Genomic DNA, 68,634 nt, shown 5'->3' with positions numbered 1-68,634 from the left:
CCCTTGTCCACAGTTAGTCAGCACTGAAGTCTTTGGATTTCCACCTCGATTCCCACTGCTTTGGTCCAGGTCCTCCAACCACCATGCCCAGGACACACGCAGACACAGCCTGTCCCATCTGTCAATTCCAGTACAGCCTGGGGGACAGGCCTCACACCAGGATCTGCGGCAACAGGATGAAGACAGACCCGTGGGGGGAACTGGCCTAGTGGGGAGTGGCTGACAGACTGTGACAGGTGTGGTGAGAAGACACACAGACAGGAGAGGGGGGCGCTGGTGGTTCTGGGTGGAGCACCACTGCCCAGGGCTGGATGTGCCTGTTGGCGCCAAGTAGAAACAGCAGGGGACAGGGTTCAGAGCACAGCCCCCGGAGGCATTGGGACCTCCTCTCCCCTGTGCTGAGTCCCTCGACTTCCTCCTCTGTGACGTGGGGATAATCCAGTACCCGCCTCTAGGATCAGAGTCATACGAAGCTGTGAGAACAGAGCCCGGCCCAGTCGTAGCGAATCATCCCTGTTCCGAGGGCCCTGCCCTGCTCCCACTCCTGTCTCCCTGTGCGGCCCCTCTGCCCCGAGGGTGACCCCTCATTCACGGCTCTCCTCCCTGCCTCAGTGAATGTCTGGCGCATACATTAACACCCTAGGAGAGCTGAGAGACCCTAATAATCCCTGCTGTTTACTGAACACGGTCCATGTCCAGGGAGGATGCCAAATATTTTGTATCCATTTAACCCAACAACTCAGAAACAGGTGGCATTAGCCCCCATTTTACTAGGAAGGAAGGTAGGGGCTTAGAGAGGTCAGGTGGCCGCCCAAGGTCGCAGGAAGGTTAGGCTGGGCCGGAGTCCTAGACGGAATGGCTACATTCATCCACTGCAAGACAGAACCGGGGAGGGGTCCCAGAAGAGGAGCGGGGGTTCTCTCTGGGCAGGGTGGTCACAAGCCTCCTACAAACGCAGTCGCGTGCACGCGTGCTCACACCTGCTCCCAGGTGAGGAATGAGGGACCAGGGGCTAACAGAAGCACGGGCTGGATGCGCGCTCAGATGCAGTTCTCCAGGACTCCATGTGGGAGATGTCCTCCCTCTCTCTCAAGTCCGCAGTAGCAATCAGCAACAAAAGGTAGTCACCGGGGGCTAAAAACTGGGCACAATAACTAGTGGAAGGTATGTGATAAACTGCCAAATTGTGTGGCTCAGAATGGGATGCGAGGGGCCTTAGGAATTCCCAGGTGAGCTGGGGAGAGTTATCACCCCAGCGACACGGTGGCGCGGTTCGGGTGTGCTGTCTTCCCACCTCTTCTGCTGGCCCTCCTCCCCCTCAAGCCTGCCTCTTGCAGCCCTCCCCCATTTCTGAACCATGAGAGGCTTAAAAATCACATAGGTATCTGATGAAACTCCCTAGACACTTGCCTTGTGACCCAGCAATCCCACTTCTAGGAATTCACCCTGAAGACACACTCTCCACAATATGAAAATACTTATGCTTAATTGAGTTACTCATTAGAGCATCCTTTGTGATTGCATTAGGAACCCACCTAACTGTGAACATGCAGAAGAGCTTTGGAATAACTGGTACGACCATACAGGGAGGGCGGTGCAGATATGAAAAGAATGAGGAAGGGCTCTACAGATGTGTGGCTGATCTCCAGCAAGTGTTGTTAAGTAGGGGAAGCAAAGGGCAAGAGTATCCACAGTATTCTGTGAGATATGCTCTTTTGTGTAAGAGCAGGGAAAATAATAAAATACGCATATATCTGTTTATTCCTGCAAAAAGAAACACAGGAATAAGCCAGAAATGAATGGGGTTGCTGCCTGTGGGGCTGGGCGGGAAGAGGGTGGGACCGGGCTGGTGACGCTGTCTACTCTTCTGTATCTGACTTCTTGCATCGTTTGACTTTCAGAACTGTGTTGTGTTTTGCATACTCAAAACAAATGAATTAACAAGGAATGGGGAATGCAATGTTAATATATATAGAGAGAGAAACAAGTGAACCTAACTGTCCTTCAAATGGATATAACGTAGCCACACTGAATGCGGGAGAACTAACTCAGTGACTTCCCCTACCCACACAAGTAACTCTTGAATGTGGTATTTGGGCTATTTTGACGATATGTCCTCAGTAAAAAGACAAAACAAAACAACAAACGCCCTGCGAATAAATATTGACCTTTTTTTATTGGTTTGTTTTTCAGGGTTATGGGTTACCAACTATGAAACTAGGGTTGAGCAAGTATTGCTCATAAGGGAACCGACTCTCTCCCTTTCGAAGAGACGAAACACCGAGATGGGAAGGGAGAAGGCTAGGGTGGAATCTCTGGTGCTGGGTTGGAATTGGAGGTAGCAGTGTGAATTCAGGGTTTCTATGACATGGAGAAAGTGTGTGTGTGTGTGTGTGTGTGTGTGTGTGTGTGTGCACGCACCAGCATGTCTCCCAGCTCCGCCTCTGTGCCCTGAGACAGCCTGGGAGATACCCTAGCGCAATGAGCCTCCCAAGTGCTCAGACCGTGGTTCTACATACTATTATCCACCAAGAGGAACTGGAGCTGCTGTATCATTTTGCTGTCCCAGAAACTAAGGAAGTGCTGCAAGACTGATGGGACATGTCAGAAGGACACAGGAGCGCGGGTAGGGGCACGGCCAGAAGTTACTCTATAATGGATACAGTTTTTCAAGATGAAAAGGGATAATGGTGATGGTATCACAACAGTGTGAGTGTACTAATGTCCACTGAACTATACACTTAAAATGGTGTCAGAAAAAACTTGTCCTCTACCCTCTTAGGTTTATGCTTGGGAGCCTGCCAATTAAACCAAGGAAAGGCAGATTAGCAAGAGAAAAAACAGGTTTTACTCACATGTAAATAGACCTACTGCCCTGGCCAGTTGGTTCAGCAGTTAGAACATCAGCCCACGGACCAAAGGGTCTTGGGTTCGATTTCTGGTCAAGGGCATGTACCTGGGTTGCAGGTTGGATTCCCAGCCCCAATTGGGGTCGGACGACAGGCAACCAATCAATGTGTCTCTCTCACATTGATGTCTCTCTCTCTCTCTCCCTCCTTCCCTTCCACTCTATCTAAAAATCAATGAAAAAATATCCTCGACTGAGGATTAATAAAATAAATAGATAGCTAAATTAAAATAAAATAAATAAACATACACACAGGAGTTCACAAAGAATTGTGACTCAAGGAGGGAATCTGGAGCTTACATGTCATTTTAGTAAGGGAAGGGGAGGGGGACAAGGACACTTAGAGGAAAACAAATGACTACAAATTACTGTTAGGAAAGATTAATGGGTCCTTAGGAGACTTAGTAAGATATATGATAGTTTTGTGACCTGTTTATGTGTGGTTTGGACTTCCAGTCTGCTGTGATAAGAATCAGTCTTTCCCGGCAGCTCCTGGAGAGGGGACTTGAGACAATTAAGTTCTTCTGAGTTCGTTTGGGAATCTGTGCTTTTAGGCTGATAAAGGAATTCAGGGAAAAAAACCCTGTTCTCAAGTGCCTTCAGCTCAAAATAATTTTTATGCCACAGTGCTGTATCATGGACCATTTCAATGGTAAATTTTTATGTTAGGTCTGTGTTACTACAATTTAAAAAAAGATAAAGTGCTTTACCTAAGAACCTATTTTTTAAAAAAGGATATAGCCCTGGCCAGTTTGGCTCAGCGGTTGGAGCGTCGGCCCGCAGAGCAGAGAGTCCCAGGTTCAGTTCCCGTTAGGGGCACGTACCAAAAAAATTAAGTAAGTAAGTAAGTAAGTAAGTAAGTAATTTAAAAAAGGATATAGGAGCCAGCTTGGAGGTTCCCACAAAATCTTAGAGAATTAGAGCATCAAAATACATACTAGTAACAGACTATGACCCATAGAATACAGTAGGAATCCAATAGTCTATTCTGGTATGAATGAATGAATGAATGAATGAATGAGAAGGGAAATACCTCCCTTACAATATAACGCCACCTAATAAATGTAGAAGGGATGTTGAAATTTTTAAAAAATCACAGTTTGTTAATCATCATGTCAACCTAAGAAACGTTCAAACCCGTGAAGAATTTTGTGTTTATTGAGCCAAACTGTGGACAAATCCGGGAAGCAAAACCTCGAGGGACTGAGATAATGCTCTGGGGAAGGGCAGTGTTGCCCCTTAATTTATACACGACAATCAAAAGAGGAGATGTAAGTGTGTTCCCTGAGGTCCACTGGGGATAGATCAGGGAGGTGGGAGAAAGCCAAGTGGGGGACACCTCTGGGAGTGATGAAAAGTAAAGATAGACACATACATCTCTTACATGGGTGGGCACAGGAGAGTTAAAAGTCAACAATGAACTCAGTAACAATGAGGGGATTTGTGGTCCCCGGAGCGCGGTGCCTGTGCTTTGAGGGATCCGGAAGATGGAAAATTACTTTGACATTCCAAACATATGTTATCGGAGATGCAAAAAGACAATAGACAGACTTAGTTAAGGTAAACAGTGACGTTTGTCAGGGAAGATGCAGGCCCAGGACATGACGACCCGCCATAAACTGCTTTTAGCTAAAAAGTTTACATTTCAATCCACCCTTGGTGGCTACTTTAGGTCTCTGAGTTTGCAAGGCTGTCACAGGCTGTCCCTGAGCTTGTCAGGTTAGCACGTGGCCCCTTTTTCTGTCCACCATGACAGTCATAATTTGCATAGCAAGAAACATCAATGAATACTAAAGTTAATGAGATAAATACATTGGATGGAAAACAGGATGCTTTTGCAACTTTTCTTTAAGGCTGAACGTACTTAAAAACAAAATGCTGCCCTGGCCGGTTTGGCTCAGCGGTTAGAGCATCGGCCTGCGGTCCCAAGAGACCCGGGTTCGGTTCCCGCTAAGGGCATGTACCTCGGTTGCAGTTTGTCCCCGGCCCTGGTTGGGTTGTGTGGGTGGCAACCACTCGATGTGTCCCTTTCACGTCGATGTTTCTCTCTCTCTCTCTCCCTCCCACTCTATCTGAACAAAATATCAAAAAAAAATGTCCTCGGGTGAGGATTAAAAAAAAAAAAATGCTATTTGTCAACGTAAGAAACATTCAAACCTGTGAAGAATTTTTGTGAGTTTATTTGAGCCAAACTGACGACAATTGCAGGAAGCAAAATCTCAAGGGATTAAGATAACACTCCGGAGAATGGCAGTTTTGCACCTTATTTTATACATGACAATCAAAAGAGGTGATGTAAGTGGGTTACATGAAATCCAATGGTGATAGATTAGGGAGGCAGGAGAAAGCAAAACGGGGATAGGGGTGGGGGAGGGAACCTCTGGGATTGGATCAAAAGTAAAATGATAGACACATTCTTCAGGCTAGTTAACAGTCAACAGGTTAGTGGGTGCAGGCTAGTTAACAGTCAACAATAAATGTGAAAATAATAAGAAAGGGATTTGTGCCTCCCCTGCCCCGTGCACTGGGTGTGCCCTGAGGGGTCAGGGAAAAGGGAAGTTACCCTGACATTTCAAAGGCATGTTATTCTAGCCCTGGCCTGTTTGGCTCAGCGGTTGGAGCATTGGCCTGCAAACCAGAGAGTCCTGGGTTTGGCCCCCGCTAGGGGCATGTACCAAAGGCATGTTATTCTAGATGCAAAAAGACAACAGCCTCAATTAAGGTGAAAGTTGACTTTTGCCTGGGAAGATTTTAGCCTAGGACAGGACTACCCACCATAAACTGCTTTTAGTTTAAGAAGTTTTCATTTCAGATCACCCTGGTTGGTTACTTTAGGTCTCTGAGTTTGCAAGCCTGTCACAGGCCTTCCCCGAGCTTGTCAGGTTAGCACGTGGCCCCTTTTCGTCCACATATTTTTTAAGGTTTTTCTGACTTCGTTTCAGCCAGGGCTGCTGACTGCGCCCACGTTCTAAGACAAGGTGCTAGACCATCTAAAGCAGTTCTTTCAGCCAAGGTGGTTAAGAACCGGTATAGAGCCCTGGCTGGTTTGGTTCAGTGGTTAGAGTGTGGGCCTGCGGACAAGAGAGTCTCGGGTTCGATTCCGGCCAAGGGCACGTACCTCGGTTGCAGTTCGTCCCCGGCCCTGGGTTGGGGTCCTGCACGAGGCAACCAGTCGATGTGTCTCTCTCACATGGATGTTTCTCTCTCTCCCTTCCTCTCACTCTATCTGAAGATAAATAGAAAAATATCCTCGGGCGAGGACTAAAGAAAAAAGAATAGTCTAGAAACAGGAGACCACAGACCTCCTGCCTGCAGCGGAGGCCTGAGAGATGCCGGGGCGCGGCTGGCAAGGCTGGGCACCGCTTTCTCCAGAAGCAGCACTGGGCGGCGGTGGCTCTTCACTTCCCCTGCCTTATGGGGAGGTGCTCTGCAGGCTGAGAGGTTTCAGGGAGGCCATTTGAGGAGCTTGACCTGTGTGTGTGTCCTGGATTGGGGTGGGGGTGGGGTTCAGAGGCTGGGGGGACTCGGGCCTGGGAAAGCCTGCAGGCGGATTCCGGCCTAGTAAAAGAGATCACCCAGGAAAGTGCTGGTTGCAGACTCTCAGGCAGCAGGGTGGGGTGCAAGGGGCCCAAGGGGATGGTTCGTAGAGTCCTGGTTCTGTGTGATTCCCGTTCCGCGCTGTGGAATGACAGCCACAGGAGCCAGAGGGACGTCTGCATGAAAGTGTGCTCCCTGGAGGAGGCTGGTTAGAGCTATTATTATTTGCAATTTGGAAATGGGGCAAGTGGGGTTCAGAGAGATTAAGTGACATTCGCAAGCCACCCAGCCTGGGCTGGCATCCTTGTCTGGGAGCCTTTGTCCCTTAACCACCTCTGTCTTGGCTGACTTTCAAGTCCAATTCAGAGGCATATTAAAAAGCACCTGCTCTTCCCAGAAGGGGACAGCAGGGGGCAGTGTAACCAGCAGGCCGTGGAAGTTTGGCCCTCCTCCAGGATAACCATTACCCCAGAAAGCAGCTAAGGAATGTTTGGCTTTATCTTCTAGATGGAAAGACAGCAAACAACTCTGAAGAGTGCCAGTCTGTGGCTACAAACAGGATTGTCTGGGAGCCCGAGTTTTGTCAAAACCTCTTGCACCCCCCTCCCCAAACAGGAGGCTCCCTCTGGATCAGGGACCACCCCTGACATTCTTCTTCATCTGTTTCAATGTCTGGCACACAGCCATCGCTCAACAAACAGTGACGGCACTGAACGCTGGCTGCTGGGAGAAAGGGGTCAGGAGTCCCTTTCTAGCAGTCAGTGTGCCCCACCCCTCAATCTCTGCCACCCAAACATGGCTTCCTCCAGACAAAACCCAGCCACAGGCAAGGATGTGGTGGCATCTGTCAGCTCTATTTAAGGGCCTTGGGTCCCGCCACCTGGTTCTTAGCTGCGGCCTCCAGCGGTGGGGTTGTTGTTTTGGGTGGGAACATTTTAGGTGCTTGCTGAGGGGATGCTGGTCTCCAGGAATTGGTGGGGGCCTCTAAGGAAGGAGGGGCTGAGACCGGCTCCGTCAAAGCTTCCTCCCTCTACTTTGGAACCAAAGGTGCTGGCTCAGCCTCCACTGTCACCTCCAGGGCCACAATCCACGGGGCAGCCCCTGTGGTAGGATGGCAGTGAGCCCTGGCACTGGGCTCAGCCCCCAGAGGGATCTAGGTTGCAAATCTGACCAGGTCACTTCCTGCCTACAACCCTTTCATTGATTTAAATGTATTTCCTGCTCTAGTTTTGTTGTAGCTAAAATGAGTGAGGGCTCATTGAGCACCAGGAGTGTTGCTGATCTATCAAGACCAGTTCCTACCTCACTTCATTCATTCATGCATTTGTCCATTCATTCAGTATATTAAAACCAGAGACGAGGCCAGGTGTTTTACAGACATTATATAATTTAACCTTCACAACAATGCTCTAGGACTACTATAATTCCCAGTTTCCAAAAGAGGAAACCGAGGTTCAGTGAGGAAGCTGCTCTGGAACATACTGGTAAGTCCTTGGGAGGAGGATTCTAGCAGCTGTGGTCTAGTCCCTGCCAAGAGGAAAGGCTTTACGGAGAAAAAAAGCCTTGGGTGGTAACAGAACCTTCCCCCAGCACAGGGCCAGGCTGTGTGTGACGCGGAGATCAAGGAGGGGGGCCTCCGACCCCTCCCCCTTAATCTAAGACCAGACCAAAACATGGAGAAGGAGAGGAAGTTAAGGGGCACAGCTGCCCCTTCAGCCCTCGTGCCTCCCTGGTCCCAGATGACTTGAGGAGCTTCCCCGCAGTTATCTGGCTCAGAAGGGGGCCCACACAACCAATCCCTCCTTCCCCTCCTGAATTACAGACAGGGAAACTGAGACCTCTCACCATACCTCATCCTACCAAAGCCAGGATGAAACCCACGTCTCCAGACTCCATCCAGCGCCCTACCCACTTTCCTCCCTAGAAGTCTTCCCCAAGGAGCGCTGACAGCCCATGGCAGGGAAGCAGAGGCCTTGCTGGTGGAAATGCGCTCGGAACCCACGTGGGTTCGAGCCAGGCTGCCACTCACCAGCCCTGAGTCAGCAAGGTCATTCACTTGAGACCTCATCTGTACAATGGGTCAGTAACACAGCCTCACAGGGCTGCCGAGAGTTTCAGCGAATCACAGACACCCGAAGCATCTGGGACACGGTGGGTGCTCAGGTAAGGCCCACTATGTTGCATTCAAAGGACTGATTTTGGGAAAGAACCAGCTCCCCTCCCTCCACTCCTCCGGACACAAAGGGCAGAATTTAAAAATATTAGAAAACAGACACAGGTAAACGCTATGGAAGTCCGGGAGGGAAACGTTCCTTCCCATCAGTATCAGCTGCTTGATAATGCACCGCGGACAAGGAGCAATCAATACTGGGAAGAGCGAATGGGAGGATTGGGATTTCGGGTCTCACTCCCTATTTTCCCAGTGACCTCAAATTTGACCTTCCCCAAACACACATTTGGCCATCGGGTTCCTTCAGGGGACACGGTTCGCGGGGTCTCCCAGGAAGGGCACAGCAGGGCAGGGCAGGGCTGGGAAGGCATCCGGGGACCCTGAGCCCGGGCGCCCAGCTGCCGGGGCGCGGACTACAGCTCCCGGCATGCCCCGCGCGCAGCACCTGCCCGCCTCCAGCCCGGGAGCCGGGAGGATGCAGCAGCCGGGGCCAGAAATGAGGATGGAGGCCGGGGAGGCAGCGCCGCCGGCGGGGGCGGGTGGCCGCGCTGCCGGCGGCTGGAGCAAGTGGGTGCGGCTCAACGTAGGGGGCACGGTGTTCCTGACCACCCGGCAGACCCTGTGCCGGGAGCAGAAGTCCTTCCTCAGCCGCCTGTGCCAGGGGGAAGAGCTGCAGTCGGACCGGGTGAGGCCCTCGGGGGGCGGGCTGCGCGGGCTGGGGCTGGGGGCTCCCGCTGGCAGGAACCCCGGCGGCCCGGCCTGGCACGCACGCCCGGCCGGGAATCAGGCAGGTTTTATTTACAAAGAGCCGGAGGCGGGAAGCTGGCTGGAGGAGGGCGGGAGGAAGTGGGTTTGGGAGCAGGAATGTTCCCTTGGCAACGGGACAACGCCAGGCAGCGTCCATTTGGGGCTTGTGAGAGCTGCCCTGGGCCCCCACCCCAGGAGGCTGGAGGATCGGATCCGATTCTCCCCTCTCCTTTGGGGCTGTGGGGACAGACGGACACCAGGGCCTTCAGCCCTTCCCAAACGGGACTCTCGCACTGAGGAAGGAGTGACTGAGACTGCTTCTCCCTCGCTTTGGGGGACGAGGAGGCCTCAGTGTGCAAGGAGCTGGGTGAGGAGCTCAGGGTGCCAGGTCTGGGGTTCCGTTTCGCTGTGCTGTAGACTGTTGGCATGGTCTTAGGCTGGCCCTTCTCTGCTCCGGGCTCAGCCTCCTGTCTGTAACCAGAGGAGGCTGGTCTGGACATGACCCTTTCCCCCCATTTCCTGACCATCTGATGCTGTGACCTTCGGCAAGTCCCCTCACCTCTTAATGCTCCTTTCTCTCTGTAGAGTTGTACTGCTGCCCGCCCTGCCTCCCTGCAGGCCGAGGGTGTCCAATGAGATAGGGGCTCCTTTGGAAACCTGCAAACACCCGGGATCGACTGGGGATCTGGTGGGGACAGTGTAGGGCTGGCCTCAGGGGGACAACTTCTAAGAGGGACACTGAGCCCTGCTCTGGGTCAGGTGCCACCAAAACCTCCCTGGATGCTCACAGTGACCCCTAGTTACGGGGCAGAGGATTGAGACAGAGAGGCCAAGTCACTGGCCTAAGGTCACCCAGTCGAGAAAAGCAGAGGTAGGATTTGAACCTTTGGCTCCATCATGCGACTTCGCTCCAGGGAAGAACAGACTCGCTGCTCTCGCTCCTTTCCTCCCTCCAGCCCTCCCCTGGGCCTGACGCGCGGAGCGGGCAGGGCAGGCCCCCTCTCAGCCCCTGTCCCTCGCCTCCCGCAGGATGAGACTGGGGCCTACCTCATTGACCGTGACCCCACCTACTTCGGGCCCATCCTGAACTTCCTCCGGCATGGCAAGCTGGTGCTGGACAAGGACATGGCTGAGGAGGGTGAGTTGGTCCAGGGGGCCAGCTGGGCCCACAATCTGGCCTTGCCCTCTGTCGCCTGCCAGGCCTTCGCAGAGGTCCAGAGCTGTGTCTCCCAGCCAGGCGGGACATCTGCTTTCCTCTGTGTTCCCTGCCTCTCCCCTTCCCTGACAGGGCTGAATCCCAAAGCTTCTGCCCGCATTGAGCCCAGGGCACTGCCCAGCTGACCAGCCTGAGCTTTCATGGGTGCTGTTGGGGAGGGGGCAGAGGGAGCCTGCGGGGCTGGCCGCCTTCCGTGTGGCAGAGAGGCTCTTTCTCCTGGTCTTCTGGGAAGCCGGGCAGGGTGACCCAGTATCTCACATGCCTGGGGAGGGCTTCCAGTCACCAGGTGGGTGGAGCAGGTGGCTCTTTCCCAAATTCGGCAGCCTCTGCAGCACAGTGCTGGTGTGGGCAGAGGCGGGGAAGGAGAAAGCCTGCCCCCCAGAGGAAAGTGGGCCCTGTAGATGCCCACCTCTGGGCCCAGCAGATGGTGGGGAAGCCATGCTGGGGGTGGGGTGGGGTAGGGGGGTGGCCTCTTGCATAGTCAGTGCCTCGTCCTGTCTCCGTTGGGGCACAGGGTGTGGCTCTGGGTCAGCTGACCCAGTCAGGCCAGCTTGGACACGCCACTTCTCCTTTTGGAGTTTCTAGGTGTATGGAGTGTGCGGTGACCACACTGGGGAGAGCACATCTTGCAACACTGATACCATGTGTCCGGTGCTGTGCCCTGTGGGTGTCTAGCACAGCCCATCCCTCCTCCCTAGTGCGTCTCCAGGGGGCCGGGACTTCAAAATCAGAGCCCATCGCAGGCACTGGCTCAGCAGGGCCCACGGCAGCCCCTCCGGGAACACAGGTGCCGTGGGCGTGGCCTGGGTCTGGGCGCGGAGCAAACACTCCAGCTGTGTCACAGCCAACACCTGTTTACAGGTTCTGGGTGGCTCCATGTCTGGCCACTCCCAGCACCTCCAGGCAGGGCTAGGGCCCCATGCGGGGGCCGGGGGATCTGGGTGGAGGCTCCCTAGCTGTGTGGCACTGGGAAAGTCACTTATCCTTTTGTGCCTTCGTGCCTCATCTGTGAAATGGGGTGACAGCAGCACCCACCTTGCTGAGCTGCTGCGAGGATGAAAGGAGCTCACGCGGGTGCATCACCTGGTGCAGTGCCAGGCCCCGAGGGCCGGTGATGCAGTGTGAGTGGGCTGCCATCCGCAGGGCTCCACGGGGCAGCACCACTCACCAACGCCCGCCCTGTGCCCAGGGGCCCAGAGGCCAGTCATGGACACAAGCAGAAGGGTCCCTGCCCTGAAGGAGCTTAGGGGAGTCCAGAGGTCTGGGGCCATTCCACTTCACTGGAGAGGTGACTCCGTAGTCTCTAAGACAGTTCCCTTAATGGTATGGGGACAATGATGCCCTCTCTCCCACGTCCCCAGGGCTTGTGGTGAGCGCAGGAGTGGCTGTGCAAACTGTAAAGTGTGGGAGCCGGGGGCGTGCACATGCTCAAGACCGTGTGTTTACGGTGGGCTCCGAAGTCGGAGGAGCTGGAGTGTGAAGCTCGGCTCTGCCGCTTTGGGCTGTGGGGTCTCAGACATGCTGCTTCTCTTTCTGGCCCTCAGCTGCCCCATTTCTCCTGTGGGGCGATGACAGTGCCTACTTCTAGTTCCGAGAATTAACTGCAATGAAGGATGGACAATGCCTAGCATAGCGCCTGGCACTTGGCACGCACTTCATAGAGGGGAGCGTGTAATGGGCTCAGCCAGGGTCCGTCTCGTTGTGGCATTCTAGAGTCGAGTGCCAGCCAGCCTGCTGCCTCCTGATGGACCCAGGGCAGCCCCCAGATTAGGGGACTGGCAGGCACCCCTCGGTCACCATGCTGAGCACAGCAGAGGTGTCAGGCTGCTGAGTGGCAGTATCTCGCCCCTTCCACGGAGAGCGTGGGATGCAAGGAAGGAAATGTTTCCTCTTGCTTGACCCTGAACTCAGAGATGCTCGTCACCCTCGTGTGACTGGAGCAGAAGGGGGCATGGCCAGTGGGAGTGACCCAGAGATGGTTTTGTCTGTGCCAGGGGTCCTGGAGGAAGCCGAGTTCTACAACATCGGCCCCCTGATTCGCATCATCAAAGACCGGATGGAGGAGAAGGACTACACTGTCACACAGGTCAGGGCGCGGGGGACCACAGGGCAGCATCCGTGGCAGAACCCTCGGTGGGGGGAGAGGGGGGGGCAAGGTTGGGGGAGGTGGAACAGTTTTCCTCGGGGAGTCCGCTGGTGTGCAAGCGGAGGGGAGTTGCCCAGCTCCGAGATGGCCTAGCAGAGCCCCGGCCAAGGAGATAAACGCTGACTCTTTCCCCGCTTCGAATCTGATCGCCTCCTCGAATCTGTTCGCCCTGTGACCTTGGGGCAGGCACATCCCTCTAGACCTTGGTTTCCTTTGGAATGCAGGGGTGCTGAGAGCTGCCCACCCCTTCCCTTCCTCTCGGGCAAAAAGGGGGCCCATCAGGGGGCAATGCGAGAGCAGTAAATTTTGCGGGATCACGCGGTCCCCTGGAGGGCACAGCACAGCTGCTGGCGCTGGCATTTCTGAGCAGTGGCCAGTCTGTGGGAGGAGCACCGGCCCGCCGGGTGGACTTGGGGAACATGCAGCCAGGCACCACCTGGCTGCTGGTGGAAGGGGGAGGGCCTGCCTCGGTCAGTGACCCAGAATGTCCCCCAAGCCCCTCCCTCCCCTCTTGTATCACCTTGTTCCAGTTCTGGCTTTGCCACTCTTTAGCTGGGTGACCTTGGGCAAGTAGTTGACCCTCTCTGAGCCTTCATGGAAATCCCATAACTCAGAGTGTTTGGGAGGATCGAGATCACGCATGTTGAGTGCCCGGCACGAAGTCGGCACTGGGAACATGGCCCCATCTCTCCCCTACCACTCCCCCTTCTCTCCTTCCAGGGGCATATGCTGTGGGAGGAGGGAAGCTGGGGGGAGGGCAGGTGCTCGCCCCCCTCCTGGGTGCCCGTCGCCCCCACAGGTGCCCTCCACATCGCCCTTCTGCCAGCAGGTCCCGCCCAAGCACGTGTACCGGGTGCTGCAGTGCCAGGAGGAGGAGCTCACGCAGATGGTCTCCACCATGTCTGACGGCTGGCGCTTTGAGCAGGTGGGCTGGGGACATGGGGACCGCGCCCAGGACCTCCCAGTCTGTAGGCAGCATAGGCCCTCCCTTCCTGCAGCCTCAGCCTCGGGTCCCCACTGCTGCCCCCCACCCAGGGGTCTTCTCAAGTTAGAGTAAACAAGATTAAGAAAGGCCACCCTTGGCCTCAGGTTGACCAGGACAAGAGAGGGTAGGAGCCCCACTTGCTGCGGGGCAGCTCTGGGCGTCCTTGGTTGGGAGTGCTCACAGCAACCGGGTAGTCATTTACACGGTAGTATGAGCGAGTCTCTGCCCCTCCCCCCAGTGATAGCTCAGCTGCAAGGAGTTGAGATCCACATAGGTGAGCGGAGTCCACCTGGGGTCAACGCCTGGAACAATTCCATAGGCCCCGCTCCCAGGATCCCTGCAAGGCCCGGGCCCAGTCACAGGCATTGCCATACTCAGGGAAGCCCAAAGCGGTGACTTCCCCTGAGGAATTTAGAGTGACCTCTAGTTCTTCCCAGTCCAGAGGCAGGTTTTCCATCAGGGACTTTTTTTTTTTAGATCCTCACTGGAGGATAGTTTTCCATTTATCTTCAGAGAGAGTGGGAGGGAGGGAGGAAGAGAGAGACAGAGAGAGAAACATCGATGTGAGAGAGACGCATCGATTGGTTGCCTCCCGCACGACTCTGACCAGGGCCGGGGACGAAACGCAATTGCAGTACATGCCCTTGGCCAGAATCGAACCCACGACTCTTTGGTCCGCGGGCCAGTGCTCTAACTGCTGAGCCAAACCAGCCGGGCCTCCATTGCTCCATCAGGGACTTTTGTTATAAGTGGTGTTGCCCTAGTAACAGTGGATGTCCCACCTGTCTCAGGTTTCCAGAGCAACAGAGCCAGGGAGTTAACCCGAGGTCAGATCTGCCCGTAGAGAAGGTTTGGCTAGCCGTTTATCCACGCCCACACGCATGCTCCCGGCGGAGGCTGGAGAAGGGCGAGGCTGGGCTTCCTGGGATGGCCGGGCAGTGTGGAGGAGGGGCCCCGTCCAGGAGCTAGAGGCCTGGTTCACGCCTGGGCCTCACCAGTGACATGCGATGTGACCCTGAGCAAGTCACGTCTCCTCTCTGGGCCTCAGTTCGTGGTCTGTGATGCAGGACTGTCGGGAAGATCAGAAGGACCACTGATGGAGTCCCTAGCCCAGGGTAGGACTCTAGACATTGGGATGAGCTGGCATCAGGCAAATAATTAGAAGTATTTAAGTCTGTAAGGCCCTAGGGAGGCCTTGGGATCGCAGATTCGAATTCTTGTTCCCCTCTTCCCCTGTGGGACTTCCAGCAGGTCACCCCTCTCCGAGCCTGCCTGCCAAGCTGGCTGGTACTTCTCTGCCTGCTGGATGAGGGTCCCTGAGGGCTGAGTGGGGCCTGTCCCAGGCAGGACCTTTGTCGGCCAGAGGGGCCTCTGGCCATGGTTATTCCAGTGACCCCAGAATGCAGGTGGGACCACCCTTGAGAGGCTGTGGGAGTCTTTGGCCATTGCTTGGGCTCGCAGAGGCTGAGCCAGCAGGTCAGGGGCACTGGTCATTTACCTCTGACCTGAAGAGTGGGGGCCTGTCCTCCCTCTGCTTCCAAGAGTGGACCGAATATTCTATGGAGCTCCACCATGCCAACCTGGTTCTGGGGCTGCTTCAGCCACACGCGGTAGAGAAGGTGACAGCCTGCCCATTGCAAACCTCCTGCCTTTAGGAAGTGGCCTGCTAGATCCGGGTGGGCTGGGGGAGGAGCTGCAGGGGTACCAGAGCCTCCCTCCAGGGACCTGGCCCAGCCAGCCCGAGGCTGGTCTGAAAACACAGCAGAAGCCTCGATGGGGGAAGAGAAAAGGCTCCTGACTTTCAGCCCTCAGGTGTCCTCTGGAAACCCAGGGACATGCCTGAGCAAAACAGCCAGGTCAGGACACGGGTCGGTATCTTGACAAGTGCTGACTGCCACCTCCCCCTCCTCGCTGCCCCCACCTGGACCTGTGGTCTCTCCCTGCCCACCCCTCTAGCTGGTGAACATTGGCTCCTCCTACAACTATGGCAGTGAGGACCAGGCGGAGTTCCTGTGCGTGGTGTCCAAGGAGCTCCACAGCTCCCCCCACGGGCTGAGCTCCGAGTCCAGCCGCAAAACCAAGGTGAGCCTCCCACCCGCCTCCCCGCTTTCCACCCTCCCCTCCCTGCGCCCCACGGAGCCATCCCCGCTTCTTCTTCCTCCTCCTGCTGCACACGCATAACCCTGGTCACAGCCAACGCCATCCATCCCATGCCACCCATGGTCCTGTCTGCTCATGCTGGTCACCCAGGCCCAGGCTGGGGAGCACCGAGATGGGACCATCCCGAGGGTGCAGCAAGAGTGACTTAGATGCCACTTGAGTGGTGGCCATGGTGGCGTGGCACGAGGGGAGCACTCTGGCTGAGGGGTCTGGCGTGACGTGTTCACTCTGTGTGACCTGGACAAGTCCGTCCCCTCCGCACCTCCGCTGTGTCCTCTGAGAACTGAGGGGCAGATCACATCCTATTGGTGGACTTCTGGCTCCTAATGGGCAGTTTATTCCCAGGGGCGGGTCCGTGTCCCCAGCTGGCCTCGGGCGCCCTGTGGGAGAGGCGGCAGGAACCCCGGGGGTCGGCCCTGAGTTTCCAGCCTGGACCCACCGCTGGTCGGAAGCCTCAGGCGCCTCCGTAGGCCCGTGGGCCAGGCAGCAAGCCAGGCTGGGAGGAAAGGAGACCGCTCCTTCCGGGGTCTGTCCCTGTGCGTTGGAGACATGCAGTCTGGCTTCCTGTCTGTCTGTCTGTCTGCCTTCCCTGTCCTGTGACTTCCCTTGCCCACCAGCCCCTCCGGGCCAGTGGCTGGCCTGCCTTGCAGGGTACAGGGCCAGCCTTTGGCTTCTGCCTCTGGGCCAGAGCCTGTTGCTGGCATCCCAGTCCTGAGTGGGGTCTGCCCTGGGTCCTCCCAGGCCTCATCCAACTCCAGGGCAGCCCTCCTAAAACGAGGCCTTCCCAGGCGTCCCTCAGGGACACCCCCGCCACACACCCACCCGTCGCACCCCCACTGCAGTCCTCTTCGTCCCCTCACCCAGCCTGCTCCATGTGACAGCAGCCAGCCTGGCCCGGGAGCACCCCGCAGGGCCCATCCTCTGCTGGTTTCTCCAGTCCCTCCCCAGGCTTCCCAGGGGACTGGACCAGATGCCCCCGCCTCTGTGCTGGAGCCCTCCTCTCTCCTGGGAGCCCCCCGCCCGCCCTGAGCTGGGGCCCACGGGGACAGCCGCCCGCAGGCCCCCTTGTTAGCTCTGCACTCTTTCTTCCCTGGGTCCGCCGGCTGGTTCACAGAGCGCGGAGGAGCAGCTGGAGGAGGAGCAGCAGCAGGAGGAGGAGGAGGTGGAGGTGGAACAGGTGCAGGTGGAGGCAGATACACAGGAGAAAGGTGCAGCCAACCCCCAGGAGAATGATTGCTAATCCAAGCCGGAGCCGCCCGCCCGCCCGCCCGCCCTGCTGGACTCAGCGCAGAACCTGGGGGGCCGGGACTGCGGGGGGCGGGCCACCAGGGTAGCTCAGCCGCCTGCCTGCACCTCACCTGCATAACCATCCCTTCTCTCACTTTCTCTTTGCAGCCCAGTCATCTCGGGACCCCGCTAACCTTTTCTCCCTCCTACCACTGCCTCCTCCTCCGCTTCCCGCTGGAGGTCCTGCCTCATCTTCATCCACCTCCTCTTCCTCCTGGATCTCATCTGCACCCTGCCTCTTCCCTCTCTGCCCCTGTCCGGGTCTTCTCTCTGCCTGCTCATGCCTCCATCCCGGGGCCACCCTGGCCCCAGCCTCCTGTGCCCTCCACCCAGGCGCCCCAGCCTTGCATCTCAGAGCATCCCCCCTGCCGCCGCCTGCATCCCTTCTGGCAGCTCCTGCCTCTTGGCCCGAGGAGGAGGGGTGCAGCTGCACCTCCTCTGGGCCTGCCAACCCTACTGGGCACCTCTGAGGCCGGGCCGCCGGCCCCAGCGCCTCCCGCCTCGCCTCCTCCTCACATTTCCTCCTTGCAGGTTCCCGTCTGCACCCCTCAGACCTGGGGCCGCGCGCAGTGAGGGCCTCTCAGCCCCTCACCCGCCCCCAGAGCTGCCACCCTTGGTTTGTAGCTTGGCGGAGCTGGAGGGAGGGCAGAAGCCAGGAGGGTGCTCAGCTCTTATTCCTCGGACTTGGGCCAAACTTTGGGCTGATTTTTCTCCCCTCATCAAAGTTCCCAGCCGACCTTGGCCTTGGATGTGAGGATATGAGAGAAGAGAGTTAGGGGTGGAAACTGCCCTCTATCTGCCCATCAGCGCCGAGCAGGCTGGGCAGGAGGGAAGGGAACCAGCCGGGTGCCTTGGCCTCCCCTGCACGCGGGAGCTCCTGCCTCCCGGCCTCAGGCCTGGGTTCCCGTGTGCGGGGCGGGAAGGACAAGGCACACCTCGATCCTGGCCTACGAGGAGCCAGCCAGGGCTCAGGCTCCGGTGTGGCAGACACAGCCCTGGTCTGGAGCCCAGAAGCCCCATCGGGCTTGTCTGCCCCAGTGTGACGGGCAGCTCCCTTCCCCCAGAATGGTAGTTGCCTTTGAAGCAGAGATAGGGAGCTGCTCTCTGGCCTGCCTCTTGGCCTTGACCCCCTGGCTGGAGTCGGTGGGATCTGGCGTCCTAGGCAGCCCCCACGGCCCCGAGTTGGGTATGGGGCTCCCAGACAGGCCAGCTGGGTCCCCTTCCTGTCCCCCCCTTCTGGGCTCTGACTCCACCTTCTCTGGGCCTCAGCCCCCTCCCTGCTCCCAGAAGGGACCCTGTGACTCACCTACTCTCTCTCTCTCCCTCTCTCCCGCACCCCTTCCTCCCTCCCTCCATTTCAATCTCCTCTCTGTCCTCCTGGCCCCCATCACCCCCTCCTTACCGGCCCCCCGCATCCCCTTCCCGGTGTCCTGACCACCCTGCACCTGTCCCCCTTCCTCTTTCCCTCTTATTTTCTAGCTGTTACAAGCCAGAGGCACCCGGATGTGAGGCCCCAGATCACCTCCAGGGACTTGGGGTTCCGATCCGAAGTCCTTTATTTTTGTACCGCGGGGTGGGCCCCCAGCTCAAGGTGGAGGAAGTGCCCCTCCCACTGCCATCTCTGCCTGCTCCTGTCTCCCTGCTGGGCCCTGGGGCCCCTGGGCAGAGCTGCCTGCCGGTGGCCACAGCGTGGCGCTGTCCAGCTCTGTCTCCCAGGCCCCTGTGCCCCCTCCCCCGAGGCCCCCAGCTGCATGGCGGATGTGATCCCTCCTGGCCCTGTCACTTCCCCTCCTTGAGCCTTACTCTCCCTGTCTGTCAGATGGGTTCACTCTTCCCCCACTACCTCACGGGCTGCTGTGAGGTTACACCTAAGGGGATCGGGGTCCCAGAAAGGCCTCCCTCAGGGAGTAAGGGCCAGACCCACGGTGGCCCCCTTCACCCTCCCCTCCCAGGGGAAGGACCAGTGTAGCCCCAGAGGCGCGGATATTGGTGGGGGATGAGGGGGGTGGGCTGGCCCTACCCGAAGGGGGTGTGACTCGGCCTTCACCTGGACTGCTGGGGACAGTGCAGTGGCCAGGAGCGGGCAGGCGAGGGGAAAGGGGGACACCCTCTGTCCGGGCCCCTCTCAGCAGTGCTCAGCCGCACCGGGGAATAAAATGCGAAGGAACCGTGGGCCCGGTCATCTCTCTCTTTCTTTGGGTCACTTTTGGAGACGGGATAAACTCAAGGTGGGGTAGATGACCCAAAGGTGATGGGGCTTTTTCCTAAAGCCCAGGGACCCTGCCCTGTCCCCTGTGGGGTGGGGGGCTCATGGCTGGGCCCTCTGCCCCGACACCCAGAGCCTCTGTCTTGCTGCCCACCGCACTGGGCCTGTCTCAGCTATAAAACGGGTGGGGCCAGATGACTTCCCAGGCCCAGCCCCTAGTCACGGGGTCTCCTGCCTCCAGGCGGCCCTAGGCCAGCTGGGGTTACTGAGGGGGTGGGGAGCTGGGTTCCAGGCTTTCCGCCCCTGTGGAGACCACCTTCTGCTCCATCCCAACCCCCAGGACACCCCCGCTTCCTGCTATGACAACTCTGGGTCACCACCACCCCTCCCTATTGCCCCACCCTCTGCTCCAAGTCCCAGAAACATAAGCACCAGGTCCCTGTTCCACCTTTTACAGCCCCCTGGACCCTGGCTTCTCTTCCCGCCCCACAGAACCCTGCCCCTGCCACCTGGCCAGTTCCCTCCCCGCCCTGGTGCTGCTGGGGGACAGCCCTGCAGAGCAGGGACCCCCTAAGCAGAGGCCTCTGGGGCCAGCAAGGCTCCTCTGCCTCGGCATTGGGGTGGGGGTCACGACTCCCCACAGGGCACTCCACTTGCTGAGCTGACCTCACTTCTTCTTAAGCTTCACCTGAGACTATTTTTGTCCATTGATCTTTAGGGAGAGGAAGGGAGGGGTGGAGGGGGAGAGAGAGAAAAGCATCAATGTGAGAGAAACACATCGATCGGTTGCCTCCCACATGTACCCTGACCAGGGCCGGGGACCAAACCCGCAACCCTTCGGTTTGCAGGCTGACCCTAAAAACAGCTACGTGGGCCAGGGCCTGACCTCTCTTTACGTTCAGATTTGCTGCAAAAGAGTCCCCAAGAGTCTTGTTGAAAACATTACCCACCACCACTCTCCGTTCTTACTCAGACGAGCTAGGCCTGTAGTTTGCATTTTAGCAGAGCACCCAACAGTGTTCTGCCCTGTGAGCCTACCATCCTGCCCCCACCCTAAAGGAGCCCACCCACAGCATGTGCTCCAGCTGCTGGCTCCGCCCTCCGCAGAGCATGCTCCTGGGTGCTCCCTCTGTCCGAGGCCGCTGTCTCTTACACCCCCTCGGTCTAGGTCTCTGAGACTCCTTCCTTCTCCCAGCTGGCTGCCCCTTCCTCTCCACCACCCCTGCACCAGGGGCACCGGTGGCCCAGGCCCTGGCCCTGTGGCTCTCCCCGACCACCCCCCTGGCCATGGCCTTGGTGCTAGAGTTCCATGCCTCAGTTTCCCCCCAGCCTCTGGCCACATCCTCAGCCTCCTACTGTCTTCAGCATCTCTATCTCCCCAACAGCCTCAGTGTCCCCCCAGTTACATGGGTGGTGGCTCTGAAATCCCTCCAAACCTCGCTCAAGCACCACCTGCCTCCTGGGCACCTCCCTCCTAGAGGTACCCCAAGTTCATGACCCCTTTCACAGCCTCTCCCTCTCCGGATGCCCCAGGTCAGGCAGTGGGCCCTCCACCGACCAGCTCTCAGGCAGTGGTCCTCGGTGACCCCTCCTTCACTCACCCATCCAGTTGTAGACAATGAGGGTCCTTCCCCATGGCCCCCTCAGTCCCGGCCCATCCTCTCCTGCCTGGAGTTCTGCAGTGGCCTCCCTGCCTCCCACTCTCTCCACACTGGTGCCAGTGGTGGTTCTGAACTGCGAATCCACTCATGTGCCACTCCCCTGCTATAGAGCCTTCCATGGCTCCCCAGGGCATGCAGGTCAAGTCCATAACTCCAAGCTCTTTAGCATCTGATCTCAGTTCCCCACCTCTCCCAGTCAGCCCCTGTTAACCAAACACACCTTACCGTTCCCTAGTGTGCCGCGTTCCTTTGGGACACTCTGCCTTTGCACATGCTGTTCCCCTGCCTAGAAGGCCCTTCCCTACCTCAGCCACCTTGGAGCCCAGCTCAGGTCTCCAGGCAGCCTTCTCTGCCTTCCCACTGAGAGGCACCCCAAAGCCTTCATCCTGGATCGTCATCCCCAACCCCCGAGGTCAGGAGCCAAGTTCTGTGAGTGTCTGAGGCCCCAGCACAGCACTTGACACTTGTCAGGACCCTGGGAGATGCTCGCAGGGAGATGACCGGAACAGGAAGGGGTGTCAAAGGGTAGACAGGAGCCAGGAGACCCAGCACCGGCTGCACTCCTAACCCCTGGTGAGAGCATGAGATGCCTCTGCCCCTCCCTCAGCCTGTTTCCTCCCAAGGGTTCAGAGGAGCCCATCCCTATCCCACCCCTGTGACCCGAGGGACACCAGCCACCCCTGCCCCCGCTGACCCCCACCTTGGCCTCTGGGCAGGAAGCAGAGTGCTGTCAGGGGTGAGGGCGGTGCCGGGGCCCCATTCAACCCCCAGAGCCGGCCTTGGGCAGACGGTTTTATTCCAGGGCAGCTGAGCTCACCTCCAGGTGAGGGCGGGCGGGCCCGGGGCAGGCGGGGGCGTGGTGAGAAGCCGGGACCCAGGGCTCCCCCACCGTTGGCTCAGTGACAGCTGGCCCACTGGGCTGTCTTCAGGGCTCTGAGGGCCCCCCTCCAGCACCTTCCACCCCCACTTCTCAGGTTAGGCCGGGGCTTGGAATCTGCTCTCTGGGGGTGCTGCCCGCGCAGCCTCAGCACCGGGGTCGGGTGGGGCTTCAGACACTCCTCCTGGGACCTGGAGGCCACATCTCTGCTGAACAGTCTCCCTCGAAATCAGCAGTGAAGAACGGGGCAGGAAGAGAGGGGATGGGGGCCACAGGCTGAACGTGAACCCACCAGCCGGGCCTGGTGACCATTCTGGGCACGCAGGGAGTCTTGACCGCCCGCTGAGGGCCCTCTCTCTCCTGTTCCCTCTCTGGGTGATGTCAGGAAGCAGACTGCGGGGCAAGGCGCCCCCTCCTGCTGCCACAGGGCCTGCGCCCCAGAGTGCTTCTTCCCCCGCCTGATGGGTGCTCTGGGCTGAGTCCGGGAGGTGGGCCCAGCTCCGCAGGGGGGCAGCTCCTCAGGTCAGCACCTGCTGGATCCAGCCAATCACACCTGTGATGCGGGTGTAGACGCCAAAGTAGTTGGGCCGGCCGCAGCCCAGGCCCCAGCTGACCAGCCCCGCCAGGAACCAGCGGCCACTGGGCTCCCTGCACACCAGTGGGCCACCCGAGTCGCCCTGGGGGGAGGAGAGACAGGCTGCGTCAGGGTGAGGGCACCCCCACTTCAGGACGGAGTAACTGCTGGGGCTGAGTGACCGCAAGGAGGTCGCATTGCCTCTTGAAGCCTCAGCTTCCCCATACCTGGGCCCGGCCTCCAGTGAGCCCTGACCGGCCGCGGGCTGAGTCCACAGGCCCCGTCCACCTCTGCCTCCTTCTAGAACTCTCTACCATGTCACCTCGGGCCAACTGCCTTGCGGTGGGCAACGAGCAGAACCCGGTTTGAGCCCGGACCTGCCTGCCCACCATGGGTCTCTCCTGATCTGTGGCCTGCAACATGGGGCCAGTCCCTCAACCCCCTCGAGCCTCAGTTCTGTTATCTGTAAAGTGGGGACAGACATCCCCACCTTGCTGGGGGCCCACAAAGCTTCAGCAAGCTGATGTGAGCAGGTGCCCAGGCCCTGGGTAATATGAGCGTCCCCCTCCCCCACCCCCCAGGCCCCAGGGAGTCACCTGGCAGGCATCCTTCTTGCCCTTATGGTGGCCGGCACACAGCATGCGGGGCGTCACCTGGTAGCGATAGGCCTCGCTGCACAGGTCCTGCGGGATCAGCTGCACGTCCACCTTCTGCAGGCCGTTGCTGGTGGGGCCTGCCCGGCGAGGGCAGGGCCAGAGGCAGGGGTGAGAAGATCCAAGATGCCCAGGGGGCCCTCCCTTCCTGCCACTGTTTCCTTGGCATCTCGCAAGTCCTGCCTCCTGCCCTGCCCACACCCTGCACCTCCACCTCCTCTGTGTGGCCCAGGGGCACTGAGCCCCACCAACGCCTGTCTGGACTGGCGTCTTCTCCAGCTGCCCCTCCCCTTCCTCCTCCTGCTGGAGGCCTCTGGGCCCCTCCCCTCCGCTCTGTGACGGCCCCAGGGGGTTTTCCCAGAGCCTCCACTGCTCTGAAACCCCTCAGCCTCTCCCCCGTCCCGCCCAGCACTCATCCACAGGGACCGTGGGTGGAACCCCCAAGAAGCTTCAGCATGCACTGGGCCTGGCCTCACTCGGAGACCCGTTCACTGGAGTGGGGTCCGGGCATCAGCGTCCTTCTGGAAGTCCTCAGGTGGTTGTGAGCACCTGCCAACACCCTCCCCACCGAGCCTCACCGATCCGCCTGCCGGCTTTCCTCTGCTGGGCGTTCCGAGCTCCCTGGGCTGCCTTACTGGTAATGCCTCCCCTCCGCCAGGACGGCCAACTCAGCTTAGCCCGCCCACCCTGGGAGCCTCCCTCGCCCTGCCTGTAGGGCGCCTCCTCTGGGCTGCCTGCCTACCCAGGTCGGCTCTTACACTGCCTGTCTCCCCAGCGGACGTTCTCACTTCACCTTTCTGTCCCCATAGCCCAACTCATGTCTGGCATATGGTAGGTGCTCATAAATTTGTCACAATGAATGAATGAATGAATGAATGAATGAATGAATGAATGATCAGGGAACCAGTCCTTGCTTTACCACTGTTCTCCAGCAACCTCTTAGGCCAGTCACTTTTCATCTGAGCCTGTTTCCTCCTTTATAAATTATGTATACAGCCCTGCCTCCACATTGTAAGTCGCTGTGCACATTTTACTTTTTTGTTTGTTCGTTGATCCTCACCCAAGGATATTTTTCCATTGATTTTAGGTAGAGTAAAAAGGAGGGAGGGAGGGGGGGAGAGAGAGAGAGAGAAACATTGATTGGTTGCCTCCTGCACAACCCCAACCCAGGCTGAGGATCAAACCTGCAACCCAGGTACATGCCCCTGACCGGGAATCGAACCCATGACCTTTTGGTCCGGGCCAGTGCTCTAACTGTTGAGCCAAGCCTGCCACTATTGTACACATTTTAAAAGCCACCACCTGAGGGCACAGGGCATGGCTGTCAGCCCAGCCTGTGTTCACAGAACTGAGAGGTGGCCTCTAGGGATAGCTGGCACTGATCAGTTTAGGCACAGCAGGGGCTCTGGGGGTCAGGCAGTCCTGGGTTCCAGTCTCTGCTCCAACCCTCTCTGAGCAACTGCTAAATGTCTCCGAGCCTCAGTTTCCCCACCCATAAAATAAGGCCATAATGCTCACCCTAGGGTTATTAGGTGGATTAAATGAAACTGTTCCCTTCAAATCCAGCCTTAGTTAAGACCTTGTTCCCCAACACACAGACACACACACACACACACTCATGTACACCTCCACCCCACCAAGGAGCAGACGGTTGGAGCTTGCCTGTAGGCTGTGGGGTCCCTGGCCTGCCCCTTTACCCCACACATATCCTCCAAGATAACCTCCTATGACTTCAGTTCTCCTTAAATGCCATTCCAGGAGGAAGGGAAGGGCCAGGAGGGTAGGGTAGTAAAAGGTTGTTTTGTTCTGCAAAATCCAGTCCAACTTTATCCTAGGACTTGCAGGCCTTGGGGGCAGAGCGCTGGGCCCCCTGCCCTGCCAGCTCTAGGCTAGATAGGGGAGGAGGCGCACCCCCCCCCCGTCTCCCCACCCCGCAGGCCTGCTCACCACCCTCGCGCAGGGCGCCCCAGCCGGTGATCCAGCAGTGCAGGCCTGGCTCAAAGAAGTGGGAGCGCGCAGGCAGGCAGACGGGGCGCACCGCGGCCGAGCGCACCACGGGGTGGTCCAGCTGCAGCAGGGCCACGTCGTAGTCGTGGCTGTCCTCCTCGTGGTAGGGGTGCAGGAGCAGGCGGTTCACCTTGAAGGACACCTCGCCCGGCCAGCGGGAGCTCTGCCACACCTTGCCCAGGAACACCGTCCACAGCGCCGGCGAGGCCATGCTGGGGCAGGGAGGGTGTCCTGCTCAGTGGCCGCCTCTCCCATCCCAGACCTTCCTGGGAAGGCCAGGTGGCTGGAGGCTGGCACAGAGCTCACTGTCCACCCTGGAGCCCGCTACCTGGGCTCCAGCCCCAGCTCCACAGATATGTGTGTGCTGCTGTAAGCCTCAGTCTCCTGATCTGTGAAACGGGAATAGCACTTTCTACTCATGTTTCCTGGGGAACGCAGTCAGTTTATGTAAAAAATCAGCACGGTGCAAGCACCTGACAGGCACCTCCTTCTCTCTCTGTGTACTTTATAGGTGGGCTGCTGTGAGCCCGCTGCGACTCGCCAGTCCTCACCGGGAGGGGTGGGAGTTGAGTGTGGAGGAATCTGCAGACCGGGCCTCCGAGACCCCTGCATGCTAGTCCAGGTCTTTCTTTACTTTCTGGGCAGAGGGGGCCAGGGATAGAGTGAAAGAGAGTGAAGTGGTCAGACTGCACTTGGAAAGAGTCCCCGGGCACCTGGGCTCTGGGCTGCGGGCGGTGGGGGCGATGGTGGCAGTGTGGACGGGCAGTGGGTGAGGATTCGTCCGGAGCACTGAGAACACTTGCAGTCTAGCTCTGGATGTAAGGAGGAGAGGGTGTCCTGGGAGCTCCAAGCCTTTGGTTGGGGACTGTGCAGACCGGGACAGAAGAGGAGGTGTGACCGCGCTGGGGGCGGGGGCTGGGGTCCCCGAAGATAGGGCTGGGGTGGAAAAGGCATCGTGAGCCCACCACCATGCACACGGGAAGATGTCTGTGAGGCTGGGTGAGACGTCCCTCGAGGGGACCACCTGGAGGGGAGGGGTCATGGTCTGTGAGGGGCCAGGCTCTTCCGTTCTCTGCTGTGCCTCCAGCCTCAAGCACACCCCTGGCACACAGCGGGAGCAATGGGTATTGCTGAATGGGTGCATGAGTGAGTGAACAAGCGAATCGCTGGCCTAACTTAAAACAAGGCACCCAAAGAAGAGCACAGAGAGGTTGAGCAACCTGTCCAGGGCCACAGAGTATGTTTGGGGCGGAGCCGGGATGGAACCCAAGTGTGAAAACGGCCAGGTTGGGCAGCCCCTCACCAGCCTTCCCTCTGTCTGTTAGGGCTCAGGGACACGGGGCCTCCCTGCCACAGCCTCCCCTCACCTGTCTTCCTGGAAGCAGTGGGCAGCTGTGATCACCCAGCGGTCAGCGATGAGGGCTCCCCCACAGATGTGTCGGCCCCGAACCTGGAGGCTGGCCTGCCACGGCCACTCACCCTCTGAGGAATCGGCCCCGCCCACAATTCGGCCCGAGGGGCCCTGGAGGCCACAGTCTGGGGTGGGGACAGAGGGCAGGGGGGACAGAGGTGGAGGGGCCGGAAGGCCAGAGCGGCAGAGACAGAGGAGGGGAGGGAAGAGGGAGAGCAGAGGGAGACACGGAGGGGAAGCATGAAGGACGGAGGGAGATAGACAGACAGGTGGACGTGAGCATTCCCTCCATGGACTGATGTCCTGGTGTGGGCACCCCTGCCTCCCTCCCATGCTCCAGGGCCTGGGGTGCGGGGGGGGGGGGCGCCTGTGGAGCCGGCGGCCAGCGGGCAGGCTCACCACAGCTCAGCTCATCGGAGCCGTCCCCGCAGTCCGGCCGCCCGTCACACTGCGGGTTGGGCTTCTTCACGCAGCTTCGATCCGCACACTGGAAGGTGAATGTCCCACAGGGCACCCCTGGGATAGAGGGGGTGGGGGCAGGGCACAGAGGATGGGTCCCTGCGCCCAAGGCAGCCTCCACATCGAGGCCCAGGGAAGACAAAGCCTGGAGGAGGCCAGGAGGTGGCTGGTGAAGGGTCTCGTGATCATAAGGCAGGCTCCCGAGGCTCCTTCAGCGTCTCCTAAGGCAGACTATGTGCCCCCCCCCCCCCACTGTTCTGTCGAGAACAAGGCTATGTCTCCCGCCTCAGACTGGGGCCCCAGGCCATAGGGTCACGCCTCCCACTTCAGTGTGGAACCGGAACGCAGAACCGTGACTCCACTTTCAGACTAGGCTCGAAGGAGCAGACGAGGCTCTGACTTAGCCGGTGGTCCTCCAGGTCCTGGCCCGACCTGCCGCCCACCCGCTCCTCACTGCCTTCGCACGAAGACGTGCTGCTCCACTACCTGTTCTCACCTGGTCTCCTTTCCTCTGCCTCTGCAAGGCCCAGTTCAAGGCCTGCCCCTCGAGAAAGTGTCCCCGCCTGATCTCCCCCATCCCCAGCCTCCCCCGCTCCTGGACATACGAACAGAAGGCTTTGACAGTCTCGCATCATGTCCCCAGAGGGAGAGATCATCTCTCTGGTATCTTTTACTCCTCCTTCCTCCCTCTGCCTCTCCTATCACTGGGTAGCCCGCAAGCGTTGGTTGGTTGGTCAGATGGATGGATGGATGGATGAACCAATGGACACAGGTAGAAAGTTGGGCCAACCAACAAATGGATAGATTGATGGTCTAGTAGGGAGACTGACAAACAGCTCGGATGGATAACTGAGCGGATGTCAAAGGACAGACAGGCAGTTGGAGAGAACATGCATTCACAGATGGAACAACGGACATACAGACAGATAATCGAGTAAACCAATAAATGGGTAGATTGATGGTTCAGTGGATAGGGAGGTGGTGGATGGATAAATGAGTGGATGTACACTCAAGTTCTGGCTGGAGACACCAGAAGACGCGTGGATGCGTGGATGGACACACGATGGGTTGGTAAGTGTCTGGACAACAGCAGAAACCTTTGCCCGAGGAGCATGCAGAAGGGCTGGCTGGCTGAGACCCATTCCCTGGTTTCCCTCCAGACGCCTGGTCATACTGCACCCTACCTTCCTGGCATCGCTCTTCGTCACTGCCGTTGAGACAGTCGGGCTGCCCGTCGCAGACCCTGGGCAGGGGGATGCACGTGCTGTCCTCCTGGCACTGGAAGGTGGCTCTGCACACTGTGTGGGGACATCGAGGGGGGGGGCAGAGGAGCCAGGCTGGGACTGCACGTCGCAACCACAGATCTCCTCCTCGGCTGTCACACCAAGTGTCACAGCGGCTGGTGAGACCCCATTTCACCGGTGGAAGCGGGAACAAGGTCAGCTGGCTCAGCCAAAACTCGAAGCCAGATGTTCTGGTTCCGAATGAGGCACCGTGCCCTCACCCGGGCAGGATCATCCAGAGGAAGCATACCCCCCTTCCTCCGGCTTCTCTCCCCGCACCTTGGGAACTTTGGGGGGGGGGAGGAGGCAGATCTGGGCAGAGGAGACCAGAACAAGCGGCCCAGTGGTGACTCGGGGTCCGGAGCCAGGATTCAGGGAAGAAGCTTGGAGACCGCCAGGGCCCTGAGCCTCTTCTGCGGGCTGAGCAGCTCCACTAAGAGTTAGCAACTTCCGTCTGAACCCCTGAAGTGGAGGGGTGAGAACCCATTCAAGGGAGGGAGACGGGGGTTCTCCCCTTGGCCACGCAGGGCCTGCCCTCTGCTCCTTCTTGGATGGCCGGCTGGGACAGGGGCGGGGGTGAGGGCCTGGTGGGGATAAGCCCTGAGCTGGAGTCAGACCTGGTGCCAGCTGGTCCCCTCCACTGCCCCACGGAGAGGCCACTCTCCTCATCTTGCCATCTCAGCAGAGAGAGCCCCACTCCTGGATGCTCATCACGGCCTGCACGCCAGGGTCTCTCCCAGGAGCGGGCTCAGCCCATGGCGGAGCGGGGGCGGGGGGCTGCGCGGCGGCCGCTCACCGCAGTTCCTCTCATCCAGGCCGTTGGGGCAGTCCTTGACCCCGTCGCAGGCGGGCACGCAGAGTCCGTTCACAGAGCAGAGGAACTCTCCCGGGCAAGCTGGGGGGCGCCATTAGGAGGTGTCAGCATGAAAACACGAGTAGATGCAGCAGCTATGTGCTACACGAGTACCCACATGTGCACATGCTGTGTACATGGTCCATGTGGACATCCATGTCCAGGCACAGCACACACACGGTATGGGTGAGTGTGCATACCTAGTGAACACATGACTGCCTTGCACAGGCGGGCACACACAAAGCTGCATATGTCTGTGTACACATGCACGTGTTCACGCGCACACATGCGCACACATGCTCACTCCCTTCGTCTAGCGTCCTGGTGCCGTGGGCGTGGGGGGCCGCCTCGCCCGCCAGCTCGTACTCACGGTCCGACTGGTTGTACAAGCCGTAGTGCGCCTGCACGCCGGGCCCGGTGAGGGAGGTCTGGGAGGTGAAGGTGATGGTGACGCCGGTGCTGGCCAGCACGGGGATCCTCTCGGCATAGGGCTGCAGGGTGCGCAGGCCACACAGCCTGGGGGGACAGACACAGACGAGGGCCACTTGTGCGGGGACTTCGAGGTTCTTGAAGCACCTTCACCCTGTGAGGGAGGAATTGTTCCCAAGGCCAGAATCCAGCCTCCTCGGGACCAGGAGGTCCCACCAGCCTGCTCAGGGGGAGGTGGGCCACCAGACTCTCACTACACCAGGAGCTGCGGGGGCGGAGCCCTCGGGTCCCCATGTCCCCCCCAGTCCTGGCCTGAGGAATAGCCGGCCTGTGCTGTCTGGACACTGTGACCGTATTCTTGCCCCCCAACAAATGGTTCCCGAAGTGAGGTCTGGGGGTCCAAAGTAAAAGTTATTTCCCGATAATGCTCAGATATCATTTGCCTTTTTAACTCTCTCATGAATACAGTGGAACTTTCCAGAGACTATGTGATGTGATCGATTAAATGCAGAGTCAAATGCAGGGATCCAGTTGTGGTCTAGTAATCCAGTTATTAAGGGAAGTTACAAAAGTGTAAAATGGTGTTATTTTTCTCACCAAATATTATTGGCTTTGAAAAATGTAATTTTTAGATAAAAATACGTTAACATGTAATGGGTTTATTATTACTTTAAATGCATTGGTAAATATTTAATTTTCTGTTTTAATTTATAATACTGTAAATATGGACTATGCAACCTGTATAAAGACTCTCTGGGGTGCTCAATAATTTAAAAAAGTCTTAAGGGGTCCTGAAGTGGAAAATACAACCACTTCTCACACAAGAATGCCACAGCCCGGGGCGCAGCCAGACTGGGGTAAGGTGCCACCAGGGGGCACCCCCGAGCAAGCCTGGCCCTTCTTGTCTCTTTAAAACTAAGGAAACAAAGGAGCCCCCAGGGCTGGGAAATACTGGGCAGGGGAAATGAGGGATCAAGTACATCCCTAAACATCTTAAAGTTCAAGGACATGGGACACTGTCCCCACACAGTCCCCGGAGATTGTGAAGAGACAGGAAGGGAACAGAGCCCCGGTGGAGGGGAGTGGAAATGTTCTAGAAGCATGTCTCCTGGTCCCTCTAAGGTACCAGCACCCGCGGACAGGACGTGTTCTCAACTGGAGTCTGAGAGAATGAATTCCAGAATCAGCTTGTGGCTCAGCCTGGTACCCCAGGAACCTGCTCAGCCTGAGCAGCATCTGGTTCTGCCCCTGGAGGCCTGGGCAGGGACGGGCAGAAGCATTCCTGGGGCCTCGCCTGGTCAGTAAATGGCCAGACCAGAATCCAAGGCAGAGGCTGCAATCTAGTTACTGAGACAGTCACTCAACTCAAGATGGTCTGTTAAGCAGTGTTAGTTGTTTTTGTCAAATTTAGGTGCTGATTTTACATAATAATCTAGATTCTCATTTCTCCTGAAAAACAAGCCCCAAAAACACTGGCTGGTGACTGAGGCCGCAGGAAGCAGGCAGGGCACATGTCACCCTGTTACCTGTCCCACTCCCCAGAGCAGGCTGCCTCATGGGACTACACACACCTGATTTCTGGGTCCTGCTGTGGAGCCCCTAGGGAAGGGTATGCAGCCCCTCGGGGAGGGTAGGCAGCCCCTAGGGGTGGGTATGGAGCCCCTAGGGGAGGGGAGGAGAGGCAGTCTCTAGGGGAGGGGAGGGGAGGCAGCCTCTAGCTCTCTGATTCCTCCCTCCCACCAAATGCCACCTTCTCCCCACAGCCTCTCCAAGAAGCACCTTGGAGCCCACCTCTTCTCAGCCACAAAGGCCTGAAGGCACGTGTCTGCACTGTGCTCCGCCTTGCTTTCTCACCTCTCTGGAGTTGGGGATTTTTCCTTTTTGTCTCAGATGGTAAGCAGGGTCCCTGTCAACTGTCTTGCACATCAGCAACTTCACACAGGGAGGAATTCAAGAAAGATTGGATGGATGGATAGATGCCGGGGTGGTGGATAGAAGGGAGGCAGGAAGGAAGGAAGAAAAGAAGGAAGGAAGGTGGATGGATGCGTCCCCTCTCCTAAGGACAGCTCAGATGAGCGGGGGTCAGAAAAGGCAAGCAGTACAGGAGGGAGGACAGCAGCGTCCGCCGCGGCGGCCAGAGCACCGGACCTGGGGCTGCACAGCGGAGTTTCAAGCCCACTTTGCCACCTGAAGCAGCCGTGACCCTGGGCGCATGGCTCAACCTCAGCTTGTGGGGGTACACTTTCTCCTTGGAGGGTGTTTAAAGGAATGCATGAGAAATGACGTCTTTGAAAGCCAGCTGCTGCCACTGTCGGGCTGCGGGTTCACCTGGACCAGCACAGGCCCTGACGCCCAGACCTCGGCAGCTGCAGGCGGTGCTGGCCGCCCAGGGACCTGGAGCAGAACCCCCACCCCCACAGCTGGGCCAGGGGGGCTCCAAGCCTGGGAACCAGAGGCTCCACCTGTCCCCGTCAGCAGGAGACAGGTAGAAATGCTGGACAGATCGCAAGAGCAGGGACGTCACGGGGAGGAAGCTGCCAAGAGGCAGGTTCCTGGAAAGGGGGAAGACGCTGCGGTGACACCCAGCCGAGCGGTTCTGCGAAACCCAGCAGCTGGTGCCTGGATCGCATGAGCCCAGGCCCTGCCCCGCCTCCCCGCCACTCAAAGGGCCTCAGCGAGTCAGGTGGGCACCGGGAGAAGCTGGACAGAAAGCAGGGAGGTGGGGGGGGGGGTGAAGAAAGTGCTCAGAGGAGTGAGGAGATGTGCCCAGGGATGCCCAGGCGGTGGGGAGAGCCCAGGCCCCCTTCCTGCCTCACAGCGCTAGCCCCTGCGGTGTAAGAAGACACCCTCTCCCCAACCCCTCTGCTGCCAGGGGTCACTGGGCCCAAGGACTCGCCTCTCCTCCCTATAAACCCCGTGCCTGGAGGGCTCACCCTTCCCCAGAACTCTCACGTCTTTACGCCCACGCAGCAGATTTTCCAACAAATGCTCATTCACAGAATTTCCCAGCGTGTGCATAGGATGATCATTATCACGAAAGGTCGTAACTAGAGGAAACAGTCTGTCCGGCGCGTCTGGTTTGGAGATACGCCTCTGCCTTCCCTTCTGCACTCCCACAGGGACAGCAGCCGGGGGGCACGGGGACATGAGTCTCCACTTGGGGACCCTGGACCCTTTCCAAAGCTCAGAGAAGATAGGGAAGGGGCTTTCCAGGCGGCTCTTGGAACTGGTGAGAGGCACAGAAACGTCAGCCCTCATCAGGATGCTCATGGCTGGGTCGGACATGCCCTGGCCGAGGGTGAACAGCCAGCACGGCTGCTCAGAGGCTCTCGGGAAGCCTGCACAAGCACGAGCACACACGTGTGCACACATGAGTGCGTGGACGACGTGAGGTGATGGGGGCACGGACCCAGGCACACATACATGCACCCACACACAGGTCTGCCTCAGACCACCTTGCTCAACTCCGGCTTCTCCAGTTACAAGCTGGGTGGCTTTGTGGAAATGACTTTGCCCCTCTGTGCCTCAGGGCCCTCGGTGGTCCATGAAGGCAGCCGGGTAGTGGAGGATGAAGGAAGTGGCAGCTAAACCCCTTAGCTCGGGGCCCGCCCGGCACAGTCAGCAGCCAGTTACTAATTCACGGTTGGTGCCCTCTGGAGATTCTTCATGTCCTCCATCCATGATTGCATTAGTCTTTCCTGGGGGGATCTGTTTCATGCCCACTTCCCAGGTGAGTTCCCTGAGGCTGGGAGAGCTGAGATCTAGCCAAGTAGGAAGAAGAGCCAGGATTTGCACCTGCCTGGTCTCCACACCTGAGCTCCTTCCACATTTCACTAGGAACCAATAAACACAACATGCTCGGTGCATCTTCGATGGGTACACAGTGAAAAGCTGGGCCTGCGCTGGCCTAGCTCCCTTGTTTTGCAGACAAGGAAGGGGGTGTCCCCAGAGCCACATGCAGAAACCAGGTGGCCTCCAGGAGGGGAGAGGTGTGGGGAGAGAGGAAGAGACGGGGGCCAAGAGCCCTGCCAGGCTTCATCCTGCCCACCGCACCCACCCCCTGGATGCACCCCAGGGTCCCCCCACCACCTCCAGGCCAGACGACAAGGACCCCAGTTTCCACACCTGTGCAATGGGCGAGGCCGAGCTCTATGGCCCGTGCAGCTCACGTTTCCTCCAGCTCAGTGATTCTCTGAGACTCTGGGAGGGGAAGCCTCCTCCCCTCCGTTAGAACCTGGCACAGGGCCTGAAATCCCACCACTGGGGCATCCAGGGTCCGCCTCTAAAACCCAGGGTACTTCATGAAGTCCCCGGCGCCCAGTGCCCTTGCCCGGCCCCTCCTGGCTCCTTCAGGAAGGGAGGGAGCACGGCGTGGACAGTCGTGTGTCCCGCTGCTCATGGTGGTGGGCGTGGGAGAAGCCCTGACCGAGGACCCGGGCGCCACCTAATCCACTGAGCCTCGAGTCCCTCTCGGGGAAACGGGATGATGTCACTATGGGTGTCACAGGCCACTGGGCCCATGAACTGGCTGCCTGTGCTGAGCACTGAGCTTGGAGCAGCTGAGCAATGGGCCCGGGCCAGGCTCCAGGCCAATGGAATGGCCACGGGGTGGGACGGGGGTGGGGGTGGGGCAGGAGTGTCACACCCAGGGCCCTTCCCACTCCCTCCTGGCCCCTCTCTGACATATCAGACTCACTCCGGGGTCGAGAAGGTGATAGGAAAACACTATCATTACTCAGTGAGCGTCATGAGTCAGTGAAGCATGGCCACTGTCGGGTCACTCTGTGGGCTCCTGAAGCCTAGGGCCGCGCCCAGCCATCTGCAGTCTGGGCGGGGCCGGGCAGGTAGACAGGGGGCCCCGAGGGAACTCCACGAAGGAGCAAGGCAGTCAGGCCCAGAAATGCCGCCCACATGCTGGGGATGGTGGACACGATGCCTCTGCTCCCAAACGGCACAGCGTCAGTCACACCATCTGACGTCACCCCGGCAGCACGGGCCTGAACTCACGCCATCTGTCACCCCCCAAAGAGCATGGGCCTAAAGTCCCCCCATCTGCTTTTCTTCTTTGTCCTTTTAACCACAGTCCCTGAGCAATTTCAAAAGCCCTGGAAAGGACGATGACGAGTCAGCGAGCATTGTGGGTCCCTGTCACCTTTGTCTGGCTGATGCTTTTGAATAGGGTCAACCTATCAGCAAAGTGTAAGTGTCAGTGAACGGGTACACCAAGCCCAGATCCAAGCATTCCAAAGTCCTAGAACTTTCCAGTTGTTGTTTATTGGAACCTTGGAGGCTCGAAATCTGCGGAGCCAAGACGTTAGACCTTGCGTTAGAGCACCAGCCTCTTACACCCAAGAAGCCCAGCATGGAAGGGAGTGCAGAGGGCCAACCTGCTGTAACATGTGGAGTCTTGTCCAATGTCCTTGAGCCCCAGGTGGGGAGCGTCTCCCGGCTCTGCAAGGCTACTTCAAGACCCTCCTCTCCCCGGCCTCTGCTCCCCACCCAGCAACGGAGCTGGCAGGGCCTCCTTCCCTCCCAGCACGATCACCTGCGTCTGAACCTCCGCCATCCTCTCTCCCTCGCTACCCCAGTTCCCGCACAGCTGTCAGACACGGAGCCCTCCCAGCAAATGTCCCTTCCTTCAGTATCCGCTCGTCTCCTCCTCTCCCACTGCCCCGCCTCACTGCCCACCCCACTCCTGTGCAGCGGTCGGGACCACCAACAGCCCCAGGCTGCCCGGCCCAGGGGACACTGACCAGCCTCATCCTACTGATCGAACTGCCACCATGGCTGACCCGAGTGACCTGGTCCCACTGCGTCCTGCCCACCTCCCCGAGGGACTCACTATTTCTTCAGAAACTTTGTCACCACGGGAGCCAAGGGCAGAAGAGGTAGCAGGGGGTGCCCCAGGGGACACGGGTGACCCTGGTTACCAAGCATCCCGGCGGACGCGGTCAGGTTAGGAAAGTGCCGGGCTGGCCTTGCAGCTTCTGGCCGGGGAGCCACCTGCTTTGCCGAGGGCGAGGAGCGAGACGAGGAGGGGGCCTCCAACTGCACTTGGGGGTTCAGGGACGGCGCTCCGGCACTGCCGGGTCCTGTGGGTCTGCATCGCCTCATCTAAAGATCCGGGCACCAGACAGTGGGGTGACAGCACCCGAGGAAATGAAACCATTCACTCTAAGGTCAACGTCCAAAGTGTCCGATGACAAAGGTGTGTCTGAGACCTTTGGGAGGCTGGGGCCAGGGCAGGGGTGCGACAGGGGCTGGGTCAGGGGTGAGGCCACAGGCCTGAGCATCCCCGCCTTGACTGTCTTCCTGTGCTGCTCCTCTGAGGCCCAGGACTTGGGCTCCCAAGGGGGTACCTGTGGGGAGAGGCAGGGTCCCAGGGGGTGGGTACCTCCGGTTCTGGATCATCCACTGGCCCTGGGTGCACGGCAGGTCGTATTTCTGCCTCCGCAGTGCATAGGCGTCAAACCAGAGGGCCAAGCCATAGTCTAGGGAGGGCACCTGTGGCAGAGGGGGCTGGTCACCAGGCGGCCCGTGGGCTGGCCTGGTGACCCCGCTTTCTAGGGTAACAAAGGGTGAAGGAGGCCTGCCAACAGAGTGCCGGCTGGGGCTGAAGTTTGTTAGCCGCTCAGCAAACAGGCACTGCTGTGGCCAACAGAGCCAGACTGGGCCACCCCCGCCACCCCTCCCAGAGGGATCTGGACCCAGGCCCAGACTGTAGGTGCTTGAGCAGAGGCAGGACAGTGCAGCCCTCCCAGGAGGGGTCCCTGGAGGTCCTCAGGGCGGGTGGGCAGGGTGCAGGGCTCACCGTCAGGTGCCAGGAGCAGTGGGTGTTGGGCGAGTAGTAGCTGGGGAAGTATGGTGTGCTGAGGACGCCCTGTGTCTCCAGCTGGCCCTCCAGGGTCAGGTTCACCTCACAGGCTGGCCCAGAGAACAGTGGTTACACAGGGTCCCTCGGCCCGTCCCACGCACCTCCCTGCTGCCACCAAACAGTAAAGCCGAGTGTGAGTGTGACCGTGATCTTGGACCTCAGTTATCTCGTCTGAAAATGGGGACAATAACAGTACATACCTCAAAGGGTAGTTGAGAGGATTAAACAGACATAAAACACTCAAACAGCCTGGTATGTAGTAAGTGCTCAGTAAATGTTAGCTATTCACATGTGCTGTGCAGCTATGCAGTGCTGGATGCTTACTGACAGTGCTCAGGACTGTGAGAGCCGCAGGTACAGGCCTTTGGGAGGAAGAATCTGTGCTCTTTGTTCAAAGACTAGGTTCGGAGGAGAGTGATTTAGCTGGAGCCACACAGAGTTAGGGTGAGGGATCGAGAGCTGGAGCCACACAGTGCGAGGGTGCAGGATCGAGAGCTGGAGCCACACAGTGCGAGGGTGCGGGATGGAGAGCTGGAGCCACACAGTGCGAGGGTGCGGGGTGGAGAGCTGGAGCCACACAGTGCGAGGGTGCGGGATGGAGAGCTGGAGCCACACAGTGCGAGGGTGCGGGATGGAGAGCTGGAGCCACACAGTGCGAGGGTGCGGGATGGAGAGCTGGAGCCACACAGTGCGAGGGTGCGGGATGGAGAGCTGGAGCCACACAGTGCGAGGGTGAGGGGTGGAGAGCTGGAGCCACACAGTGCGAGGGTGAGGGGTGGAGAGCTGGAGCCACACAGTGCGAGGGTGCGGGGTGGAGAGCTGGAGCCACACAGTGCGAGGGTGAGGGGTGGAGAGCTGGAGCCACACAGTGCGAGGGTGAGGGGTGGAGAGCTGGAGCCACACAGTGCGAGGGTGCGGGGTGGAGAGCTGGAGCCACACAGTGCGAGGGTGCGGGATGGAGAGCTGGAGCCACACAGTGCGAGGGTGCGGGATGGAGAGCTGGAGCCACACAGTGCGAGGGTGCGGGGTGGAGAGCTGGAGCCACACAGTGCGAGGGTGCGGGGTGGAGAGCTGGAGCCACACAGTGCGAGGGTGCGGGGTGGAGAGCTGGAGCCACACAGTGCGAGGGTGAGGGGTGGAGAGCTGGAGCCACACAGTGCGAGGGTGCGGGGTGGAGAGCTGGAGCCACACAGTGCGAGGGTGCGGGGTGGAGAGCTGGAGCCACACAGTGCGAGGGTGCGGGGTGGAGAGCTGGAGCCACACAGTGCGAGGGTGAGGGATGGAGAGCTGGAGCCACACAGTGCGAGGGTGCGGGATTGGGATCTGGAGTGTGTCCAGCTATCCTGCCAGCTCTCCTGGAGTCATGTCCCTAAACCCCCTTGTTCCCTCTCCCCTAAAGCTGCGTCAGAGACTCCCTGCTCTGGCCCCTCAGTTCTAGGCATCCCGTGATGGCAGCCAGCACCCCAGCAGAGTCACCTGGGGACCTGGGCCACTGCCAGGAGCCCTCAGAGAGCGAGAAGCGAAGTGGGAAGAGGAGGAGAAGGAGGGGGAGGATGGGTAGGAAGCAGCAGCTGTGTGTGGCCTCCTGTTTCGGATCCTTCCCACCCAGAGCTGGAAATGGGGGTTTGCTTCGCCTGCCCAGAGGCGGGGCTGCTGCGGCCCAAGGACAGCCAGCAGGTGTAAAGGGGGTGCTTCTCCTGAGAGGGGTGCTGGAGGGGCAGGGGCAGTGGGCAGTGGGGGAGGGGGGCTTTCCCATGAAGTGCTGTGCAGATGCCTTCCCATCTCCCCAAAGACCTTCGGGTACACTGTCGGTGTGAGCACTGTCTGGAGGTGACTCTCAGGTTCCCAGGCCTGTCGACCACAGACCCCAGCCTCCAGGCTCAACCTCGGTGGTGCAAAGGGGAGCGGGACAGAAGGGGCCGGGGAGAGGAGCCACAGGGCCAGGACAGAGGATGGGAGGAGGGGGGAGAGCCAATGAGCTCAGGGAAGAAAATCAGAAGGCAGGAGGGAGAAGGAGAGAGATGGATGAGCGAGTCTGTGTCCCAGGTGAGAGTGAAGAAGGAGATGTGGGAAACAGACTGAGAATAGAAGAAGGAAGAGAGGGTTGGGGTGTGTGTGGGAGGGTGGGTGGAGAGCAGAGACTTCCAGAACCTTCCCTTGCCCTTGTCCCATGCCAACTAGAGCCCAGAAGGTGAAGGGCATGCCCAGGGGTGCATGCTCAGCTTCTGCCACCTCACTCCTCCCCTCCCCAGGTACCCGAGCCCTTACCCTGGAAGGCCACGGGCTTCACGGACAGCGCGAAGGGGTCGTAGTAGCTGTACAGGCCCTTCTTCCAGACAACCGCCATGACAGCGCCCGACGCCAGGACCTCCAGCACGGGCTCCTGGCGGCTGCAGCCATAGACCCTGGGGACAGAGACCGGTGGAAAGGGTGTGCCAGGAAGGGCATCTGGGAGGAGCACAGGAGAATCTGTTTATCTGAGCGTGCAGCCAGCCTGCTGTGTGTTCACAGACAAGCTGTTGACCCTCTCTGGTCCAGGGGGCTGATCGGAGGCCCTGTAAGGTCAGGCCAGCATCTCAGGTGAGAAAGGCCAGGAGGTGGCTCTGACTTCCAGAGCTTACATTGGACTATGCCAGCTGACGCCAGCCCCACAGAACCCTTCTACCCCCTCGGAATCCCCATGACCTCTGAGTATCCAGCCTGTGCCCGAAGGAAGACCAGACAGGCACCTGTGGGGACCGCACCCGCTAGCTGGCCACACCCTGTTCTGGGCTGGGACAGAGAGGAGGCAGGAGTATGGCCTTGGGGCCCCTAGGGCACCCCAGGATGCCACCAGAGCTTGAGGCCTGAGAATAAATAATGCTATCTTAGGGTTCTAGACTCAGAGGCCTGAAGGCCCGCCTGCCAGGGTCCTAGGAGACTGTCCAAGTCACTGCTCGCTTTCTCGGTGGGGAAGCGGAGGCTCGGGACCATGCCAAGGCCCCACCGCAGGTCCACAGCAGAGACAGAGGGCACCGGGCACTGCCTGTGGCAGGGCCTGTGTCCCCTCCCCGCAGGCGCCCCTGGTCTGCCATCTCAAGCAGGGATGGTCCCGGCTTCCCCAGCCTCCGAGGAACTGCCTAACCCTTGTTTCTGACAGAATCCTCCGAGCCAGTGCTGGTTCCGAGACCTGTTCCCAGGAAGCGAGGAACCCTGCCTCCGAGTGGGCCGCCACCTTCCGCAGCGAGGCCCTGCCTGTCGCCACCTGTCGGCCATGGACTCGCCCCGAGGGAGTGGGCGCCCATGGGGCCGCATCAGGCATCCCTGAAAGTGTGTGCGTGAGAGGCAACCACCGCCTCAAAACCCAGGTGGAGTGAGTAATCCCAAGGCAGCTCCCCGGGGGCCCTGAGGCCGAAGGATCCTGGGAAGGGCTCTGGCCTCGGGCTCGGCTCTCTCCAGGGAGGGAGAGGGCACAGCTGCCCCCGTCCCGTTCCTCCTGCTTTTACCACCTGGTCTGTTCTCGTTGCTGGGTGGCCCCCTCCCTCCCCCCCACACACACCCTCCCTCACCTGCTCATCTCCCCCAGTAAGTGGGAGACAAGACAGTGGGGTCAAGAGGGACCTGGAGGTCACTTTTAAGGGTGGCTTCAGCTTTTAATGTTGGGGTTTCTCTCATTTTCTTTTATTGACTTAGCAGCTGAGCCTTGTAACTAAAATGTCCCCAGTCTCCCAGGGTGTGGAACACATGCAAACAAACCAGGAGGTTAAAGCAGTTAGTGTCAGCCCGAGGACCGAAGGGTCATGGGTTCAATTCCCAGTCAAGGGCACGTGCCTGGGTTGCAGGTCTGGGGTCACGTGGGAGGCAACCAACTGACGTCTCTCTCTCACATCAGTGTCTCTCTCTCTCTCTCCCCCTCCCTCTGTCTCTTGCATTCTATCTAAAGAATCAATGGAAAAATATCCTCAGGTGAGGATTAAGAAATAAATGAATAAATAAAAATAAAAATGGGCGAGGGTCTGCTCTGCTCCCGTCACCACTAACGTTCCCCCTCACTCTGGACTGCGAGTGAGGACCCCAAACGTGTCTGTCATTTTAGACCTTGCCCTTGGGTCTGAGGTGCAGTGAGCCACCTGCCCAGCAGGGACAGAGCAGCACCCAGCAACCAGGAGGGGGTTGGAGGGACACTCAGAGAAGCCCCAGGGGAAGTTTGTCAGTGTCCCCGCCCTCCCGAAGATCAGATATCATCTGGCTTCTCTGCACTTCCCAGACCCAGCCCACGCGTAACCGGATTGAGGGCAGGGCAGGGAGGGGACAGATGAGTGTAGGCCTCCTCAGAGCCTGGAGACTCAGAGGCCGGGGAGGGCTGGGAGGAAGCCTCACCCAGCTCGCCCGCCCGCAAGGACTGCCCTTGATCTGAACATGAAGGTCCCACCCCCACCCCTAATGGAAGCTGGCCCAGCCCAAGCGCAGAGAAGGCAGCAGCCCGGTGCCCCCATTGTCTCCCCCCACCTGCTACAGAACTCTGTAGGCCCAACACCCAACCCCTCCCCTGTGGGGAGGTGACCAGGCTCCAGAGATCAAGGCCACTTCCAACCCTTTTGTGGTCTCCCCATCCCCCACTAGCTGCCCTCTGACTCATTACCTCTGCATCCACATCCAATCCTCTGTCCTAAAGCCCCACTCCTCTGCTCGAGAGGGAACAGTTCGTCCCCCCTCCCAAGTATTAAAGTTGGAATTGCTCCTGGCACTCAGTGCTCTGTCACTTTGCCCCACCTGGACAGCAATCCCACATGTGAGGATCTCGGGACAGATGGGCTGATCGAAATCCTCACAATAACCCTGCAAGGTGAGCATGATTGCACACCCATTTTACAGGTGAGGAAACTGAGGCCCAGAGAGGAACGTGACTTGCCTTAGGGCACACATCCCGAGAGCAACAGAGTGGGAGTTGAAAGTGGGGGCTGCCAGACTCGGAAGCCTTCTTCTAACAAGCCAGGTAGCCTCCCAGAACGGGCCTTAGGGTCATCTAGTACAACTGTTCTGTTACGAAAAGGGAACCGGGCAGGGGAGGGCACTGCCCACAGTCCACAGCCATTTCCAGCTTCCCCTCCCCCTCTCCCCCTGGGCTAGCCTCACTGTCTCCCAGATAGTGACCCTGAGCTCACACAGCCCTGGGCTCAGAATGCTCGGTGTGACCTTTGACCCCACACCACACCCCCCCCACCATCCCCCACCTTCCCAGGGACTCACGAGGTGATGAGCCTCCCTTGCAGGGGCCCGGCCGCGTCGTACATGGCCAGCCGGTCCCGGCAGTCGGCCAGCATCCATTCGAGCCTGAGTTGGAGCGTGAGACCCTCAGGGCCCTGCAGGTGCCACAGGCAGCTGGAGGCCAGGTGGTCGGGCCTCTTCAGCTGGACGACCTGGCCCTGGCCCACGTAGCTGTAGCGGTAGCAGCCTGGAGGGGGAAGGGACAGGCCCCTGACCTCTATCAGTCAGGCGGTAAGACCAGGAGAGCCGGGTCCTCCCTGGCGGGGTGGGGCGGGAGGATTAGCTGGACAAAGTCAGCCCCGAGGAGCCACGTCCCATCTTCCTGTTCCCTGTGCTTCTGTCTCAGTCTCCTCACGCATGCATCCCTTCGTGGGCTCACTCATTCGCGCACTGAGCTGTTCGTGCCAGGCGAGCGCCAGAGGAAGGCCCCGTCACGCTGGGAGAGCAGGACCCGCTCGGATCACAGACCGAGCGAGGCGGCTGCGCCATAAGGGGGGCAGGGCGAGGGTTTCATTTCAGGTGGAGAGAGGGAGTGAGTACGGCGGGGCTGGGGCAGGCCTAGGTAGAGGGCGTGAGCTCCAGCTGATGACATTGAACCAGGAGAATGAAACCCGTGGCATTGAGCAAGTGTTGGCTACGCGGGACCTGAACTGAAGACTCTGCACTCACGTCTCATTTACCACCTCTGTGAAACCGTTTCTGTGACTGTCCCCATGTCGCAGACAGGCCTGAGCTCACCTAAGGTCCACCTGATCTTTGTGGGCCTTGGTTTTCTCCTCTGCAGAATGAGGACAATGACATCACCCTTGCAGGGTTGTCAAAGCTTCAGGGTGATGCATGCTTGAGTGTTCAGCACAGTCCCTTGCACACAGCAGGTGTTCAATACATGCAGTGGCTGTTCTTCTTTAAGCAGGTCAGGGGGAGAGGGCAAAGGTGGAGCTGGAGTGAAAGTCCCGTGACTTGTCACCCTTCATCCGGTCCTACTGGAGGCTCAGCCGCAGCCCAGCTCATTGGTCGCCCTCACTTCACACCTCCCGATCGCAGGCACACCCTCCGCACCGCAGCCCGAGGCTGTGTCCTCTCTCACATGTGCGCTGAGCATATGTGGTGCTGACTTGCAGAACCAGCTGCACCGTTCAATCATTCAACATAGCCACTGGGAACCTATTCCGTGTTTGACTTAGGCGCCAGGGAGCAGCCGTGAGCGAACAAGCTCCCCCATGGAGCATGAAGACCTCAGTTAACCCTCACCGTGAGCCTGTGAGGCAGGGAGGCTGTGTTCTGCCAGGATGTGGGACTGAGGCCCGAGGGAGAGGCAGCTGGCGGGCAGGGAGTCCGCACTCTGCCCCACAGCCCCAGCATCACTGCTCAGCCGCTGGGTGACTCTGGCCCGGCGCTTAGCCACTCTGAGTTCTGAGTGGACACGATGATATTCCCTGTCCCACCTCCTCCTCTGAGGGGTTCTAAGGCCCAAGAAGGGAATGGCAGTGACCATGATTTGCCTGACACTGCGCCGGGCTCAGCTCCCTCTTCCTGGCCCAGTGTCCTGAGTCCAGAGGGGAGCTGACCTCCCCGGGAGAGACTTCTGAAATGGGCAAGGGGAGGGCACAGGGCCTGTGACATCGGCCTCAGCCAGCAGCTGGGGAAAGGCACCTGATGGTCCCCGGTGCTTGTATTCTTTAACTCTTGCTCCAAGCTGATGCTTTGCTTTTGAAATTTTAATAATTACGGTTTTCGAGGCTAATTAAATGGAGAGGTGAGTGCTGGCCTCTGTTGACAACCAGAAACGCCTTTAGGGAGCCTGGTGCCTCTGGCGGCCTGAAGGAAGTACACGAGCGGCCTTGTGTCCTCTCCTCACCGAGCCTCCGCTCTCGCTGTTCCTCCGCCCAACTGCCCTTCCCCTTCTCAGCCTGACGGGTCCCTACCTGTCCCCCACGCCTGGGTCCGTGCCCCTCCACCATGAAGGCTTCCGGGAGCCCGGTCAGGAGCAAGTCCTTCCTCCTTCTAGAGGCATGTCCCTTCCTCTGCTCTGGACGGTAGCCCCTGTCCGCAGGGCAGAATGCCGCCTCTGCCCACTGCCCCCAGGGCCTCTATTCTAGCACCGGCGCTTTTGGTGAGGGGAGATTGTTTATGTCTGTCTCCTCACGGGGCTCTGAGGGCAGGTGGGGACACGGTCATCCGCTGTCCCCAGCACAGCGTGGGGCCGGCCTGGCATACGGAAGAAGTGCTCAGAAAGCCTGTTGAAAGGAATTCAGTTGTCATCTCCGCCCCGTTAGACACTGTGTTCCCAGAGGGCAGGGGCTCCAGATATTCTCGGAACCAAAGAAGGGTAACTGCAAATAAACCACCAGGAACCTGGGGACACAGACACCTGACCCAGGCAAGGGCAACAGGAAGGCCCCTCCCAGACCCGGGTCAGGGCCATGAGTGTGCCAGGGTCGAGTAAGATGGATGAATGGATGGGTGGATGGACATAGATAGGACAAACAGATGATAGATAACAGATAGGTTATAGACAGATCGATAGATGATAGACAAATAACAGATGATAGAGAGGTAGAGAGAGATAAAGGATCGATACAGATAATCGATCAGTTTCCTGTGTACTCCTCTGAAGCAGCTCTACACTCCCACTGGTTCCCTCATCACAGAGTAAATATACCTCTGACGTGCTCACTCCGTGTGTGTATGATTTAACTCTCTGAAAGCGGTACTTTGACCCCATTACCTCCCACCACCAAGGAAGTAAGCATCTGACCAGCAGATGTGGGAAGAGGAAGGTCAGCAAAGGTGTAACCAGGATTTAAACTCTGCCTCCCACAGGGAGGGGAGGGAGCCCTCAGCCTGGCTGGAGGCCTCAGTCGGGCAGAAACTCGGGAGTACAGGAGGAAGCCGAGGACTTCGGGGTCCTGCGCAGGACCACAGGACACAGTGCACAGGTGGCACATGGCACAAGTCCAGGACCCTCCGCACAGGCACCAGTGCCGAGCCTGGTGCTGTGCACCCGATGGGGCAGCCCAGGGCGCGGCAGGAAGACTGCGGCTCTTGGAGAAAAGCAAGCTGACCCTGGCACAGGGCACAGGGCACAGGGATGGGGGCAGAGGGCAAGTAGCTGGCTGAGAAAGAAGGAAAAGGTGCAGCGAGTGCCCTTGGACATGGCAGAAATATCTCTAGAAGACCAAGTTTTAAACCCAAAGTGATAGGCACACCTTGAATTGGCAGGATTCTTTTCTTTTCTTTTTTTTAATTTATAGAATGGGAGGGAGAGAGAAAGAGAGAGAGAGAGAGAGAGAGAGAGAAACATCGACGTGAAAGGGATACATCAAGTGGTCGACACCCGCACAACCCAACCAGACCAGGGACAAACCACAACCGAGGCACACCCAGTGGGAACCGAACCCGGGTCTCTCCGGACCGCAGGCCGATGCTCCAACCGCTGAGCCAAACCGGCCAGGGGGGCAGGATTATTTTCTACCATCAAGGCAAACAATGGCTTGTGGGCAAATTGAACTTAAAGAGAAAAGTCAAGTCACACTCTCACACCCACAGAAGCAACACGCACATACTGTGTTCACACATGCACAACACCCCCTTCACATGCCCCAAGTCCACTGTGGCCTCCCGTGGTGGCTCTAGGACAGGGCTCCCTGCGCCCACCACAGAAGCCATGTCGTCCCTTGACACTTGACCAAACCAAGAACAACACCAACGCAAAGTGGAAAAACAAAGTAGCATACCCAGCGTGGAATTCAGTGCAACTATGTCTTTTACGCTGGCTTCTGTCAAAAGGAAATGAACAAAGAAATAAATGAAGACAAGTAGTAAATAAATGAAATGAAAATGAAAACAGAAGAGACCATCAGAGCCAGCCTGCCTTAGGTTTCTCCTGAATGCTGACCCTCCCCTGGCCCCCACCCCAGGGCTGGCTCCTGGGTCCCTGGGGGTCCACCCCGAGAGCATCCCAGCCCTAGTGGGCAGCCTTCCTGGACCTCATCAGACTGTCCCACGTGCCCCCTCCCCGGTACTGACCCAGGATCACCAGGCCCTCGGGGTCCAGCTCATACTCTGCCCTGTAGGGCGCGGGGGCCGAGAGGTTGGCAGTGGACAGCAGCTCCTGCACCAGCAGCACCCGCACCACTTCAGGGCTCAGCATCGGCTGGCGGTGCTCGGGGATTTGGAGGATGAACCAGAAGAAGCAGGTGAGAGGTCCCTCCCTAAGGCGGGCAGAAGTGAGGGGGCTGGGAGGGCGCCTGCCGTCTCTCCTGCCCAGCCCCCTGCTCCTGTGGGGAGAACACCAACTGGGGCTCGTGCATGTCGAGTGCCCAGGCTTCGCCCTCCACCTTCACAGGGGAGCCTCCTAACCACCTGAGGCAGGTGCTCTCCTCATCCTCACTTTGCAGGTGAGGAAACTGAGGCTCAAGAGGTTAGGTCGTATGCCACAGACCGTGCTGAAAGTGGCAGAACCAGACGTGAGTGGAAGATCTGGGCCGCCCCCCAACACCTCCCTGTGGCCTCATCCCCTGTGCCAGGCCCTGGATAAGCACTCGTGCCGTTGTCCGGGTCCTCCCTACCACACCACTATGCCCACTCTGCAGATGAGGAAACCAAGCACAGGGAAGGAAGGGCACATGAAGAAGCCAAGGTGCTGCTCCCTGCCTCAGTTTCCCCATTTTAAAAAATGAGGGCATGGCATCAGAAGTCAACTCTCCACCCCTTCTTTGAGTTCAAGGTTCTAGGGGGTTGGTGTCAGGGGGGCCAGGCCACTCACCCAAAGGAGTAGACGGAGCTGGAGTTGTAGTAAGCGCCCAGGCGGGTGCTGGTGATGAGGGCCTTCAGCTAAAAGGAGGGGAGACGGTAGCCCCCGGTGACCCTCTGCAGAAGCCCCTCGACCTTGAGATGCCCTCTCCCCCGAAGGCAGCCGCCTGACGGGAGCCTGCAGGGGGGAGCCTTGGCCGTGATCCCACAGGGGCAATGGCCACCAGGAGACTTCATGCCGCTTCCACGTTTCCCTCCCCACACACTCAGGCACGGTCCCGCTACCCTCCCTCCACCAGCTCTGGTTTCCATCGGCCACCAATGGCCTCTGTCCCCCTTGTCAACGTCACTCAAGTCCGAGAAGCCCCCGCGGCTCCCGAGTCCCCTCCTGGCCCGGGCACCAGCCCGGTGCTCGGCTGGCTGGTGTTCACAGGTTCCCTGCCTGCTGGGGCGGGAGGGGCAGGGCTGGAGGTCAGGAAAGCACTTGGGAACACAGACAGATGACGTGCACTCTTCTCATTTGAACCCACAGCCACCCTCCGGCAGGCCCTGTCATCACTCCACGTCACAGAGGAGGAAAAGTCTCGGGTGGGTCCCCAGAAGCAGGTCGAGTCAAGGACATGACGCAAGTGGCTGGCATGGAAGTGATTCTGGGGGACACCAGGGGTGGGGAAGAGAGACTGGAAGCGCGGGGCAGCCCACGGGGCTGTGAGGGAGCAGGGCAGAGCTGTGGGCCACCGCGGTTCACTCGTGGGGAGCTCTGGGAGACGGAAGGGCATCGTCAGAACTGCCCCACCGAGGGCCAGGGCTGCTGGGTGTCCGTCCACCCGCTGTTTCCTGTGGCTGACGTGGCTCCTGAACAGCTGACAGCAGGTGGAGACCACCCCAGGGCAGGGAGCCATGCCCTAGAGGGGCGGGGAGGCGCGGGCCCTCCAGCCTCCTTGAACTGCGCTTACTTCCCCAAGGTCATGCTCCTCGTAAGTGGCACAATCAGGATTTAATTCAAGTGCATTTGATGCCAGACTCCACTAACCACGCCCCCCCCCCCAGGTCCCTGTCTGCGTGCCAGAAACAGCAGACTCCACTAACCACGCCCCCCCCCCCCAGGTCCCTGTCTGCATGCCAGAAACAGGCCTCTGCTTCCAGCGAGCTCCCCAGATAGAGTGATTAGGGGCGTGACACAATCAGGCCCCCCTCCCTTCTCATCCCCACGTTCCTTCCCTCCCACCCCCCAAACCCGTCCCTACCATCTCCTGGGCTTTGGCGGTTTCACTGCGGAAGGCACTGGACTCCCGGTGGGCAAGGTCCTGGGAGAAGTGGCGATTGAGCACGCGGAGGCTGCCTGAGTACACCTGGCTGACGGTCACCTCTGCCTTGTACCCTGCCCAGGAAAAGCCACAAGTTACCCAGGCGCAGCGGGGCAGGCTCCCGTCTCCCCGCCCACCTCCTCCACCACCGAACCCTCAGCTCAGCCTCCAAATCTTGGGCCTCCAAGGAACCATCATCATCCTCATCTTCGTTATTGTCGTCATCACCATCTAAAGTTTACTTGGTGACAAACTGGCCCCAAGCTGCCAGGGAGGAGAGAGGCCCACAGATGGATGGTGTCCCAGAGGCTCCCAGTCATAAACTGATGCAGTGATCAGTCCAGGACATGGATGACATAGAGACCAGGACATCCCATGGGCCCAGGTCCAGCTCAAAGGTTACAACCTCTGTTCATCCTCCCACTCGCCAGGTTGTCCAGGGTGTACCTACTATGTGGGGACACTAGTAAACCAAGAAAGATGTGTCTCCCCGTGAGGAACGGACATTGGTGGGTAAGACAGGTGTCAAGAGCCTTCAAGAAGAGGCACAGGTGCTATTGGCATGACAAAGAAACCAGGCCTGGGTTAGGGTGACCCTCCAGCTGAGATGGGAGGACTGGAGTGTAGATTAGGAAGGGGGGAGGGAGGGAAGTATAGCATATGCAAAGGCCCTGAGGCAGAGGGATCTTGTAAGAAGAGGGCTAAAACCTATTTGGCTGAAACACTCAGATCAGGGCAACAAGAGGCTGTGACATCAACTGGGCAGGATTTTGTCTTTATTTTCATTTTTTTCAATCTTTTTTTTTTAATTGATTTTAGGGAGAGGGAGAGATAGAAATATCGATGAGAGAGAACATCGATTGGCTGCCTCCTGCATGCCCCCACTGGGGATTTGGCCCACAACCTGGGCATGTGCCCTGACCAGAAATTGAATCGGCGATCTCTTGATGCATGGGTTGACACTCAACCACTGAGCCACACCAGCCAGGCCAAAATTTTGTCTTTACCAGATGAACAAGGGACATCGTGAAAGGCTTAAATTCAGGGATGACACCATCAGATTTCTGTTTTACAAAGACTATTTTGGTTGATGAAAAGAGAATAGTTCCATAGCCTTGGGTTTATACTTCTATCTATTTATTTATTCATTCACTCAACTAACATTTATGGGGAACCTACTATGTGCAAGGACTGGCCTAGAGCACCTGGGAATATGCCAGTATAACAATAAACAAAACAATAAAGAAAATAAACTCCTGCCCTGAAGAGCTTGTAGTTTAGCAACAAACGTACTATACACCATGTTAGAGGTGTAAGTGCAAAGCAGGGCTGGGGGTGGGCTGCAACATGAAGGCCAGAGAAGGTGATGGTGTCAGCCATGTGGCTGTTGATCTGTAGAAAGAGCTGTCCAGGCGTGGAGACCAGCACCTGCAGAGGCCCTGAGGCAGGAGCTGGTCTGGTGTTTGAGGAACAGGAGAGAGTGAGTGAGGGAAAGCAGGAGATGAGATGGGGTAGGACGTTGGTTTTACTCCAAGTGAGATGGGAACCGTGGGAGATTTTAAGCAGAGAAGTGAGATGCTTTGATTTGCTTTGTGCTGAGAAGAGGCTGCAAGGCAGAAGCAGGGGAACCTGCAGGAAGTGGTCCAGGTGCGAGCGGCCAGGGTAGGAGGCGATGGAGCCTGGGCCAGCCTGTGCGTGGAGAGGGCGCGTGTGGTTGGTTCCAGCTGTATTTTGGAGTTGGAGATGCCGGGGTGTGCTGGCACATTGAGAAAGAGCGTTGCTGGAGCCCGGCCACCACCCAGGGCCTGAGAGCACTGCTTTAGACTAGGCAGAGATGGTTCACCGTGGGGACGGGCAGAAAGGCAGAACCTGTGGGTGCAGCTGGGAGGCGTCTAGGGGCTTCTCTTCTGACTGGCTCCGTTTTGTCCTTGAAACAGGCGGCAAAGTGGGTCGGGGTGCAGGCGATTTGAGAAGAAAGTAGAAAACTGTCACCCAGGAGAAGGAAAGGACCAGGGAAACAGAGTTGGGCCGCATTAGGGATCAGGGCCTGTCTGCCGTGGGAAACCAATGCTTGTCCTCTCTTCTCCTGGGCTGCTTTCTGGGTCAGACTGCAGCTCAGTTATCCTACGCTGGTGTCCTAGGCCTCCTGCCCATCCTCACTGATCCGTCCCCTCACCCGGTGACCAGAACCCAGAGCACAGCCTGGCCAGGGCCGGAGGAATGGCTCACACATCTGAAGTGCCTCTTCTACCCTGATCCCTCTGCAGGGCAGGAACTGGCCTCCCCCAGCTGAGGCCTGGGGGCACCTGGCCCCCTGGAGCAAACCCTCAGGGGGCAGTTTACTCCTGGAGCATAACCAGGAGAAATGAGACTCATCCACAGAGAGACAATTGACAGGTGAGTTTCTGGCTCTGCTGCCTGAAGCTCTGTGGTTTACCCTGAAGACTAATCATCCCACAGCCTGGGGGGCAGGGCTGGGCCGCTCTGTGCTATCGGGGCGCTGGCTTCCTGCCGGTGGTGGAGTGCACCTTGCTTCCCCTCCCTGCCCACCTTATCTCTGAACACGGTTACCATCCACCCTGAGCCACCCGGGCAGGTTTACGTCAGACCCAGGCTTCCTAACTGTGTCTGCCTTGCCCAGAGGCTGGCTCCAGACTACCGCCACCTCGACCCCCTCTGGAACACTTTTGAAGAGTGTTTGATGGGGAGTCTCTGATCACTTGTCTCTGCTAGGGCTCCCCAGCCCCTCAGCTTCCCGTGTCCTGGCACATGCCATGCTTTATGGTGACACAGGACTATCTTCAGAGCCTGGCACAGAGCTGGCGTAGAGGAGGTGCTCAGGAAGGAAGGAGTCTTCTACAGTGTACATGGGACATTTTCACAGGCACCATCTGCCTTGGTTCATCCATTGTTTTCCAGAGCCAAGCCAAGAGCGGGAAGAATGAGGTAAGGTCTCCATCAGTTTTAGAGAAAGACACAGTAGGTGCTCGAGAGTGTTTATTGAATGAATGAATGAATGAATGAATGAGTGAAAATGCACCCAGAACATAGGCCAGTTGCTTCTGGGGAACTGGTTAAGAGCTGTGACACCAGAGAGGGAGGCCAAAATTCAGAAGGTGGAAAAGGCTGTGAGCCACCTGCTCCGGGCCCCAGGCCCGCCTTTCACTGTGTACTGAATTCCACGTGTGCCTGAGCTGGGCTATGAAAGCCCTCCGAGTGTGTGGATGACCCCTGGATGCACGAGTCCTATGTCCTTCCTCCTCTTCATCCCCATTCATGATGGGCCCTGGAGACTCAGGTGACAGAGCCGTGGTCCCTACCCCAGAGGAGCTCCCAGGCGGGGCTTGGTGGGCAGAGGCATTAACTGGTGCCAGGAACCACAGGCGCCACTCAGCCTTCCCTTGCAAAGCCAGCTGGCTCAGAGCCCCAGGGACCACCCTGGAGGGCTGCAAGCAAGGGGAGGCACTGTTTATATTCCTTTGGCTTGTTGGTTCACCAGAACTGAGGGCTGGGCGAGCGCTCCTTCCCAGCTGGTGAGAGCCGGGGGCACCCAGCCGAAGTTCCAGGACCTAGAACTTAGGTGCAGCAATACCCCCATCTCACAGGACGGGAAGGGAGACACAGAGGGAGGAAGAGCTGGCCCAGGGTGAGTTGGAACCCTGGTCTGTTCTGCTGTGCCCGCCCCCGCCCCAACCACCCCAAGTTCTTCCCAGGGGCCTTTCTGGGGCAGGCGCACGCCTTTACCTAGGAAATACCAGAGCAGGAACCCCCCTGAAGCCAACACGACCAGGGTCAGCCACAGGGGTGCCAGGCGGAGGTGGTCCCGGACTTTTCTCTTGGAGTCTTCAGAGGCCTTGAACATCCCCTCCGGCTCTGCCTCCTCACCATCACCTCCTTCACCCTGCCCACCAGCCGCCTGGGGGGCCTCAGCCACCGGCATCCTATCAAGGAAACAGATCAGGGTTGACAATGGCTTGGCACGCGCAAGGGAGCCTACGGTGAACGCCGATGATGCGCAGGAATCAGACATGGCCTTTGGGGTGGGAGGAGCGTATCGCCAGGCACTAAGCACTGATGGGCAGTGAGCACTGAGCCCTCTCACTATGCGCAGGAATCAGACAAGGGCCTTTGGGGTGGGAGGAGCGTATCGCCAGGCACTAAGCGCTGATTGGCAGTGGGCACTGAGCCCGCTCACGATGCGCAGGAATCAGACAAGGGCCTTTGGGGTGGGAGGAGCATATCGCCAGGCACTAAGTGCTGATTGGCAGTGGGCACTGAGCCCGCTCACGATGCGCAGGAATCAGACATGGGCCTTTGGAGTGGGAGGAGCGTATCGCCAGGCACTAAGCACTGATTGGCAGTGAGCACTGAGCCCGCTCACGATACGCAGGAATCAGACATGGGCCTTTGGAGTGGGAGGAGCGTATCGCCAGGTACTAAGCGCTGATTGGCAGTGGGCTCCGAGCAGCTCACCCAGAGGGCGAGAGGCAGAGCGGGACCGCCTGGCTCGGGAACCCTCGCTGCACCCGCATCAGCCTTTCTGTTGTCGGAAGACAGATGGAGGTTCCAGCACCTTAACCCGGCCCCCTCAGAGGCTCTACCCACACATGGAACTAAGAAACATGGGGTCTAAGCATGGGGTCCAAACTCTTGCCCCGCGTCCTTGCATTCAGGGGGATGCTCTTTATTCCTCCTGATTCTCCATAGCAGAGTTTCCCAAAATACCAGTGCAATCAGTTCACTGAGCCTACCCCAGAGGCCCGTGGGCCAGTGCCGTGCTGGGCCAGCGACCTGCCCTTCACAGAGTGCTGTCCCTTCTGTCTCCCTCCCAGCCCACAATTCTCCTGGGGCTGAAGAAGGAGACAAAAATTAATATTCACTTAGCGTCTGCCACAAACATTCCACAGGTATCACCTCAGTTAGTCCTCTGGTCACCCAGGGATGCGGGGACCACTGTCCGCACGCCCTCTTCTTCCTCAGGCCCACTGTGTGGACACCTCACCTGGATTATCCTGCTTAAACCTCCAGCCATCGTCCTAGGTTCTGTACCCATTGGACAGATGAGGAAAGTGAAAACCGAGTGTTTCAGCAGTAACTCAGGCCAGGGTTTTCCTGACCTGCCTCGTTTCCCAGTGTGATTTGAATATCGAGCACCCGCCACCAGCCCCACTTTGCCGATGAAACGCTGAAGCTGCGAGAGGCTAAGCCACTAGCCCAAGGTCACACAGCAGGCATGGGGGACTCGCCCAGGTGTCTGACTCCCTGCTCCTTCCTCTGCTCCTGCCTGCTTCCTGTAAACGGGCTGTTAATTAATAAATCGTGATTAAGTAGTAACTGATTGCCATCCCCCTCAGGGCCCGGGTCTGCAGCTCTATTACCAGGCCCCCGCCCCACCCCCACGCAAACTTCTGAGTACTCTCTGGCTGCTCAGGCAGGCTCCCCCGCAGTAGAGGGAAGGCCAGGATTGCAGACCCCCGAGAAGTCAGTCTCCTGGAGCCCAGAAGTGTGGCTGTGAAAGGAACCCCCAGATGTGGGGTGTTGGGGGGTACCTCTGGGCTGTATCTTGGGTTTTTGTACAGGGGGTTTCCCAAAATGGGACTCCTCAGTGACGCTCAAAGTCCTCCCAGCTGGATTCAGGGGGGCCCCGGCTCTCCTGCTTCCCCACTTCCTGCCACTCCAGTTGGCATTGTTCCCAGTCAAGGGTTCCTGGCATCCAGCCATGGTAAGGAAGAGAGGATTCTCAAGTGGGCATGGGCCTCCCCTCCACCCATAACCAGAGGACATCCAGACATGTGGGACAGCCACCCCACTCTCCAAAGTGTCCATGCCCCCCCTGTGAGAAGTAGGCTGAGCCCCGACGCTGAGCAGGGGAGCCAGATCAGGGCGAGCCCTGGCCAGCCCAGGTGCTCATCCTCTCTCAGTCCCGGGTTCCCTCCCTCCTCCAGACACAGCCACGTACATTTTACTCTTGAGTCTGGATCACCAAGGACCTATTCTAGGATGACCCACAGAGCTATGGGGACTCGAGGGCATTACACGTGACAATAGCTGATGTTTATTTTAGCTGTTCCCAGGGCTTCATGTGCACTGTCTCATGCAAGCCCTACACAGACCCTGGGGGGTAAGTTCCCTTATTATTTCCATTTTACAGATGAGAAAGTTGAGGCACAGAGAAATTGAGCAGCTTGGCCGAGATCACACAGTTGGTTAACAGCAGAGCCAGGCTGCAGACCCAAGCAGTCTGTTTATAGAGTAACACCCTGACCCCTATACTCTACTGACTAACTTATCCCCTGGGTACTGAGGGGGAAACTGAGGTTCAGAGAAGGTCATAGGTCCATTAGAGGAGGCAGCAAGAGGAGCAGTCCTGGGTAGGACTCAGTAGGCCTCCTCCTCCCTTTCCCCCTTCCCCGGGCCAGGCCTACACTCTGCAGATTTTCCCTCCCTCATACATAAATGCCCCTTATATCTATCTGGGGGGACTTGGAGCATCACAGAAAAGCCCACTTTCAGAAAACCCACTGCGTAAAAACCCAAGATTAGAAACAGCCCAAAGTGGGGCTTCACCTGGGCTCCCCATCGCTCCCACCTGGACTCCTGAGGCAGGTCCTCCCTGGGCTCTGCCTCCACCTCTCCCCTGGCACACCCTCCACAGCATCACCCATTACTCCCCTGCCCACCTCCAGCCGTTTACGGCTCAGAACCCTTTAACGGCTCCCAGCCACCTCCGAACCCCGCACTGCACCTTCTAGACCTCCCCGGCCAGGCTGCTGCCAACCCCCTGCAGCCCTAACTTCACTCTGCGGGCGCATCACTCTGCGGGCCACAGAGACCCCACTTTTGTGCTGCCACACCCTCTGCCTAAAGGACTGCGGGGACCCTTAAAGGCAACTCCAAGGCCACCTGTCTGGCCTGGGTCCCGGGCCCCAGGTAGTAAGCTGCCTCCTCCCCTGGGCAGCGCTCTGTCAGATCAACAACATGCCTGTATTGGCTTCGTCTCTGTCCCCCATGAGAAAGGGGGCCGTGTCCCGTCAGCCCTGGTTCCCTGCAGGAGCCAGCTCAGGGCCTGTCGGGAATGAAGGCTCAGTGGATTGCACAGAGCCCAGGACTCCAGGCTCCTGTGCAGTGCTCTCTCCCGCATATCGCCACCAGGGCACGGGTGACAGCATTGGCCGTAGGGAACTAGGTTCCGTCTCTGAGCCACCCCACTTTGGTCGAACACATCTGCTCGATGCCAGTCTCTGTGCTGCCAGCGGGACCTGAGGGGGCACCCTGGTGCATAGGAGACCCCATCCTCACCCTCGTGGGTGACAGGCCAGCGGGAGATGGACAGCTGTGGCAACTGACAGCTGCGAGGATGACCAGGCTGCTCCTGTCTTTTACTATTGCAATGACTTCCCCATCATTTCAAGGGCCCGGTCCCTCTGAAAGACTGTGGCTCTACCTTCTGAACATTCCCAGAACCCAACTCGTTCTTGGTACCTCCATGGCTCCTACCATCATCCAGGCCAACATCATCTGTCACCTTGACTCCTGGAATAACCAGTCGTCTGGCCACCCTCAGTAGCAAATTGCCACACAACGGCCAGAGTGGCCTTCGCTCCATGTGCCCTGCTCACAAGCCTCGCATGGCCCCCATCCACCTAGAACAGAGCCCAAAGCCCTGTTGCCGCACACAGGGGCCTATGTGACTTGACCCTCGCTCATCTTTCTGTCCTCTCCCTCCCTCTGCTGCAGCCCCTCCCAGCTCCTTGCCAGACCATCAGTATATCAGGACACACCGCTTCGGGGCCTTTGCACCTGCTGTTCCCACCACCAGGAACGCTGTTCCTTCGCTTGGCCTCCTGGCCTGCTCCTTCACCTCCTTCAAGTCTTTGCTCCAATGTCACCTGGTCAGTGAGGCCTTCCCTGACCACGCCCCTCTCTGCGGCACTTTTCTTCTCAGCTTGTCTCCAGACCCAAACAGCACGAGATGCTCGTGTGCACTTTGTCTTGTCCTCCCCGGCTGCGTGCTGCCCGGGAGCAGGGCTTTACTCTGTTCGCCGCTGTGCGCCCTGCTCCGAGAGCAGAGCCGGGCCCTCCGCAACTGCCGCTGAATGAATGAACGCTAGGATGCCAGCCCCTTCCGACGTAGCTGCACGGTGCCGCGTGCACCCGTGGCCAGGCCGGCTTCTCCCCCCTGCTTTTCCCCACGCCCTCTTTTTCCTGCCGCACCTCAGTGGCATTGGCCTTTGCGGCATCGAATAATAAATATGGCAGAAAACTGTTATGGGCCAAGGGCTCTTAGCCAGCTCTGGGTGGAGAGCGTAGCATGAATTGGTTCGTGAACACGGAAGTCCTTGTTTACTGCCTATTTTCCCAAACCCCCGTCCTGCTGCCTGACCTGCCCACCTCCTGACCGGCCCCTCACCCGCAGCCCAGCTCTCGCTTCCTCCTGAAAGCCCTTCCAGAGTGCCCCCAGGAGAGGCAGGGCTCTGAAGGGTCCTGGGCCACCCCCATCAATGAACAGTTCACTTGGGGGACATTCTGTCCCACCGACAGTGAGCCCCTAGAAGGAGGGACTGTGTCTACCCCAATTGCCACAGGGACCCGAGGCTTCTTCCCTGATCCGAGTACCTGGACCCCACCCTGGAACCTGCTCCTCTCTCCTTCCTGCCCTTCTGACCATTGGAGGCTCTCAGTCTGCCCCTCAGGCTGAGCTCCCCGGGGCTGGGCCACACCTCCCCCTCCACGCCAGCCCGTCGGAGCAACGCTGCAAACCACAGGCCACCGCAGCCGCCAGCCGCCTGGGATGTTTGCCTCGCTGTCTATTTCACGGTTGGGAAACTGAGGTATAGAGAGCTGAAACTACTCATTCAAGGTCACTTAGCCAGGGCAGAGCAGAGCAGGAATTCTGATCTCCGACCTTCCTGTGAGGCCATTTGGGCCTGGAGTAATTCCCTGCTATGAGCTGCTGTGACTGTGTGTTCCCAAATGTGGGGGGTGGGTGAACCTCCCCCACACACACTTCCACACAGGTGTACACACGCACCTCTCTGTGACACAGATTCATGGATGCACACTTCCCCTTCATAAACACTTGTGCACTCATGTGCGTGCACACACACACTGCCAGCTCCATTCAGCTCTGAGGCTGGGAGCTGAGGGTCCCCTGTGTGGTGCAGGGGGACTCTGGGCCTGCCTTCCACACCGTACAGCCCAGGTGGGTACCTGGGTATGGAGAAGGAGCATGTGCAGTCCTGCAGAATAAAGGTGGGGTGCTCAGCCGGCAAATCAGGCCTCTGCCCTGCCTTGTCCCTGTCCCAGGATCCACCGGACCCACCTGAACCAGGCCTCCCAGCACCTAGGACCTGCAGCTCCCCAGCCGTCCATACACCTGGCCTTGCTCCCATGTCCTGCCCCAGCCCCCACGCTGTGGACCCCTCGCCGTCTGCTCACCCAGTCACTCTCTGGCCGACGAGGCCCTGCAGACCTGGCCCCAGAGCAGGGCAGACAGCTCAAATTCCAGGGAGCCAGGCCCAGCTCTCAGAGTGGACACTGTCACCAGGTCATTCATAGATCCTGGCCCCCTGTCCTGGAGGCCCCCACTTACCTTTGGGAGTGGCAAGTGGGTGCCGGGCCTGCATGCAGACCTCACAGCCTCTGTTTGTCCAGGCCAAGGTCTCCCCACCCCCACCTAGCCAGCCGGGGCTGGATCAATGGCCCAGAGCCATGGCTGGGGTGTCCGGCCCTTGTCCTTTGTGGCCTGTGGCCTCAGGCTCCATGGGCCTACTGCAAGGTTCAGGACAGCACTGTGACTGTGCTCAGGTAAACAGTCCGGAGGCAGGAGACAGGCGGTGCTAACCCCACCCCGCCCTGCCCCTGAGCACCCTAGAGGCTGGCGGGCAGGTGCAGGAGATCTGAGCTGTCCCCCGAGGCGCGTTGCCTGGTGACATTCCTGCCTGGTTACAGCCCCTGGTCCCCTAGAGCATGACGTGGGGGTGGCGAGGACCGGGCGCTGTGCGAGGGGCCTGCGTGGTGCACTCAGGGGCTCACGTGGGTCTCCACACCTGGACAGGTGAGACCAGAAAAGCAGGCGGCCTGAGAGGGAAGGAGGCGGGGCCTCGTGCTCCCTGGAAAGGAGAGAAGAGCTGAGTGGAGGGTGGGGGCTGATGCTATTTTCTGTTCAGCTGGAAGTTGTTTGAATCGCTACCTGATTCTATAGCGCTGTGCTGTTCATTTTGGTGGCCACTGGCCCCGTGGGGCCCCGAGCACCCAGGGCGCGGCCAGGCTGAACTGAGAGGGCTGCGTGGCTGAGACACACCGGGTTCAAAGATGTGGCACAAACAGGGAATGTAAAATACCTCAGTGGGAGTTTTTTACATTGTTTGCATGTTGAAATGGTAACATACTGGCTGTACTGGGTTAAATACAATATATTATTGAAATTCATTTCACCTGTTTGGTTTCATGTCCTTTAACGTGACTACCAGAACACTGAAATCCCAAGTGTGGCAACAGGAGAACATTGGAATTCACAAATGTGAGTTGCAGAGCTAGTGAGCTAAGCTGTGCACGGTGGGTCTGATCCCGTGTGCTCCAACGCACACGCTGGGCACCAGCGTTTTTGGGTGTGTACAGGCTGGCTGGTGTTTGTCCCGATGAGGAAACTGCACCCCTGAGACCCTGTGTGCTGTGTGCCCAGTGTGTCTGGGCTCGGCCAGAGTGAACAGGGAGTTTCTGGTGAAGGAGGAAGGCTGCCTGTGAGATACCTATCATGTGGCACCTCACACGTGTCCCACACATGTGTGTGCTCCTGCATGAGCTCTGCAAGGAGCCTGCTGTGTGCAAACAGGGGTGTTTGGGGCCCACATGTGTCCCATGTTTGTCCGTCAGGAGTGAGAGTCGTGCACGGAGGAGTCTGGGAGCCAGCTGTCTGTAGCTGGACAGTCTGAAAAGTGGACCTTGCACAATCGGTGTCCTCTGTACTTGTCACCCGCCCAGTGATCGATCGGTCAGCCTCAGCCTGGGGGAGGGGCTGGCATGGGGGGCAGCAAAATGCAGAGAGAGGCATTTGAAAGCACGGGCAAGGGGGCCACCTCCCCAAGAGCTGAGAGAGCTGTGGACAGGTGCCGTCAGCTACTGACAAAGGACCTTCGACAACGGGGCAACCGTGTAGCCTGGGGGCCCTTGTCTCCACAGCAGAGGGACATCTTCACACACAGAGGATGAAGCCCTCACTGTCCTCTGTGAACCTGCATTTCACACTAACGCTGGGCCTCCTTGGTCTCCAGAAAAGCCCCTGGAGGCTTGGTCGGGAAGCTTGGAGAACAGGCCTCGGCATGCCTGCCACACGCGGGTGACAAGGGTCCAGCCAGGGTCGGAGAGTGAGAGGATGTGGTCAGAATCCCAGTCCCTCCACCTGTTGGCGACCTGGCCAGACATGTGACCTCCCCAAGCTGCCATCTCGTCACCTGCGGCTGGCGATGACACAGCTGGGCTGCCGAAGGCAGAACGATGAACAGGCGTAAATTACAGGCGCTGTGTCCGGTCTACGGGGGCCCTTACAACAGGTCAGCTGCTTTCCTTTCATCTAAGATTTGGATGGATTGGGGGTGGGCGGCGGCTCTGGCCCCCCTCACACTCCGCAGCAGCCGTATGATAGTGGCCATAAAGCCAGCGCCATGAAGACCATTAACTATGGGCCAGGTGCTGTGCCCGGCGCATCACGGGTCATTCCATTCACTTCTCACAACAACCCTTCGGCAATGCCATGTTTAGCCCCAATGTGCAGAAACCAAGGCCCTGGTGAAACCTGAACTCACAACTCCTGGTTTATTCATTACACAAACCTGTATGAAGTGCCTACAAGGTGTCAGGCCTGTGCTAGGCACTGGGGATGGGGACACAAGGGAGACACGCCTGCTTCTGCTCAGCAGAGCTGGACGTTGTACAAAAGTCCTTGGTTTGGAAAGAAAACAGTTGGCCATCCAGCATCCCACTTCCTAAGACATTCTGGAGACAGCTGACTCTCAGGAGGGATCTGACCTCAACCCTGGTGACTCCCATCGCGACGGGACCCCCTGCCTTCCTGGAGGCACAAAAAAGATGCTGTGATGTGGTGAACTGTGTCCCCAAAATTCACATGTGGAAGTCCTAACCCCAACCCCTTATTTGGAAACGGGGCAGCTGTAGACGTAACGAGTTAAAATGAGGCCATGCTGGGGCCGGGCAGGCCCCTGACCCGATGACCGACGTCCTTATAAAAGGGGGAACTTGGAGACAGACGCACACACAGGGAGAAGGCCATGTGAAGATGAAGGCAGAGATCACGGTGATGTTTCGATCAGCCAAGGGACACCAACAATGGCCAGCAAACCGCCCGGCAGCAGGAAAGAGGGGGCGTGGTCCTCCCCGTGCCCTCGGGAAGACCCGCCGTGCCAGTGCTCTTGGACTTCTGGCCTCCAGCACTGTGACAACAAACTTCTGCTGTTGAAGCCACTCGGTTTGCGGTACGAGCACATGCGAGCAAACCCTGGTGAACCCGTGCCGAGGCCGTTCGTGGCCCGCCTCCCCCAGGGCCCCGCATCAGCGGGTGCTCACAGCGGCCGAAGCGCCCAGACGGCGCATTGCCATCGGCTCCCCAGCAGCGCCCCGTCGGAATGGCCTGCTTCCGTCTCACCCTCCCCACCCCTCGCCTGTGAGCCCATGAAGACAAAGTCCTGCCTGCCTCGTCCCCTGCTGGATCCTAGCCTAGAACAGTACCTGGCACGCGGGACAGAAAAACACTGGTTGAGTGAACAAATAACAGTCTCTGTCGAGTCCTTCGATGACAATACAGTAAGGGTTTGCGCTCTGGGCCGCAAGCTGGGCTCTTCACAGAGATGCTTCGAGTCCAGGCTTGGGAGTTCCATGTCCCCACTCAGCGGAAGAAGAGACCGAGGTTCTGAGAGGAGAGGTTGACCCGCCCCAGGCCCCAAAGCCCCTGGCCGGTGGAACAGGGACTCCGTTCCGTTCTCTTTCCGGGGGGGGGGGGGGGGGTCTGTTTCCTGACTGCCGTAAGAAATGAACACAGATCGGGTGGCTTCAAACCATCTCTTCTCTCTCAGTCCTGGAGGCCACCATCAAATGCCAGCAGCCCCGTTCTGGCTCCAGGAAAGACCCCCCTCCCCCAGCTTCTGGTTGTTGCCAGCAGTCCTCGGGACCCGTGGCTTGTAGATGCATCACTGCGACCCCTACCTCCATCTTCCCTGTGTGTCCATGTGTCCGTGTGTCTGGGCCCAATTTCCCTCTTCTTAGGAGGACACCACTCCTATTGGATTAAGCCCACCCTATCAATACGACCTCATCTTAACTTGCTTACATCTATAAAGACCGTCTATCCAAATACGGTCACAGTTCCAGGTTCCAGGGAGCGATGGTTATTCTGGGAGGTCAGGGTGGGAGACCCAGACAGCTGACCTGTGGGTCAGCCAAGCCTCAGAGCTCAAGCAGGCCACTGTTGGAGGCAAGGAGTTAAGAGTCCAGCCCACTATGGAGAAGGTTCTCTGCTGGCCAAGCACCTCTCTGAACCCCTCTGGGGAAGTACAGGGCTCACGGGCCCAGGAGCTGTGGTTAGGGGCTGGGTCTCCATGCGCCTCAGGCAGACGCTGTCTAGACAGGGCGGGTCTGGGAGCTTCTCTAGGCTTCAAGGCAGGGCACTGTTTCCTAAGTCTATCCTAACAGAATGCCGCCAACAGGGCGGCTTCATCAACAGCGATGTTGGGTCTCGCAGCCTGGAGCCCGGAAGATCCAGGTCTCAGCAGCACCGCGTTCCCGGAAGGCGCTGGGGGACGACCCTTCCTGCCTCCTCCTGGCTGCGGTGTCGCTGTTGCCGGCAGTCCTTGGGTTGTGGCCACTTAACTTCACTGGATCTCCGCCTCCATTGTCACGTGGCTGCCTCCTCGTGGCTTTCCCAGTGTCTCTTCTCTTCTTGCAAAGACGCTGGTCACCAGTCTTACTGGATCAGGGTCCCCCCGATGACCTCATCTTACTTACATCTACAAGGACCCCTGTTTCCAAATAAGGCCACATTCGTAGGTGGGGGGCCGTTGGGACTTGAACATATCTTTGGGGGGACACAGTTCAGCCCATTACAGGCAGGGCAAGGGGGTGGGAGCAGGCTGGCATGGACAGTGCTGTGGTCCACTCTTCCAAAGGGCCATGTAACCCTGGGCTCTCAAGTCACTTCTGAAGCATGTGACACCTTCGATCCCTCATCAGAGGCCCGTCCCTCTGGGTGTTCAGATACCCTAGGGAGAGTCACACCTAAACCCATGAACCCTGAGACTTAGCCAGGAGCTTGGGGAAGATAGACAGTGAGGAACAAGAGGCTGGGAAGGGCAATGAGGTGGTGGAAGGGCAACAGAACCCCTGGCATGTTCCAGGTCGGCCCTGCCCAAACACATCACCAGACAGCTGACAGCATCTGGGAGACAAGCCAGCTGCCCCCACACCTGCGGGCCTGGGCTTCCCCTGGTCACAGCCCTGTCTCCACCCGCCCCACCTCTTTCGAGTACTTTACATACACTCGCCTCTTTAACCTTCACAACCGTCCTGGTACTTCCCCTGTCTTACAGCTGGGCAAACCGGGGCACAGAGAAGTTGAGGCATTCGCTCAAGGTCACAGCGTGTAGTCAGCAACACCAGTGTTGAACCCAGGCTGCCCAGGTCCAGGGCTAGTGCTTCATCCCCCACACCAGCTGCCTGAGACCACAGGGCTTCAGGGCAGGCCAGAGGGTGCTCTGTCCACCCCTGGATCCCAGCACCCAGCGCCGTGACCTGCACTAACAGGCCCTCAGTACATGCATGTCGAGTGAATGAAGGACCGAATCTCTAAGGAAAGACCTGCATCTTCCAAGAGCCATCCTCAAGCAACTGGACCCCAAGCCCCAGGACTGCTGAGCCCCTCTGGCTCAGGTCCCACACAATATTCCCTCTCCCTCCCGGGGTTGGGAGACTTCCCGAGCCTTCCCTTTATTTCCAATAAAGGCTCTGATTGACCTTCTAAGAGGCAAGGCATGACTGCCAGTTTTCTTGTCTGTGTCCTCCACGGTCACTCCCTCCCCGTGGAGCTGGGACTCAGCAGACAGGGCAGTAGCCAGACTCCTCGCCGTGGCCGGTGCCTGCCTGAGGCCCCGGCAGAGAGGAATGGAAGATGATGTGTCCCGCCAGCTTCTCCCTCCCCTCTGCGTCCTGGCTTCCTGGAATTGTACACTGGGTGCCCCCCCTCCACGCTCCCCACTCAGCACTTCCTGCCCTGCTTTCCCACAGCCCCAAACACCACCACCCCTGCGCAGGCTGTGATGGGAGCATCGAGTGTGTCATACCTGTGGTGGTGGAAAATGTCTCTAAGCAAGGGGATGTCCCAAAGCCGTCACAGCGTGCAGGCTGAGGCCACTGGTGCTGAGCTCAAGTTAATCGACAACCCAACACCTGCCCCTCATCCCCTATGACAGTGGCCATGAGATAGTAGGATGTAGGGGTGAGAGCTCAGGGTTCCAGTCCTCCTCTTCTGGCCCCTAAACTTTGTGGCTCCTGGGACACGGCACCATCCTCTTGGGGCCTTTGTCCGCATCGGGGATGCAGGGCTCAGAATTTCCATCATTCTTGCCTTGCTGGGTCCCTGAGAGGTTTTATGAGACTCGAGACATGCACACCCTTTAAAGGCTGTAAAGAGCTTGGCCGTGTGAGTGCCAAGACGGCCTGGGTTCGAATCCTCGCTCTGCCGCGTTCCAGCTGCGTTGCCTTGTGCACGTCATTAGCCGCCCTCGGCCTCAGCCTTCCCATCTGTGAAATGGAGTGAGAACAGTTCCTCTCTCCTCCCCTCGGGCATTGTTGTAAAGATCCGGGGAGTTAATAACAACGCTTAGAACAGAGCGATGCACGCTAAGTGCTCAGTGCAGGCACCTCTTGGAGAGACCCTGGAGGACTGAGGACGTGCCACTCTGTCCCCCCGGCCGTCCCTCCCCCGCTGCTGGTTGATAAAACTCAAATTGCCAAACAGTGGCTCTAACCTGCAAGAACAATTCCTCCCTCTTCCAAGAACATCCTCCTCGGCCACCTCTTTCCCAAACCAGCTGAGCTCTGGTGAGCCCTCTTCCTAGAGCCCGGAACAACCTTCCACCTTCCTCCCCGAGTTGGAGGGCTCCTTCTGAGTCTTCCCTCACCTGCTGTTTCTGAATAAAGGCCGGTGCTAATGGGTGTGGTTGAGCTTCTCTCTGTATCCCCAGAATCTAGCACGGGGTCTGCCCACAGCACCGCAGATGGTTTAACAGAGGGAATTCAGAGGGGGCAGTAGTCAACCCTCCCCTCTCAGAAGCAGAGATGCTGAGTAGGGTTCTGAGGAATGTGTAGGCGTGTGGGAGTGGATTGTTTGCGTAGAAGGACTACTTCAAACCCAAGACCATCAGATGCCAAAGTAATGAGTCTGCTGCGGTCCTTGCCCTCATCCCAGCCTTCCACTCTTTTCTGTTGTTGTTGTTAATCCTCACCTGCGGGTATTTTTCATATTTTTTTCCAGTGGTTTTTAGAGAATGGAAGAGACAGAGGAGGAGAGAGAGAGAGAAACATCCATGTGAGACAGATACGTCGATTGGTTGCCTCCCACACGACCCCGACCAGGGCAGGGGATCGAAGTATGTGTCCTTGGCCAGGAATCGGACGGCGGGCTGACGCTCTAACCGCCGAGCCAAACCAGCCGGGGCCAGCCGTCCACTCTGGCAGTGAAATACATGCTGTCCCGGCCACAAGTATACTCCGTGCGGCCCCTGAAGCTGCAGAATACCAGGCTAAGAGAGCACTTAGAAATCATCCCATCTGACTACCCCATTCACGGACGGGGAGACTGAGGCACGAGAGCAGATGTGAGCTGCTTGAGATCCCTCGGTTCATGGACTCGCACAGTAAGGGGTTCAACCACTGTCCCGAAGATAACGAGAGTCCCCGGGGCAGGGGCACGGGCAGGGGCAGGGGTGTGGCACGGCCAGGTGCTACCCAGAGCAACCACCCTGCCAGGGCTCAGAGGTGGAAGGATCTGAGGGACAGGTATTGGGGGACAGGTGGACCAAGGAGGAGGCTGAACAGGAAGCCGATCTGGAGGTGATGCTGCCAAGTCACGGGGTGGAGATGGTTTCAACCACAGTCTCAATCACGGAATGTGTGGAATGTGGGCTGCTTTTTTTCCTTTTAATTGGTTGCAAGTTTAGAACGGAATTTTGCTTGTTTTTTTTGTTTTTGTTTTTCTTTTCTTTTCATTAATGTAATCGTCTCCCACGCAGCCTTGTGCACGCAAAGGGCCGGCAGTTCGGAGCCACGTGTACCTGAGCGTGAATCTCCGCCCTACCAGCCATCAGCTGCATCGCCTTACCTCCCCGAGCCTCAGTTTCCCAACCGGTAAAATGTGGAACATAACACCTGCCTCACAGGGTCCTCGGTGATGAGAGATGGTGCTTGGGAAGCGCCTGGCACAGTGTCTGAAACATAGTATCCGTTTTCTTATTCCTTCTTAATGTGCTTCTTGACTGTTCGGGGCATTATCTGGACCATCAGTCTCTAGGAGGACAGTGGGAGGTTGTTCTCCCCGGCGTGGTCCGTTTCCACGGTTTACTTGGTAACTCTGGGCCCTGGAAGTCACTTGGAGTGGGAGCGGGAGGTGCGGCAGGGTCGGGGAGGGTGGAGAGCAGAGATGGGTGGGATTGGGGAGATGAGGGAACAAATACAGCTCAAGAAATGGGAGACCTGAGAGGCTGAAAGGCCCGCCCACCTCTCCTCCCTTTTCTCTTATCCCCCAATCTGCCCGGCTGCCTCCTGCTTCCCGCTCTGCACCTGGCGGTGGATCCCGGATCCCGGCCTTAGACCGCCTGGTCCCCAGCTGGTGCCGCTTCACGGCCCTGCAATCTGACCCCAGGCCTGTCTCTAGTTTTTCCACCCCGGCCTGTTGCTCCCTCCTGTCCCAGTTCCCAGGGCCTGGACGCAAACCCCCTCCGGGCCATCAGACCTTCCCCACCTGGTGTGAAGGTGGCCCCTTACTCCGCTCACCGCCGGCTCAGTCTCTCATCAGAAACGGTGGGGACAGCTGGGGCCCTGGGCCTGCCTGCTCCGAGGGCCTCTCAGCTTTCCAGCCTCCACCATCGCAGCCCGTTTCCGCTGCCTGGAACATCCGAGTCTGGAAAAGAAGAGCTTCTGTCGTGGAAGGAGCAGGAGTGGTCTGGTCCGGAGGTGTCACGAGGTGCCAGTTATGCTCAGTGGGGACCTGCCTACAGACTCTAAAGCTGCAGCTGGGCTCCAGAGGAAGGAGGGCCATGATCGAGGAGCACTGGCTGCCGCGCAGGGGTGCCCTCGATTAGCCTCGACGTCTGCCATTAGTGCAGCTTTATGAATGCCACATGTTACCATCCGTGATCTGGTCCAACTTTTCAGAGCGAAGGGTGCTGAAAAGAATTAATAAATAAAATGTTTACGCATACTTCCCAAGTGTGGAGGGCGGCTGAGCCAAGGTCTCTCGTCCCTGTGGTGTTTGCATGGGTCTCCCAGGAGCCTTTAGTCCCTGGCCCCCTGTTGACCCTGCGTGCAGGAAAGTCTCACGCAGAAGCATCTGCCCAAGGTCTCCGGTAAGTCCTGTGTGCTGGCAAAGCCAGGCAGGAGCCTATCGAGCCGAGGGCAAGAATGTATCAACAGTCTTGACCTGAGCTCTGAGGCAGATGAGAAAACTTTTAAATTCCCCCCCCCCCCCAACCCAACTGGCTACAAAATAAACTTGCTGAGTTAGCTCAGAGTCACTGTTTCTCCACCAGAGAGCAGGGTCCCACCTGGCCCCAGCTTTTCTATTGTGTCTCTGTGTCCTTCTTCGTCTCCCGTCGCCCCTCCAGGTCTGGTTTGACGGGCCGCACAGGTGGATGCACCAAGCATCATCTCTCATCACCTGAGAAGGACCCTGTGAGGCAGGTGTTATGTTCCACATTTGGCCGATTAGGAAACTGAGGCTCGGAGAGGTTAAGAAATGCAGCTGATGGTTGGTGCAGCCGACATTCATAAAAGTCCAGGGTGATGTTTTCCCAGGAGACCATGTCAGAGGATGCCTGGGCCCAAGATAAAATAAAGCTGACTCCTGTTATGGAAAAAATATTTCCTTTCCTATCCTTTCGTTTTCCTGCGAGAAGGAAGACTGTTTGGTGCTGGTCCGCCTTCGATAGCTTCCCAACGATTAGTAATCTGCCCTTTATTTATTTTTATTTTTATTCATTGATTTGAGAGAGAGAGAGACCGGTTTGTTGTTCCACTTATTTATGTATTCATTTGTTTGTTCATTGGCTGCTTTCTGTATGTGCCCTGACCAAGGATCAAACCCGCAACCTTGGTGTATCGGGATGGTGCTCTAACCAGCTGAGCTCCCTGGCCAGGGCGGTACTCTCCCCTTAAAACTAAGAGACAGAGCTGATTTCCAGCAGGCAATGAATTAAAACTTTTCATTGTATTTACTTTTTTACAGTTACCCTTTATTCATAGTGAATATCAGTTTTCCATTTATAGAAGCAATATGAAGACTTTCCTTTAGCCCTGGCCAGTTTGGCTCAGCGGTTGAGCGTCGGCCTGCGGACCAGAGAGTCCCAGGTTTGGTTCTCGCTAGGGGCACAGTCCACAAAAAAAAAAAAAAAGAGAGAGAGAGACTTTCCCTTAAATTAAAGTATTTAATAAAAAATGTGAGTTGACTTGAAAAATATTAACAAAAACAAAGATGGTACACACAGATCGTTAAAAATATATATAACACAAATGACCAAGTCTTGAGAAATGCAAAGTGGAAACAGGCCCTCAGAGAGGTTTCCTAGTTCACCCAGGACACACAGCAAAGGTCCAGGCAGAGCTGGGGTCTGACACTCGGGCCAGGACTGAGGAGTCTCGTGGCCCAGGACATGGGGCGTCCTCGGCAGGAGGTAGGAAGTGAGACTGCAGGGTAATTAAGCTACTTTATGGTAAGAATTCAAGACTCGGGCGACTTCAGAAAAGGGGAGTTTATTTGGGACATACAGAATCCTGACTGAAGGGCCAGTAGCCGCCTCAGCAGCAGAAGTCTTTGTGTCAGAAGCCGGGGCTCCAGTCCTCTCTGGCCTTTCCCGGTGCCTTCTCCATGTGTGTCTGCTTCCCTCCCTCCTTGAGTTTAAGTGCCTGAGACCGAGAGAAGTCTGATTGGCCAGCACAGGACTGGCCTCCCTGATTGGACAGAGCTGCTGTTCTGAACCACCTCATAGGGTGCTGGTCAGCCTGTGCATGAGTTTGTGTCAAGTGTTCAGTCAGCTGGGAGCAGAGCTATCAATACAGGCACTTAACTGCCTGCTCGGTGGCAAAGAACAGGTGCATGCCTTCCCAAGACTCCTTGTCAAGGAAGAAGGTTGTGACAGACATCACAGGTGTGATCAGTGCCTGTAACCGAGGGAAGAATAAGTGGAGGGGTGGTGGGGAGCCCTGAGAAGGAGGTGGGAGGGGCTGAAGTGCCATGTAAGGGGATGAGCGTCTTGCTGGAGCGGGCATGGGGAACCTAGTGGGCATGGGGCGGCGCCTCTCTGAGTTCTGACCTCAGAAGGGTGAGGGTGCCCAGGGTGCTCCCGGGGGGCGGAGGGCTCCCCCTGCGAGAAGGCAGCTGGGCACAGGTAGCCCAGGCATGGTGGTACCAGACAGTCCATTAACTCATCTGGAGGCACAACGGGGTGCCATGTGTGCCATGTCAAGTGCAGTGAACGGAGCTGCCCTCCTGGAGGAGGTGTGCCAGCCCTGGGCTCCGGAAGAGACCCCTGCAGTGGAGGGCGGAGTAGGAGCGCCCAGGAGTGGGCTCTGTGACAGCGCCAGGACCTGCCACCAGGAGGGGT

At 58.2% G+C, this 68,634-nt stretch overlaps 2 protein-coding genes across 4 annotated transcripts; one reads left to right on the top strand and one right to left on the bottom strand.

Annotated features, from left to right (window-relative positions):
• The first annotated feature begins 9,089 nt into the window (after positions 1-9,089).
• KCTD17 (potassium channel tetramerization domain containing 17) lies at positions 9,090-19,487 on the top strand. 3 transcript variants are annotated; one of them, XM_036253058.1, is made up of 7 exons: positions 9,090-9,300; positions 10,392-10,500; positions 12,573-12,664; positions 13,554-13,649; positions 15,666-15,791; positions 16,984-17,077; positions 18,636-19,487. In XM_036253058.1, exons 1-7 carry the CDS (start codon positions 9,091-9,093, stop codon positions 18,950-18,952), a joined length of 1,044 nt encoding a protein of 347 aa, XP_036108951.1. In that variant the 5' UTR covers position 9,090; the 3' UTR covers positions 18,953-19,487. The 3 variants fall into 3 exon arrangements, with proteins under 3 accessions (XP_036108951.1, XP_036108950.1, XP_036108952.1); XM_036253057.1 differs by lacking the exon at positions 18,636-19,487 and adding an exon at positions 17,265-17,840 and having other exon boundaries at positions 9,091-9,300; XM_036253059.1 differs by lacking the exon at positions 16,984-17,077 and having other exon boundaries at positions 9,091-9,300; positions 18,636-18,776.
• A 2,897-nt stretch (positions 19,488-22,384) lies between these two features.
• TMPRSS6 (transmembrane serine protease 6) lies at positions 22,385-51,695 on the bottom strand. Its single transcript, XM_036252227.1, has 17 exons — positions 51,497-51,695; positions 47,693-47,826; positions 46,459-46,526; positions 45,720-45,904; positions 45,428-45,469; positions 41,673-41,877; positions 38,712-38,848; positions 36,381-36,493; positions 35,964-36,073; positions 29,511-29,656; positions 29,084-29,182; positions 28,189-28,302; positions 26,945-27,061; positions 26,502-26,670; positions 25,075-25,346; positions 23,071-23,207; positions 22,385-22,577 (listed from the first exon to the last, which is right to left on the bottom strand). Exons 1-17 carry the CDS (start codon positions 51,690-51,692, stop codon positions 22,419-22,421), a joined length of 2,403 nt encoding a protein of 800 aa, XP_036108120.1. The 5' UTR covers positions 51,693-51,695; the 3' UTR covers positions 22,385-22,418.
• Between the last annotated feature and the right edge of the window lie 16,939 nt (positions 51,696-68,634).

Source organism: Molossus molossus, unplaced genomic scaffold (assembly GCF_014108415.1).
Source record: "Molossus molossus isolate mMolMol1 unplaced genomic scaffold, mMolMol1.p scaffold_m16_p_10, whole genome shotgun sequence".
Classification (NCBI taxonomy): Eukaryota; Metazoa; Chordata; class Mammalia; order Chiroptera; family Molossidae; genus Molossus; species Molossus molossus.
Note: the sequence above shows the minus strand (reverse complement) of the source record. Positions and strands in the feature narration are given on the sequence as shown.

Excerpts from the sequence above, each read along its gene's own strand:
- KCTD17 (XM_036253057.1), top strand. The coding sequence starts at position 9,091 with ATGCAGCAGCCGGGGCCAGAAATGAGGATGGAGGCCGGGGAGGCAGCG. Across the intron at positions 9,301-10,391 it reads AAGAGCTGCAGTCGGACCGG|GATGAGACTGGGGCCTACCT; the intron begins GTGAGGCCCTCG and ends CGCCTCCCGCAG. Across the intron at positions 12,665-13,553 it reads AGGACTACACTGTCACACAG|GTCCCGCCCAAGCACGTGTA; the intron begins GTCAGGGCGCGG and ends TTCTGCCAGCAG.
- TMPRSS6 (XM_036252227.1), bottom strand. The coding sequence starts at position 51,692 with ATGCCGGTGGCTGAGGCCCCCCAGGCGGCTGGTGGGCAGGGTGAAGGA. Across the intron at positions 36,494-38,711 it reads GAAGCCCGTGGCCTTCCAGG|CCTGTGAGGTGAACCTGACC; the intron begins GTAAGGGCTCGG and ends TCTCTGGGCCAG. Across the intron at positions 22,578-23,070 it reads GCAAGAAGGATGCCTGCCAG|GGCGACTCGGGTGGCCCACT; the intron begins GTGACTCCCTGG and ends TCCTCCCCCCAG.